Source organism: Pleurodeles waltl, chromosome 8, assembly GCF_031143425.1.
Source record: "Pleurodeles waltl isolate 20211129_DDA chromosome 8, aPleWal1.hap1.20221129, whole genome shotgun sequence".
Taxonomy (NCBI): Eukaryota; Metazoa; Chordata; class Amphibia; order Caudata; family Salamandridae; genus Pleurodeles; species Pleurodeles waltl.
Window position 1 is genome coordinate 1,177,474,327 of NC_090447.1, and position 72,089 is coordinate 1,177,546,415.

The following is a 72,089-nucleotide window of genomic DNA, read 5'->3' on the forward strand; positions in this document are numbered from 1 at the left end:
TAGTGGATTCCCGTTGAAACCAGAAAGACAGTCACCCACACCCTGGTCAGCAGCCGACTGGACTACGACAACGCACTCTATGCAGGAACCACGGCCAAACTACAAACGAAAATGTAACGTATCCAAAACGCCGCCGCCCGACTCATCCTCGATGTCCCACGCTGCGACCACATCTCTGCCCACCTCAGAGACCTACACTGGCTACCCGTATCGAAGAGGGTTACCTTCAAACTACTCACCCACGCACACAAAGCCCTCCACAACACAGGTCCGGCCTACCTGAACGACAGACTCACCTTCCACATTCCCGTCCGCCAGCTCCGCTCCGCCAGCCTCACCCTCGCCTCCGTTCCCCGCATTTGCCGCACCACCGCCGGAGGAAGATCCTTCTCTCACCCCACCGCCAAGACCTGGAACTCCCTACCGCTCCACCTACACCAGACCCAGGACCTCCTGACTTTCAGGAAACGCCTCAAGACATGGCTATTTGACCAGTAGCCCCCCCACACCTTGAGGCCCTGACGGGTGAGTAGCGCATTTTATAAATTACGTGATTGATTGATTGATTGGAAGGAGCAACTCAGACAGAGGGTAGTATTATCATTATTGACATTTTAGTACATCACATACAACATCATCTGTATAGTTCTGGTTAGGGAGGTGTTAGACTTGGCATCCTTGGCATGGCGTCCCCTAACATTTTACCTCTGTTTCCCAGGTTGTTGAAGTGTGCTGGACTCTGTTTTTGCTGTTTATGTTACTCTGGGCACTTTACCACTATTATCCAATGCTAAAGTGCAAGTGCTCCTATGTAAAAGTATGTGTAATTGGCTTTCGATTATTGGCATATTTGATTTACTTGTAAGTCCCTAGTAAAGTGCACTAGAGGTGCCCAGGGCCTGTAAATCCAATGCTATCAGTGGGCCTGCAGCACTGGTTGTGCCACCCACATTAGTAGCCCTGAAAATATGGCTCGGACCTTCCACTGCAGTGTTTGTGTGTGCAATTTAAACCTGCCAATTCAATTTGGCAAGTATACCCACTTGCCCGGCCTAAACCTTCCCTTTTCCTACATGTAAGGCACCCCTAAGTTAGGCCCTAGGTAGCCCCCTGGGCAGGGTGAATTGTTTGTTTAAGGTAGGACATATACCAATGTGTTTTATATGTCCTGACAGTGAAATACTGCCAAATTCAGTTTTTACTGTGAAAGGCCTATCTCTCTCATAGGTTAACACGGGAGTTATTCGTTTTTTCTCCAAATCTCCCGTTCTGCCCCTCCTTTTTGAAATTGATAACACGGGGGTTGCCTTTAAATATTATTAAAGCTCAGGTTCCCTTTTGGAGTAGATGGACATGTGGAGTTTGGGGTCTCTGAACTCACAATGTAAAAATACATCTTTGTGAAGTTGTTTTTTTGAGACTGTGTGTTTGAAAATGCCACTTTTAGAAAGTAGCCACTTTCTTGCTTAAAACATTGCGTGACTCTGCATGTTTGTCAATTCCCTGTATCGGTTAGTTTGACAGTTGGGCTGTTTGCACCTCTCTCTAGACAGTGACAGAAAAGGAGCTTGAGTGTAGCTTGCATATCCCGATGAGCCATCTGTGCTAGGAGGGAGGGGAGTCACTCACACCTGAAATGGCTGTGCCTGCCCTCACAATGCAGTCTCCAACCCTCTGGTGTGTGTCTGGGGCCTGGCCTGGGCAAGGCAGGATCTCACAAACAAGAGAGACTTTCCTTTGAAGTAGGCCTACTTCAAAGGCAGAAAGGGGTATAAGAAGGGCACCCAAACCCCTGAAAATTAGATCACTTCTGGAATCAAGAGGAACCTCTGCCAAGGAGAAGATCTGAAGAGCTGAGGAGAAGTGCTGCACTGCCTGTGACTGCGCTTTGTGGAGCTATCCTGCAGTTGCTGCTTCTGCCTGTGAAAGGGGATCAAAGACTGGACTTTGTTGTGCATTCTTGCTTGTGAAGAATCTCCAAGGGCTTGAAGTGAGCTTGCCTCCTGTTCTTGAAGTCTCAGGGTCATCAAAGACTTCCCCTGCCAGCACCTGGACTCTCTGCTGAGACTCCTGCCCTGCCAAGTGGTGCCCTCTCCAGTTCCTGGGCCCTTGTAAGGTGAAGCTGGCAGACAAAGACTGAAAATCTACGCACAGACCGCCGTGCAGGGAAAGTTTCGACGCACCTTCTGTAACGCTTCTGATAAACGACGCGCCGCTGGCTTCGCGGCTGAAATAAACCCTCCACCTGCATTGCAGCTGGAAGATCGATACAACACGGCTGGAGAAACAACACGCAAAACCAGCAAACAGAGGCTGATAATGATGCAAACCCATGCAGCGCGGTTTTGTGATGCCGTGAAGCCGGATTTTCAATGAAATATCGCTGGGCATGGAAAAACAACACAAAGCCTGCCCGGACCGAGGTGCCTGTCCAGATCGACGCATCACCCTCTTGCGGGAGAGGAGAAACGATGCACGCCGACCCGACCGGGGGAGGAACGACGCATGATCTCACTTGCGAGTGAGAAATGGACGCATCACTGGCCTTTACTGACACACACTTGTCTGTGCAACGTTATTTTGACGCTACCCAGGTGCTTTTGAATGCTAACAATGTTCTCACTGTTTTCTAAAGGATTTAAGACTTTTAGGGGGTCATTACAACCCTGGTGGTCTTTGACCGTCAGGACTGTTTTGATGGAAGCCCGCCAACAGGCTGGTGGTGCTTCCTGGGGAATTACGACCGTGGCGGAAGCGCCGCGCTCGCACCGCCGGGACCGGCGGTTTCCCGCCACTTTAGTGCCAGCGGTTTCCCGCCACTGTAGTCCCGGTAGTTTCAATCCCCCAGGGCAGCGCTGCCCAGGGGATTATGAGTCCCCCTCCCGCCAGCCTTTTCATGGCGGTTTGAACCGATTTCAGCTTGCCGTCATAAGTTGACTTGTGTATGTTGGATTTTTGTCATTTTGGTCTTGTTTTGTTTAGGTAAATACTCTCTAACTTTCTAAACCTGTGTTGTGTCATTTTGTAGTGTTTTCCCTGAATTACTGTGTGTTTTGGTACAAATACTTTACACATTGCTTCTGAAGCTAAGCCTGCCTTCTCGTGCCAAGCTACCAAGTGGGTGAGCGGGGGTTTACTGAGTGTGATTCTCCTTTACCCTGACTAGAGTGAGGGTCCTTGCTTGGACAGAGAGTAAACTGACTGCCAACCAAAGACCCCATTTCTAACAGGAGGCATTTTCCTTAGGACTACATCTGTCCAAGGCTTCCACCTAGCAGTCAAACATGGACATTCACCAAGCACCATTCTAGACACCAGTTCACACAGGAAAATTCACATATTCATATCTTGCAGGATGAAAACACAGAAACAATGAAAATGCCACAAGCAAGGATGAATTTCGCACATAGCTTCGTGAACATTCATTGAACAATCCCTCAAGCTCAAGCCATCTAGCTCCCACTTATCATAGTATGAACTGTTACCTGCATGGTAAAGTTACAACATGGTAATGGTTGCATGATAAAAGTAACCTACATTTCCAGGAAGTTCAGGCTGCAGAAAGATCACTGCTTATCCAACGGAGTTAATTTACTCACAAAGGACCTTACTGTCGTGCACAGTTATTTATTCATCGAAAGAATACATTTAAACACAAAAAAGAACGTTTGAATTGGCTACAAAATTAGCAGTATAGTTAGCAAAAAGACAGAATTGTAGATGTTTCAAACTCTATGAACCATTTATGGTATTACTAAGCACAATCACTCTAGGCCTACACTTCACAATGATCACAGAAGCGAGTTTTGTCCTCGGCACCTCGATGACAATGCATGCTTTGTAAGGGTTGTCATTAAAAGACATGTCCTTGTAGAAGCTGCCAACTTGATCATTTAAAATACAGCTGTGTGCATTGTGCACGTCTCTCGTGCGGTGTCCCTCTCAAATACCACCGTTGTTAAAATATTTAATTTGAACTAGGTATGCCGTTTAATAGTTAATGATAGCACCTATGCTGGCTCATGTTGTGTTCATACCAGCACTAGAGAGTAGTGAATACGATTGTTCTTGGAATCAGCCAGTATGGGAATACGAGCAGACTGCATTTTAATTAAATACGGTATATTGAACAGTATTGGGTGTCAACTAGTACGCCGCCATAAGGAATCAATTAACAGGCAGACTTAACATGATATTCTGCCATCTGCACAGATAGATACAGTTTGGCGTGGGTGGTTCCTCCACGGAATTGCATCTGTCCATTGCCCACAGGCGAGTCCATTTGTGGGAGCTGCTGAAAGAGACAGGGAGAACAGGAAGGCAGGAGCCCTGTGCTGCAACTTTCTCTTCTGGAAGGGACAGGCCTTGAAGAATTTAGAGAGAACCTTCCTAGAATACGAGTTCTCAGAATGACATGATTCAGTCTTAAATGTGTGTAAATACATGAAATCGGTAGTTGATTTGTAAATAAGAACGTGCTGGTCCTCAGAGTTTTCTTCTGAAACTCGCGGCTGCTGCAATTAAGGGGCATATTTATACTCCGTTTGCGCCGAATTTGCGTCGTTTTTTTCGACGCAAATTCGACGCAAAACTAACTCCATATTTATACTTTGGCGTTAGACGCGTCTAGCGCCAAAGTCCATGGAATTAGCGTCATTTTTTTGCGTGAACACCTTCCTTGCGTTAATGATATGCAAGGTAGGCATTCCCGTCTTAAAAAATGACTGCGATGCTATTGCGTCGTATTTATACTCCCGGGCAAAAATGACGCCCGGGAGTGGGCGGGTCTAAAAAACCCGCATTTGTGCCAGATTTTAGCACCTGGGTCAGGGCAGGCGTTAAGGGACCTGTGGGCTCAGAATGAGCCCAGAGGTGCCCTCCCCTGCCCCCAGGGACACCCCCTGCCACCCTTGCCCACCCCAGGAGGACACCCAAGGCTGGAGGGACCCACCCCAGGGACATTAAGGTAAGTCCAGGTAAGTATTTTTTTAAAAAAATTTTGTGGCATAGGGGGGCCTGATTTGTGCCCCCCTACATGCCACTATGCCCAATGACCATGCCCAGGGGACAGAAGTCCCCTGGGCATGGCCATTGGGCAAGGGGGCATGACTCCTGTCTTTGCTAAGACAGGAGTCATTTCAATGGGGGATGGGCGTCGTAAAAAAATGGCGCAAATCGGGTTAAGACGATTTTTTTTGCCTCAGCCTGACTTGCCCCATTTGTGGACGCCCAAACGCCATTTTTCCCTACGCCGGCGCTGCCTGGTGTACGTGGTTTTTTTTCACGCACACCAGGCAGCGCCGGTCGGCTAACGCCATTCAATAAATACGGCGCCCGCATGGCGCTTCAGAATGGCGATAGCCGGCGCTAATTTTTTTGGCGCAAAACTGCGTTAGCGCAGTTTTGCGTCAAAAAGTATAAATAACGGCCTAAATCGGCTACACTGAGGCAGCTAATCCTAAAGCCACAGCAGGCTTCTTTGATCCATTTACAGCCACTCCCTGCCCCTTCAGCTCACTCTAGAAGCTTTCAGACTTTCTCTTCCTCGGTATTAACCATTAGTGTATTTTGCTTGCAGTAAGTGCCTGATACAAAAATATCTGTGCCGTGATTGTGCCCCAGTCGGCAACCTCCGGCTCAAATTAGGCACTGCATGAAATAGAACCCAATAATGCCTGAGGGTACAAAACTGTGAACAAACAATGGAACCTGTGTCCCCTTAATCATTTCAGTGACGCTTTTCACAGTGCTCAATTGGTCACAAACGGCATTTTCGAGGTAGCAATATAATAACCCTTTTCAGCATATAACTCCTGTAGTTATCAAAATGCAAATTTGTATTAATTCCATGTTTTCCTAGACCATAGCCTTAATTTTCAGGTATGTAGCTATTTAAAATCAATCGTTTTTGTCTTTTTGTGCAGAAGAGGACAAACCAGAGTCAGCAAAAGGCAGCCACACATAGTGCATCATAATGTGTGGTCGTGAAACTCTCCCCCTGAAGGCCAAAGTCCGTAGCTCTGCGCATGCAAAAAAGGAATGCCCAGGCTATGCTTCATTTGTGAGGCTGCTCTCCTGCTTCCTAGCGCTCAGAAGAACAGAGGATAGTCAACTCATTTTTCTTGAGTGACTCCCTTCCCAAAGTCCATGGAGCTCCCAACTGTTCTGCCCCAAACAAGACAAGGAAAGAGGGTCCTTGACACAGTTTCACCAACATCTTCCTAACAAGTCTAATTCTTAGTCTGATGGAGTAGTATCCCCAGGTGGAAACCATTCTGCTTAATTATGAGTGCCCTGGTTTCCCAGCAGTTTATTGGCTCTGGGAACACTGGATCCAATTTTGGACAATGGCTGCTGGCACAGCACAGCCTCATCGTTGCCCAACCCCTTCCTATGGTCTGAGAGGAAATAGAAGGAAATAGAAGGATCCCTCATTCCTGCCTTCAGCCTCCTCTGTCCTGGACACCCTGACAGCCTACAACCCCTGACCTGCAGTGATTCCTACTCCCAGTGACCAACCACTCAAAGTAGCTGGGAAGTGGGGAGATACGTGTGGATTTTTACTTGGTAAAATGGGATCTACATGTGTTTCTTAGTTCTGGGCAGAATAACTCATAGGTGAACAGTGCATGGCAATTTTGACACGTGCAATTCCAGAACACCTGCTCTGTCCCACTTGTATTCAGGCCCATGGTGGAACCTGCACAGAAAACGGTTTGCTCCCTCCAGTCCTCTCTAGCAGCCCAACACCGAGCCCAAAAGTGAGAGTAAAGAGGGAGAACCAACTAACAAACCCAGTTTATATTCACCAAGCGAAGTAAAAGGTACTCTTGCATGGATCCCCAGATGCCTCCCCTGACTTCTTCCACTCACGTTCCTCACAGTTCCTATGCCCCTTTCTCAAACATCAGACACCAAAGATTGCTTGTACCATGTGGTCCTCCCTCAATACCTTTGAATCCATCTTTGTGGTTCACTCTGTTGGAAAAGCCCTGGTCATCCTGCAAATGTAGCCCGTAAGTTTCCCAGTGCACAGGCATAGAGCTGGAGCCGGGAGTGCACATCCATATCTCGGCACAGGTGTGCCCCCAGTCTTTGTTGGCCAGATGAAGTCTACAACTGCAACCTCATTGTGGGAGACCTTAAGCCCTCAGGCAATTCCCAGGGTTATATCACAGCATGCAACCGTGGAAACTAAGCAAACCATATACCGAGTAATAATATCTGGCAATTTGGTGTTCTGAGAGAATTTAGTTTGCATTGTCTACTATAAAAAGTATAATTATCACTAGTTGTAGCAATAGTAGTTGCTGTAGTAGTTGTTCTTGTAGCAGTTCTTGTTGTTGCTGCCTTTTTCTTGCAGTACTCAAATACTGAAAAAGAAACAGGGAATGCAAATTTGTAGAAACGTTCATTGATTATTCTGGACGATCTTCCTCACCACCGGCTCTGGGCCTCATTCTGCTAAAAGTGTACACATTCAAAGTTGTGATAGCTGTGGGGCTCCTGTAAGGAGAATATTAGAGAGAATTGGTGGACGTGTTCAGGGTTTGTGACATTATCTGTGGGAGGCTACCTCTCTTCAACTCTAAGTGATACTTCCCAGTTGCGACTCAGCAGCATTTCAGGGGTGTTATGTAGTCGTGCAACCACTAAGGACCCCGGCTGGGCCCCGAGGCAAGGACAACAGGACACAAAGGTGTGTACCACTGGCCTTTGGCGCCAAGCCTCCGGCCTCTTTATTTCCTCGCCCATTACGTCAGGGGCCACACCATCATTCTGTTGCACTGCAAGGGTCTCCCCTCACAGTTGGAACGAACCAGAACATAATATTCCTCATATACTCACAGCGGACTGAAAAAGTAAAAACAATACAAACACATCCAATTGCAGGACTAGCTGAGAAAATAAAAATAAAACAAAACAGAGATCACAAAGGATATCACACAAAAATGGAACAAGTTATGAGTTATACTCGTCATATCTTCACAATGGAGAGGTCGTCCGGGCAGACCCGAGTCACCAGCCACAGAGCTATAGCTGTACCTCTCCAGGCGCTTCCTCGAGACACTCTCTCACGTCAGGACAAAGTCTCTCAGCCTGCTAGAGGGTTGTGGTCTCAGATGATATCTCCCAGAACCATCTCAGAGGGACACTCTCCACTGACACTGCTGGACAACCTCCCACAGATGGTCTCTCACTTCCGTCTTTCCCAAGGGCCACAGATGAGCCCCGAGCAGGGAATGGCTCTTAATCTGACTTTAATATTTTTTAATATTCTTTTCCAATGTGTTCTGGGTGTACTTCATTATCCTCTGGGCTCTCTGCACACTTGGAGGTATCAGGCTGTCCATCGGCACAGGTCCCCGGCTCCTAGCCTTCAGACCGGTAGTGCATTTCTGGTCACAAACTCCTCCCCAAGGGTTGCAGTGATCATGTTGCTGTGTGCCTTCACCCCTTCCATGGTACCAGTTCAAACGGAACCTTGAACTTCCCTTCCCGGGTGTCGGGTCCTGACTAGCACCTGGTCTCCTACTCTTAGGTGCTTGGTTGGAGCACGTTGTTTCCTTGACAGGCGATCATTGTTGGGGCCATGTTGTCGCAGCCTTTCAGCTGCTTATTTCTGCAGGGCAGTAGGTGTTTCATGGTGTGGGATGGTGTCCCCAACCATCCAGTTTATGCACAGTGAGCTGGGTGGTATCTTAGTGGTGATATGGGGCGTGAGTTGATACTCTCACAAAAAGGAGTACAAAGCACAGCCTATGTTTTGACCCTTGGACACCGCAATCATACATGATCTTGCGGTGACGGTTGCCTTTGAAAGCCAGGTATTCTGCAAAGTCCTAACTTGAGAACAGCGGTCCGTTGCCTGTCCTGAGCTCCTAGATAAGGCCATATGTAGCCATGATCTTTTCGAAATGTGGGATGGTCTTCCCGCTGTGGTCACATTCAGAATTTCCACCTCTGGGTGTTTGGAGAATTCATCAATGACAATTAGCATGTGTCGTCCACCCAGCAGGGCTCTGAGGTCTGTGGTAGCTCTGTGCTAGGGAACAGATGGGATAGGCTCCCTGATTACAGGCACTGGGGTTTCATTGGGGTTCACAAAACAGGCTGTCAGTGGATTCAGATCAGCCAAGCATGAGCACTCTCTCTCTAGAGATGTGCAATGATCACCGGTGGGCGGGGCCATGCTCTGAGTCTAAGCCAGCAAGTGGGCAGGGCGTGGATGTTACTCATCACCCCAGTGCCGAATGATGGCAAAGACACCAATGACACCAGGTACCTGACGGTCAACAGGGAATGATGTTGGGGAGCAGCAGCCACCTCCCTTAGTCGAGTAAGGACCCCAGCTGGGCACCGTGGGCAAGGACAACAGGACACAAAGGTGCATAACACCAACCTTTGGTGCCAAGCCTTTGACCTCTTTATTTCCTCACGCCATACATCAGGGGCCACACCATCACCCTGCTGCCGGCAGGGGAAACACATGGTCTCATTGAAAGGGTCTCCCCTCTCAGTTGAAACAACACACAACATAATAAAGGGCACTTAAGGTGTGAGAGATTTCTGGAATTCTCTTCAGAAATATTCGCTTCTGAGTAATGTTAGGAAGGACACATCTGAACCCACAAAACTTTCAATTATGCGCTTTTGGTATAAATCATGAAGCCAAGGAGGTTTCAGCCATAAAGGATGTAAAATATAATTGGTCGATGCCTTTAATAAGTTTGAGCAGTCTACAAATACTGTTTGGATGAGATATCTTAGAAGAGGGAGTGCTTTGCCAATGTTTACTGTGAAAGAAAACCAAGGGTGCACGTTACATAAGCATTGTGATGCAACATAATGATGCACACTACTATAGAAAATCAATAGAAAGTGGCCTGAACATAATAAAACTCATACAACTGAAGCAAGCGAAAGAGACTCAAGATAGCTGAAAAGACAGACAGCAAAATGCACGGACCGGTCTACCAGTGGCATCTCACAGGGTGCTAATTGAATTATAGGATACTCTTTGCATTGCAGAAGTACACAACATGATGAAATGATTACAGAAGCCACAAAAAAAAAAGATTATATTATTTTCTCCTTTGGATCCTGAAATATCTTGTCATTATCAGAATACTTATTGGAACCAGTCTCCCAGCTACGGTTCATTATCAGAATGTTTGGCTATGAAAATGCTGACATTATTCCTTCTAATCTCACCCCTAATTCTTCATATGGCATCCAGATAGCACTGAGTTGCATGAACCCTTGTGGGTGCCCCACATCTTATTCCTTTGGAGGGTGCACTCATCCTCACCTCTGTCGCGTGGGCTCTCATTATCCTAAATGAGACTACTGGATTTCTAGGCAGCAGGATAGATAACGGTGTGGGGGACTGAGTCTGACCCACGTGTAAGGAACTCTGTCACCCTAAATCCAGTTGTTGCTCCGGCTAACTAGCAGTGCCTCATTTCTTCCGCGGGGAAGAAATGATTGGGCAGCCGAGCGCATGACATCTTTGGAACTTCTCAGGGAAGTCGTGGTCACTCAGATCCAAACCAACTCTCTCATTCACAATAGGGTCTCATATACAAATGACAAAGACAGTATAAGTTTTATATAATGTTTTAATAAAACGACTGTATTTTAGATATTAAGGCGTGAGCCGCAATAACCAGAACAATACAACATAGTAGGATTGATATAGTAACCAGGAGAGTAAAACAGAAATAAAGCTATCATAATTCCTAACCGTTTCTACTCTCCCTCTGCTTGTTCTCTTTAGAGCACAGCATGTTAAGCTTTCAGCTTGCCTTTCTGTATCACTAGGGAGACGGACACACTCATACCTGAGCAAAGGCCTGTGATCTTGGTTCAGCATCTGCAACGAGGCAGTCAGCGTCAAGTTGTGGTTCCCTGGTCGGAATCTCCCTCTTGCGTGTATTGGGACAAGGAAGTGATTTTATAACTAACATGTCATCGTGATCACAAAATGTCCCTACGCAGGAATGCCAAGTCTAAACTCTTACCACGTCTATCGGCAATGTACCAGACTGTATCCTTGACTGAAGCACAGAGTAAATATGTTATGGAGAACTCCAGTGCTGAAGTAGGCAAAACAGTGTGATATGAAGAAAAAACAACACTGTAGAACTGGCTATTTGAAAAATAACAGTACGAAGCCTAATAAAAAGCATGTAGAGCAGAGTGCACAGAGGCTCTAAGCTGTCAGCAAATGAATAAAATATATTCAGGGCAAAATGCACAAAGGCCTAAAGCCTGAAGCTAAAGCGCAAAGAATACGTAAAACTAACCACACTACACCCTCCCCTTGTCGGTAGCAAGTGGTTCCAATAATATAAAAGGATGCCCTAAATATAAACAATACCGAAAACAAGTATTTCGACAAGGTGAGAAGACAACAAAGTCATAAATTTAGATAACATATGGTCATAAAACCAAATTCAATATAGTGTCAATTTTGTAAAAATCCAATCGTCAGATAGAAGCAATAGAACGCAGGAGTTCCTCCACTTCGATATATGTCAATATCGGAAGATCCACGCCACAAAGTACCATGGAGCAGGTGTGATCCAAAGCCCCAAAACCATTCAGGGCGGCACCCCGTGCAGGGCCTATGAAAGAGACAATACCATCTTCCTCCAGGAAGGGAATCTCATAAACTGCCTCACGAAGCAAGCGCATCCGTAGTGCACAAGTCTGGGAATGAGCCCTAATCGGGAACATCAACAGATCAGTATCGACCATTGGAGGGCGCTGCAATGAGAGACAGAGAGCCAGTGCATGTTCAAACGAGCACCAAAGGCATCGAAACACGGGTTGCACACAATCCAAAACCGGTCTGAATGACAGAGACCAGTCGTACTCCAAATGTCCCAGGAGTGTTGCTCCAAAATGCTGCATCATGCGTTCACGACACAGCTGCGCTGATGGGAGCAGCAGTACAGGATCTCGTCGTGACGGGACAGCCATTGCGAAAAAACAGCAATAACAGCAAGACTCCAGCCAATAAAGCCAAAGTAATCGGGAAACCCCCAAAAATGCTTCCGAAAATAGAATGTATAGCCGAAGGTATCAAACCGAATATGGAAGAGAAGGTATGAGCAAAACCAATACCAACGACTTTGAAAAAATGTGCAATACCAGCAGTGCTGGATGCAATAAATATACGTCCCACAAGTTCACCGAAGTGAGTCGGAAAGTTAGTATTCAAAAGGGACTGTATCTCCGCCGATGACCTTGCCACCCGAAGTGCGTAGGTCTCGCTAGCAGATGTAAGGGCCACATGCTTTTGAAACAATAAAGCTTTTAGCCGACTCAACTTGTCGAAATCAACCTTGGAAGTAGCAATATGAGGCCAGATGTCCGCTACCTCCCTAATTTGAGTGGGGGGAAACAACACATTCCCGCAGCACGTAACGGCCTTGTTGACAACGACGATGTAAACTATTCCGGCACGCATGCCACAGCAGCGTTCGCTGTTAAGAACAATGTAACTGCCGTTAGAAAGCACCTGGAAAGTGTTTTTAATAACCGGGACTGGAACTCCCTTCAGATAACAAGCTAAGTTAGCAATCGAAGCGTTACACGCCCCGTGCAAGGAAAGCTGTTTACAAACCATTGAATGGCTGACAGAAGCTTCGCATTCGCTGCCGCTAAGAAAAACCTCCTTCAAACCATTAACACATCTGTACTGAAAGGGAAGGTCCCACACCTCGTGTATGTAACTGTCTCCCAATAGTTCATAAATCAGTATTATTAGACAGTAACATGAGATGTGACTTAACTGCATCCAGCGTGGAGGACTTCAACCATTGCTGACAAAGCTTCCCCACACTGTATGTAGTTATAATATCAGCATGTTCTGGTGAAACGTAACGAGGGTCTGCCCTACTAGTCCTGAACCCCCCTGAAGAGGTGACAAAACGTTGATGACACATATTAGTGTCTACAGGCCATAATAACCACCCGCCTGGATGTAACGATGAAGTGTTAAGTGTACCATTCTGGACCCAATGTGTAATAAAGTGGTGTCCATAATAGTTGTAACAAAACATGTCACCATGATTATCTCTAAACTGGTAAGCATCTTCATCGTCATAGACAGTATAATATTGCAAATCCGTTAGCATAGAATCTACTGTCTTCACATCCCAATCATCAGAAACAATGCCAGGTATAACAATATCATTCATTGATAATTTGAGGACATACGGTATTTGAATCAATTCAGTGGGACCATATATATCAAACATTACTTTATCCCACACAATTCCATCCGGAACTGGTATAGCAGAAATGTTCACTGTGGACAAGTCTCTTCGAACCATATGAGACGAAAAATGTGGTTTCAACACAGTCTCCACGTGCTCAATGTCAGATCGATCAGGAAGAAAATGACCATGTATTATCAGAAAAAAAGTAACCACAAATCCCAACCATAATAATATAGTCATCACGGCCAAAAATAGCCAAAAATAGTTCCAAGGAAAAACAAAATATGTTCGTTTAAGCCATCCCAGCAGCCGTTGTGGACCGTGGACAGAAGACATCGAAGACGAGGAGCCGGACCCATCATTATCAGCGTCGTTGAAGCAGCCAGAAGCAGTTCTAGCAAAAGGTGCAACTCTGAACGAAGAAGCAGACGGAGGCTCCCGCCGTGGCACGCTATAAACCACATGTTCAGAAACATCAGTAGAACGTACAGCAATTTGATCACAAGATTCCATATTAATCGCCGTCGGTGGAACGATCGCAAGATCATCATCCACCCTCCCCAAGCTCGGAGAGGAAACAGTGTCGGTGAAAATCACCTGCATCGGGACCTCATCCCCAGTAGTGAGAGGGATTCCGGAACTACTGGGTGTCCCTCTTGGTCTGTTGTGCAGAATCGGCCACATGTTGTAACTTGACATTATCAATGGAAACAAAGCGATTTCCTTTGGCCCCTCGCAGCGGCGGTAAAATCACAGTTCTCGTGCCGCTTACCCCTAACACAGGGACAGCTTCTCGATAAGAAGGACCAAATTCTTTTTTAACTGCGACCTTTTCACGCACCAGATCCCCAATCCTGGGTATCCAACCAGTAGGTGTCACTGGCCCATCCTTAATTCCAGAGGAGGCAGCACTCGCAGAAGAGTTATCTTCACGAAATTGTAGTAAATCCTGCAAAACAATGACACGATCATTTATGTCAAAGGGCGTATCTGCCGCCTCCACACCAGGACCATCTAGATCAGGAACATACATTTGTGTTCCGAACAGGCACTCATATGAAGTACGACCCCCCAGTGACCTTCTAGGCAAGTTATTAAGTGCTCTCTGTACTCCATACAGGTGGGCTAGCCAACTACGACCCGTACCTATAACCCTGGCTGTTAAGGATTGCTTTAAATCACGATTTAAACGATCCACAACAGAATTTCCCTCGGGATGAAATGGAGACGAGAATTGGAGTTGGACCCCCAACGAAGCCATGGTGTCCCTGAATGCCTTAGAGGCAAAAGCAGGGCCCTGGTCCGAATGAAAAGCCGCAACTGCAAATGTATCGACAAAGATACGCAAATCTTTAATAACAGTCCGAGCGTCAGCCGAGCGCTGTGGCCATACCCATACAAATCTGGAGCACGAATCTACAGCAACCAATATATATTTGTATGCACTATCTGGTGTCAGCGGACCACAATGATCCAAGTACACACACTGTAATGGTTTGTTTGAAATCAGAAGGGGCGTCTGCTGCGGGCGTCTAGCCGATGATGTCTTAATTTGTTGACAAATGTCACAACAAAGGACATACTGTTTCGTCTCTTTATAGAGACCAGGCCACCAGTAACGAGCCTGTAAAAGTGAAATTGTGGCAGCCACTCCAGCATGTGCAGAAGCCACCCCCTCATGTGCTGCAGAAATCAATCGAGGTCTCTCAATTTTATTGGGAATTTCACGTACACCAATGCCTGGAATTGTAACAGTAGCATGTAGCGCACCATTCAAGCAGTAACTATATTTCGAAGGAAATCCTTTAGGAAAAGGCGTGCCATCAGCCGTAGCCTTTATGGCAGCTGAAATTTCTGTGTCTGGTTTTGAACTCGAACGAGTCACTGCGGCTACTGTGGCGACAGCCACTGCCGATTTCGCGGCTTCATCAGCCAAAGTATTCCCAGCAACGTGTATTCCAACGCGCTGGTGTCCAAGTGTATGCACAACATGGACATTAGGAAGCGTTTCCTTTAGATCCGCAACCTTACCCCACAACATTTTATGCTTAATGGTGTTGCCTTTAGAATCTCTGAACCCATTCATCTTCCAATAGTGTAAATATTCGTTGAAAGACTGCACACAGTAGTAGGAGTCACAGACCAGCAAGGTTAAAAGTGCCGGGTCCGCGTGCTCCAACGCTAACAATAGACCTTTGAGCTCAGCCAGCTGTGCCGTGCAATCTCCCAAGGTTTTAGTATAAGTATGTCGGGGGCAGAACACTTCCCCCTCCATAGTGCCGCTCACCACCGCACATGCAGCAGAATATTGTTGTTTAGTCCCAACCGCCGGTTGCGCAGAGCCATCAGTATACATGACCACTTCATATTGGTCAATAGGCAATGTACCAGCAGGAACAGGGTATTCTATTTCGTATTGAAGAAATTCTTGAGTCTGCAGTTTAGGGTCAAATACATAATCTACATCAGTGGCTGTCAAAGACGTAGCCCATTGTATCCATTGCGGGTGTAGAGCCTTCGAATTAGGAACACTCGCTTTAGTAACAGCCTCTAAGGCCGGAACCGGGGAAACGACAACAATGCGTTGACCCTGGGCCAGCGGTCTTTCTTTAATAACAGCCATCTGTACTGCAGTGAGAATTTTCTCAGTTTGTGCAAAACGTTGCTCTGCAGCAGAATACAAGTGAGATTTGTATGCAATCGGGACAGTCTCCCCTTCATTAAAGGTGACATAAGTAAACCCAACAGCCCCAGGTATTACCCTGATCACTAAATGTGTCTTATTGTCCCGAGTGTGTAAGTGTTTAACTGCTAAAAGATCACTCTGTAATTCTCGCGGTATGTGTGTATGTTAAATCGTCCAAAGTTTACTCGAAAAACTCGGGCGAATCAACTCGTATAATGGTTTTATACGCGTTGCATACTCAGGAATGTAAGTTCTGCCAAAATTCAGAAACCCCAACAATGACTGGAGCTTCCGAACCGTATTAGGAGGCTGCAATAAAGCACATTTCTCCAAAAAATGTGGCGCTAAGCTCTTGCCCTCACTCGACAACTCATATCCCAGGAAAATGACGCTGAGGAAAGCAATCTTTGATTTCTTAAAATTGAACTTATAGCCAATATCAGCAAATCCCACAACAATGCGCAATACACGCCTTAGATGTTGCAGAATCTCATCATCTGTCAGATATATGTCATCAACATATGATAATGCTTCAGGGTCGAACTCATGCAGCATTTCAGTTACACGAGCCGAAAACAGTCCTGGGCTATTCTTATACCCCTGAGGCAAACGACAAAAAATTTTCTGAGAGCCAAACGCACTGAAACAGGTATAGTCCCGACTCTCGGGCGCTATATTCTGGCAGAAAAATCCATTCGAGATATCCAATGTTGTTTTGTGTTTTTTACGCACTATATTATTCATAAGCGCTGCGCTATGTGAATTCTGTATTGCATATGTGCGTGTATGACTATTCAAATGTCGGTAATCCACCACTATCCTATATGAATGGTCCGGTTTAGCAACCGGAAACAAGGGATTATTCATCGGCGAGACACAGGGCTCAATAACACCCTGATACTCCAATTCAGTAAGAATTTTCCTAACCGATGCCCTAGCTTCAAATTTGATAGGATATTGCGGTTGTGGCTGAGGTTCGCCCTTTATCGGTATTACATGATAAGGTGATTGTCTGTCCCACCCCACGTTATTTCTATACAAGGCGGGAGCCTGTGCTAGAGCCCATGATTTACTATAGGACTCCGCGAGTTCTCTCGGAACAAGTGGTGAGAAGGAAGGTGTAATAACCTCCTCCCCAACTGGACAGTCGCGAACAAAGTCAGGTGGCCAATCTTGTTCGGCCAACAGAACATCATATGATTTTACCACATGGTCCCAAAAAATAGCGTTTATAACACGGTCAATGTCCCCTTCCAATCGCAGAGTTACTTCATATACTCTATCAGGATCAGAGACTCGCATATCCGCCGTCTCGACTTGTATGAAGTCATCAGTTGCTTTCACCTCCAGATGCTCTAGAAGTCTCCGGCGAACTATTGTGACCTCTGCCGTGCTGTCTAACAGTGCTAACGCCCATGTCTTGTTCGTCAAGAGAACTCTCTTCTTGAGCGGCATGTCTAACTGAGACAGCTGCCACTTTCTTCTTTTTGAATTGCTGTTTCTGTTGCAGCGGTTTCTCTTCTTGTTTAATAGAAACCTCCGCTGAGCGTTGTGAATCCTGTCTCGGTTTCACGTACTCCGTCCTCCGCTCTGACCGCCCACCTCTCTCACTTCTCTTTTCCGAGGAGTCCTGAAAGGAACGAGATTGGCGTGTATCAGTATATTGATATCTATCAGGCGTCTTCAAAGTATCCCTATTCCGTAGATTATACTTATTCTGTGGGGTCTCCGGTTGCGGAGACTGCCCATCATCCTTCTTAGGTGTTTGCTGTTTCTTTTCCCAGCGCTTTTTCGAACCCTCAGGTTGTTGCTGTTTAGCATGATCTTTATTATTTTTACCCTGTAACTGGGGTTTTTGTGGTCTAGCCCCTAGGCTATCACGACCAATACTAGAATATGTTTCCGCTATTATTCTCGGAAGCTCCCGCTCCTGTTGAAGCAGCGGAACATCCCAAAGACGCATACGCACTGCTAGTGCTACTGCCTCTCCTTTGAGATTACTCAAAATAATAGAAGAAACTGTGGCAAAATTGCCCAGCAACTGCATGCCCAAATCCAAGGCAGGGGCAGCCCCATATTCTTCCTGTATCTGCTTAAGTACGTCCGGTAAATTAGCTAATGTCGGTGTACCGTGTGCCGTAGTGTAGAGCGCGGCAAACACCATGCCCCAGGTATTACAAAGGTCCTCCGGAGGAACCATCCCGTACGGCAAACACATTGTCAAAATTCTATGTTTATCCTGAGGTCCCGTATGGGGAAATACTGCTTCCAGCGTATAAATTTTTTGCGCCAGCCAAAACGGAGTCTCCTCTCGTTTAGCCGGTGCTTTACCCATAACTGAGTGTACAGTGGCCGGATTAAGACCCGGAACCACCGCCTGTGGGTGCGCTGGAGCAGCAGGCGCTGCATTCGTATTTAATGTCTGCATCACAAACTGAACTAATCGTCTATATGTAGCCGTTAATTCTGTATATAAACGACGAACTTCAACCACTGCCAATTGAGCAACCGCAGGATGTGGTGTATATGTAGCCAATAAAGGCCAGGTAGGACCATCATTACTCAGTGGACCTAACCTTACTTGTGCTGTTGTGTTTGGGAGGGCGCCATCAAGCCAATTATGGTGTTCTTGATAAGATAGAGGTATTTCTAAATAAGCGTAAGCCCTGTATTGTCCAGGGGCATTCGCAACTGTGTATTCGTGAAAAGTATTTGTTCCCCCATCCACTGCTGGAAAAGCGACCCAAGAATAAAAAAGTTCCGTTCTAAAGGCTGCATGGGCGTCCACCACAAAAGTGACTGGACCCCCCTGGACTGTCAGTCCATGTGTCAATAGATGTCCCGTGAGCGGATGTCGCATATTAATTGCTATGTTCACTACATTAGGATTCGCCATTTCATAAAAAACGGCTGCAGGTCAGAGAAGGCACACCAATATCGGGGTATTTCCTTTCAAAGTTCAAGCTTGAACAACCAACCACTAAGTAATAGGATGTACCCAACCTGTGGTGGCGGAAACCCTCAGCCCCACGGACGTCTCCGCATACGGAACCGAGGAGTCAAAATATATACGAGACCGAGAGAGTCAGTCGGACCCAAACATTAGAGCCAGACCAAACGTTGGCGGCGCCATGTCGCGTGGGCTCTCATTATCCTAAATGAGACTACTGGATTTCTAGGCAGCAGGATAGATAACGGTGTGGGGGACTGAGTCTGACCCACGTGTAAGGAACTCTGTCACCCTAAATCCGGTTGTTGCTCCGGCTAACTAGCAGTGCCTCATTTCTTCCGCGGGGAAGAAATGATTGGGCAGCCGAGCGCATGACATCTTTGGAACTTCTCAGGGAAGTCGTGGTCACTCAGATCCAAACCAACTCTCTCATTCACAATAGGGTCTCATATACAAATGACAAAGACAGTATAAGTTTTATATAATGTTTTAATAAAACGACTGTATTTTAGATATTAAGGCGTGAGCCGCAATAACCAGAACAATACAACATAGTAGGATTGATATAGTAACCAGGAGAGTAAAACAGAAATAAAGCTATCATAATTCCTAACCGTTTCTACTCTCCCTCTGCTTGTTCTCTTTAGAGCACAGCATGTTAAGCTTTCAGCTTGCCTTTCTGTATCACTAGGGAGACGGACACACTCATACCTGAGCAAAGGCCTGTGATCTTGGTTCAGCATCTGCAACGAGGCAGTCAGCGTCAAGTTGTGGTTCCCTGGTCGGAATCTCCCTCTTGCGTGTATTGGGACAAGGAAGTGATTTTATAACTAACATGTCATCGTGATCACAAAATGTCCCTACGCAGGAATGCCAAGTCTAAACTCTTACCACGTCTATCGGCAATGTACCAGACTGTATCCTTGACTGAAGCACAGAGTAAATATGTTATGGAGAACTCCAGTGCTGAAGTAGGCAAAACAGTGTGATATGAAGAAAAAACAACACCGTAGAACTGGCTATTTGAAAAATAACAGTACGAAGCCTAATAAAAAGCATGTAGAGCAGAGTGCACAGAGGCTCTAAGCTGTCAGCAAATGAATAAAATATATTCAGGGCAAAATGCACAAAGGCCTAAAGCCTGAAGCTAAAGCGCAAAGAATACGTAAAACTAACCACACTACACCTCCACATGGACCTAAGACACCAGTACTGGGTTTCATGTAGCCTCACTTAGGGAGTGGAAAAAAAGAGATCCAGCTTTCAATGGTCTCAGTGAAATCATTTCATTACTCTATAGAAGCTCAACCACCTCAATTTGTCAAAACTGCTGAGGAATATTTTCAATATTGCAGAGACTTCAGGAAAGGGTTATAAGTGGCCAATCCAATGCTTTCTCTATATGAAATATGTTTTGTCCATGTATTGTCTGACTGCTCACCATGGTCTTAGGATGAGGTGTGAGGCTGGAAGTTATTTATATGGGTTTAAAGTTAAGCAAGTAGGTCCACTAGCTGATATGAAGATAGATCTTATAAAGGGATGGTTCCTCTTTCCCCACAAGAGGTGGCTGAGATTTCTGATTTAAGGTCAGGTATTCAAACTGCCACGGAGGACTTCTTCTGGACTCCAAAGTTCCTCCATCCCACTCCCCCGCTGGGACCACCATGCACTGCCCACATTTAAAGCTCCTCTAACCCTCTGTCATCTCCATCAACACTGGAATAGATTACACTGACAGTTGCAGCTTAGCTGCATGCTAGCGGACAGCCTCTCGCATGCAAAGAAAGCTGGCAGGGTGTCAACATCAGGGCATGGCACGCTCTACGGGTGACGTAATGCAAAAAGCCAATCCTTATGTAATGCAATAATTCATGCATTGTGAGTTGATGCAGTATGTTAACCTTTTGCATTTCAGAGATTTATCCTGAAAAGTCTTTAATACTGTTTGCAATGTATTGCTCATTTTCAAGGCTTTGCTGCAGGATTACAGGATGTGTTCCTTATTCTGAGACCTTCTAGAATCCCTTCCTGCAGTCTGACTGGGTTTGGCACGTGGGTGGGGCTTGGGTCTATTTAAGGGACCCAGCCCAGCTCCACATGCTCACTATTCAGAGGTCCCGGTGCAGAGCAGCAGCATTTTCCTGAGCTCCTGTTCCAAAGGCCTACCTAGGATTTTCCAGGCCCTGTCCTCGTTATCTTGGTGATCCTCCAGCAGGGCGGTACGACGGAGGTCGGGTTAGGCCCCCGATTCTGTTATCAGAGACATTTGAGTTTTGGGCCATTTTGGTTGATCACGTGAGCGATCGTTATCTTAGCATTGAAAGCTTGATGTTCGAATCGGCAACAGTGTGCGCGATTCATTCCTGGCATTTCACTCTTGAAGCTCAGGTCGGCAGTGTGCGCGATCATTTCTTGGCATTAAAACCTTGATGTTCGAATCGGCAACAGTGTGTGTGATTCATTCATGGCATTTAACTAATGAAGTTCAGGTCGGCAGTGTGAGCGATCATTTCCTGACATTAAAGCCTTGATGTTCGAATTGGCAACAGTGTGCACGATTCATTCCTGGCATTTAACTCTTGAAATTCAGGTCGGCAGTGTGCACGATCATTTCCTGGCATTAAAACCTTAATGTTCGAATCGGCAACAGAGTGTGCAATTTATTCCTGACATTTAACTCTTGAAGTTCAGGTCGGCAGTGTGCGTGATCATTTCCTGGCATTAAAACCTTGATGTTCGAATCGGCAACAGTGTGCGCGATTCATTCCTGGCATTTAACTCTTGAAGTTCAGGTTGGCAGTGTGAGCGATCATTTCCTGGCATTAAAACCTTGATGTTCGAATTGGCAACAGTGTGCGCGATTCATTCCTGGCATTTAACTCTTGAAATTCAGGTCGGCAGTGTGTGCGATCATTTCCTGGCATTAATACCTTGATGTTCGAATCGGCAACAGTGTGCGCAATTCATTCCTGGCATTTAACTCTTGAAGTTCAGGTCAGCAGTGTGCACGATCATTTCCTGGCATTCAAACCTTGATGTTCAAAATAGCAACAGTGTGCACCATTCATTCCTGTCATTTATTTCTTGCAGCTCAGATCGGCAGAGCGCGCAATCGTATTTTGGCATTTAAATCTTGATGGTTGAATCGGCAACAGTGTGCGTGAATCATTCTTTGCCATTAACCCTTGTAGATCAGATCGGCAGAGTGCGCAATCATTTCTAGACATTGAAATCTTGATGTACGTTTTTGCATTAAAGTGTATAATAATTTCTATGCAATTGAATCCTGAAATTCATGTCATAGTGTGACCTTGCAATATCATTCATGAGTCTATTGCAGTTCATTCATGAAAACGAATGTGTTCATTGATTCTTGTTATAATGTACTTGCTATTCCAAGAACTAATTTGAGACAGTTTAATGTTAAACGTTTATGGTGTTATTCTAAGAACGCTCATAGGAAAGTCACATGAAATCCTTCTTTATTTTCCAGGTACCCAGAGCTAATAAGGTCATGTTATAGAAAAGCTCTTGATCATTCATGTTATCAGTATATAAATATTAGGAACAAAGTTTATGAAAGTCAATGTGCATAATCTTGCTATTGTGTTCTTAACTCTTGCTCCCGCTGTTCCCAACCTAAATCCCCATCCCCCAGTTGGCCATTCTTCAACTCTGTGCTATAATAGCTAGTAGAGTTTGGAGCTGCCAAGAGGTGGACATATTGGGAACAGGCGCAAACCCCGAGGATCCGGTCTCTCTGACAGAATAGTGAGCCCACAGATTTTTAATCCTCCTGGTTTGCGCTAGGTTGTCAATATGGCCACATTGGATGAGTTAGTTAAAGTAATTACGCAGCTCCAATCGAATGTAGTAGCATCTAAGGATATAGCAACCAGTCTAGCAGAGAGAGTGAGTCAGTTACATGACAGAGTAGAAAAGAAGGAGCAAGGTCCTTTGGGTGTGGGTTGGCTTGGTCATCCTTCTCAAAGTTCAGGAGGAAATCCTCCAACTAACATTTCCCTCACAGTTCCCTCAGCCATCCCTTTGGCTCCTCCAGAAAGGTTTTCAGGTGATCCTCTGAAAGCACAATCCTTTTTGACTCAAGTAGAGTTGCATTTCACCTGTCGACCAAACACCTTCCCTGATGCCCAATCCAGGGTGGCCTTCCTGCTATCCTATTTGACTTGGAGATGCGGCCACCTGGGCAATTCCTCTTGTGCGCAAAGACAGTCCCTTGCTTTATAATTGGAGAAAATTTGTCCGGGAACTTGAAAGAGTGTTAGATTGATCAACAGTTACTCTATCCGTAGACCGAGAACTGCTAGAATTGCGACAAGGCAATGAAGACCTAGTTTCTTACTTGGCTAGCTTTAATCGGCTGATAGCAGAAACATCCTGGCCTGAAGAAAAACAAGCAGCCCTGTACTATCAAGGATTCAAAGATGAGTTAAAAGACATTCTTGCCCAGATCGATCCTCAACCCACGGATTGTCAAGATTTGATAAATCTTGTTTTGAGACTAGACCATCGTCTTGCTGAACGACAAGGAACACGCAAAAAGACTGAGAAACATTCCTGGCATGTTCATGACCGCAGAGAATCATGAGTTCAGAAAGAGGATAATCATGAACCAATGGAAATTGGAACTATTAGACGGCCCTTGAAAAAGAACAGAAAACTCTACGTGGAAAGAACGGACAATGCCTGTACTGTGGTCGAAAGGGCCATTTCATTAAAAAGTGTGCAATAAAACCAAAAAGCAAACAAATACCCATGAAGAAAGTGGCAGCAAATGTACAAATCGAGCAGAAAAACTAGGACACCCAAGATGTAAAGAAGGGTTGCTCTTGGGTGTAACCATGGACTCTTCACAGTCAAGACATCTAAAGTTGGACTTAGAAGTGCTAGTGAAAAAGAAGAGTTATCTAAAGAAAGCATTAGTAGACTCTGGGGCTACTGGAAACTTTATCGATGCACAATTGGTTAAAAAATGGGAGATCCCATGCAAGAAGAAGAAAACACCAGAAATAATACAAGCCATAGATGGAAAACTTCTAACTGGAGGTCCAGTGACTCTACAGACCCTCCCCTTGTCTGTGATCTGTAAAGGGGGAAATCAAGATACCAAACACGTAGAAAAATGAATGTTTGATGTCATCCAAGCTCCTCAGTATGGGATCATCCTTGGAATGCCGTGGTTAAGTTACCATAACCCTGTAATAGACTGGCAAGAAAGAACAATCATGTTTTCTTCATTCATATGTAAAGAAAAATGTCTCCAGACAGAGAGTGTCACAGTTCCTCACAAATCTCACATAGCCACAGCCGCTGAAAAAGATGTAACGCTGCCCTGGCAGTACTCATCATTCTCAGGCATATTTGACGAAAAAGAAGCAGAAACCTTGCCTCCTCACAGACCATATCACTGTCAAATTGATCTGATTCCTGGTGCTATACTCCCTAGTTGTTGTGTGTACGCTCTGTCAGAACATGAAAACCAACACCTGCAAAAATACTTAGACCAATTTCTAGCTAATGATTTCATTCGCCCCTCCAAGTCTCCTGCAGCATTTCCTCTTTTTTTTTGTCCCCAAGGCTAATGGGGATCTTCAAACCTGTATAGACTACAGAGGTTTTAATAAGATCACAGTAAAAACAAATACTCATTGCCCTTGATTCCTGTCTTGTTGGATCAAGTTAAAAAAGCCAAAATCTACACCAAGTTAGACCTAAGAGGAGCTTACCACTTAGTCAGGATGAGAGAGGGCGACGAATGGAAAACTACCTTTAAAAGTCGATATGGTCTATTTGAATACACAGTTATGCCCTTTGGACTTTGTAATGCACCAGCAGCGTTCCAGTTCTTTTTGAATGATGTTCCCAGAGAATTTCTAGATATATTTGCAATAGTCTATATTGATGATATTCTAATCTATTCTGATAACGAAGTCGAACATGTGCAACATGTCAAGAAGATTCTCACAGCTCTTCGAAAACATCATCTCTATTGCAAATTAACCAAATGTGAATTTCATGTTACCACCGTTGAATTTGTAGGGGTCATCCTTACCCCTGAAGGCATGGCAGAAAGAAAAGTACAAGTAGTATCTATTTGGCCTATTCCAAAGCCTGTTCGAGATGTTCAATGCTTCCTAGGTTTTGCAAACTTCTATCGCAGGTTTATAGATAATTTCTCACAGACAGTGGCACCAATAACCAAGCTACTACGAAAGAAAGAACCAATTGTATGGTCTCCAGAAGCTGACAAGGCTTTTTCAACCTTAAAAGAAGCTTTTTCCACTGCCCCAGTCTTGACTCACCCAGATACTGATCGTCCGTTCGTAGTAGAAGCAGATGCTTCAGATGTGGCAATAGGTGCAGTGTTATCACAACGCAGTAAAGACACTGGTCAGCTTCACCCTGTAGCTTACATGTCTCGAAAACTGAACGAGGCTGAACGAAATTATGTAATTGCTGAAAAAGAACTTCTAGCAATCCATGATGCCTTCAAAGAGTGGAGACACTATTTGCTATGCGCCAAGTACACTATCACAGTATACACAAATCATCGCAATCTCCAGTTCATGAGTTTAGCTAGACTTTTGACTCCTTGACAATTGCTATGGATGCTGTTTTTTGCCGAGTTTGATTTTGTGGTAACCTTCTGTCCAGGTAAAGACAATCGCAAAGCGGATGCCTTGTCCAGACAAGATTCTACCATGTTACCCGCAATCCAGCCCCGTGTAATAAAGATGAATCTTGATGATACAAAATGTAGGTTCTTTAATAGGAGTATCTTAGCCACATACAGATCTGGTCAAGCCAACAGTCAGCTCCAACAGCTTCCTCTGAACCCCTTCTCTCTCACACTCTACTCTGATGTCAGATATGACATCAGTGCCACATCAGTGCCAGAGAGAGATGAGATCCCTCACATTCTAATGCTGCATTCTATCATTACACTCTATCACACCTTCCCCTTTTTTTTTAGAACAATTACAAAACCCATGAGAACAAAAGAAACTATATACAGGAAGAAAATATTATACCAAAACAACAAACTGTAAACTGGAATAAAATTGGGTTACATTTTCTTTGAAACAACCACACGGTTGAGATTCCAGACTCTACCATCTTTAATTCTCACCGCATTCCTGAAGAGTTTGACCACTTCAAAAGGACCCATAAACTTACTTCCAGACTCGCTAAATCTAGGGTTTCTAATCAAAATCTTATCACCCACTTTCACCTCAACATTGCATGTGCTTTTCCTCCTGTCATAGTTTTCCTTTCTTTTCACTAAGCACTTTTCCTCTTTCGCCCTTTCCTCCCTATTTCCGTCACACCATGTAACACACTCATTCTTACCCCAACGCACCGAACCTGGTGCCAAACGTGTGTTAGCTTTCCGTCCCCTGAAAATTTCAAACGGTACCTTCCCTGTAGTGACGTGAGGAGAAAATCAATATGCATGGAGAAAATTCTTAAGACCTTCTTTCCAATTCCTGCCAGCTGCAACTTCCAACTGTATACATTCCTTTATGCACTTATTGAATTTTTCTATTGTCCCATTACCCTCAGGATGATACAAGGAACATCTTTTATGCACAATACCCCTGGATTTAATGTACTCTTCCATCTCATTTGAAACAAATTGGGGCCCATTGTCCGTGAGAATGGTGTTCGGCAAACCTTCACGGCTGAAAATTTAATTAAAGAAATTAATCACTTTAGTAGTCTCCATGCTACTACCAATCGCTATTTCTGCCCACCTTGAAAATTGGTCCACTAAGACTAGAATATAGTTGCAACCACCTTTACCAAATATAGGTCCTACTACATCCACTGCCACAACATCCCACGGCTTAGAGGAACATTCACGAGTACACATCGGCGGAATTCTGGTTTCATAAACCTTATCACTGTTACAGCAATCATAACATTCCCTTACTCTCCTTTCGATCATAAGATCCATTCCTGGCCACCAATAATTAAGGCGAATTCTTGCTTTAGTTTTACTCATACCTTGATGACCCTCATGTGCTAGTTCGATAATTTTTTCTCTCAACAATACCGGGACAACCAATTTTGTTCCCCGCAGCAAAATTCCATTCTCCATAGATAATTCCTCTCTCACCTTCCAAAATCCGCCTAACTCTTTATCCCCCTTGACAGATGAACTCCATCCCTCACTATGTTCCTTACACACGCGTTGTAGCACAGCATCTTCCCTAACCGCTCTCAACCACTCATTTTGTTCAACAATACCTCTTGTCACATTACACACACTAATGACATCATCTTGACTTTCTTCTGAACTGCTCTCAACTTCAGTACTCAATCTTGATAGGCAATCAGCAATCCTATTGCTTGGACCTGGTGCATAAAACACCTTAAAAGCAAAGTCTTGTACGCCAAAAATCCACTTACTGATTCTTCCAGAGATCATATCCAGACCTCTCTTCATGAACACTTCTACCAGGGGTTTGTGATCAGTACAAATCTGAAACTCTTCTCCCAACAGGAAATTTTTAAATTTATTAATTGCCCAGAACACACTCAAAGCTTCCTTCTCTATTGTCGAATAATTCACTTCTGCTCCTCGCAGAGTTCTAGAGCAGTACACCACAGGTCTTAAATCTTGCTCTCCCAGGTCTTGTAAAAGTACCGCTCTAACCCTTTCATACTCGCATCGGTCACGATCACACACATTTTCTTAGAATCAAATGAGCTTAAACTTCCAACTGATGTCAATTCTTTCTTTATACTCTCAAACTCCACTCTGCACTCATCATCCCACACAAACTCCTTCCCTTTCTTCAACAATTTCCTCATGTTTGTGGTTTTGGATGCTAGATTTGGCAAAAACTTTGCCTGAAATTCAACCATTCCCAAAAATGTTAACAGTTCCTCCTTTTTCTCAGGTTCCCGTAGGCCCAAAATGTTCTTAATAAGTTCTTCCTTAGGATACACCCCATTGGGAGTTATTCTATGACCTAAATATTCTACCTCCGGTCTAATAAATGAACACTTCTTAATTTTAAGAGTCAAACCATGGGCCGTATTTATACTCCGTTTGCGCCGAATTTGCGTCGTTTTTTTCGACGCAAATTCGACCCTAAACTAACGCCAACTAACGCCATATTTATACTATGGCGTTAGAGGCGAATAGCGCCAAAGTTCCCGGAATGTGCGTCATTTTTTAGCGTGAACCCCTTCCTTGCGTTAATGATATGCAAGGGAGGCGTTCCCGTCTAAAAAATGACTCCCAGGCCTTTACGTGGTATTTATACTCCCGGGCAAAAGAGACGCCCGGGAGTGGGCGTGGCTAAAAACGGCGCATTTGCGCCGCTTTTTAACGCCTGGGTCAGGCATGGCGTTAAGGGACAAGTGGGCTCAAAATGAGCCCAGAGTGCCCTCCCCTGCCCCCAGGGACCCCCCCTGCCACCCTTGCCCACCCCAGGAGGACACCGAAGGCTGGAGGGACCCACCCCAGGGACATTCAGGTAAGTATTTTTTTATTTTTTTTTAATGATTTTTTTTGGCATAGGGGGGCCTGATTTGTGCCCCCCTACATGCCACTATGCCCAATGACCATGCCCAGGGGACAGAAGTCCCCTGGGCATGGCCATTGGGCAAGGGGGCATGACTCCTATCTTTACAATGATAGGAGTCATGTTGATGGGGGATGGGCGTCGAAAATAAATGGCGCAAGTCGGGTTACGACGATTTTTTCGACGTAACCTGACTTGCCCCATTTTAAGACGCCCATGCGCCATTTTCCCCCTACGCCGGTGCTGCCTGGTGTACGTGGTTTTTCTCGCGCACACCAGGCAGCGACGGTCTGCTTGCGCCGGCTAACGCCATTCAATAAATACGGCGCCCGCATGGCGCTTCAGAATGGCGTTAGCCGGCGCAAAACTTTTTGACGCTAAACTGCGTTAGCGCAGTTTAGCGTCAAAAAGTATAAATATGGGCCCATGTTCTCTTAAAATTCCCAAAACTTTCCTGATTATTCTTTCATGTTCCTCTTCAGTCTAAGCATGTATCAAGACATCATCCTGAAAACATTTAACGCCTGGTTCTGAGCCAAACATATTATACATCAAACGCTGGAAAACAGCAGCAGCTGAAACCAGACCAAAAGGCATCCTTTTGAACCTAAAGGTCCCAAAAGGTGTGACAAAAGTGGTATAGTTCCTTGAGTCTTCATGTAACATGACCTGATGGTAGGCCGACGTGAGATCCAGCTTACTGAAATACTTGGACCCATGTAGCAAAGTCACCATTTCTGTTATATTAGGCAAAGGAAATTGGTCACTCACTACACATGTATTAAGATTCCTCAAATCGACACACAGTCTAATATCACCTGATTGTTTCCGTGCGACTACAATTGGTGATACCCATTCTGATGACTCCACAGGCTCAATGATTCCATCTTTGCACAACCTTTGTATTTCTCTTTCTACATCATCTTTCATGGCAATTGGTACAGGACACACTTTGGAAACTACAGGAACTGATCCTTCCTTTATTCTAATGCCGTGGACATATTTCTTAAGACATCCCAATTTGTCACTGAATACATCCTCATAGTCCTTAACAAACTTTGGCCAGTCATTTCCTTTGATTTCCTGCACAGGAAATTCACCACCATCCTGCACTTTTTTGATGAATTCATCCCTCAACATTATCGGAGAAGTTGAGTTAGGATCTAAAATGACATTCAAGTCTTGTTGGTGCGGCCAACTTAACACACTGTCCCCTTTAATTGGAACATAAATCTTCCCAAAAATAGTATTTCCTCTGAATGAAATTTCTGATTCAAAATAGCCCCTCAGGTGAATGGTTTGGCCACCATATCCTCCTGGGATAACATCCGGATCTTTTAAATGGATCTTGTGAGTCAAATTTTAATCAAAAAACTTATTTGAAATTAGAGTCAACCACGCTCCAGAATCAAACAATATTTCCACATCTTCATTTAAGATCGAAATTGTGTCCCTCGGATGATTTTTCCTTTGAGCATTTGCTGAAATTGACAAAATGCAATCTTCCACCACTTTCACCGATGTTGCACTTTTGCTTGACTTACAGCAATTAGCAAAATGTCCCTTTTTATTACACAACTTACATATGTTGTTGATCGCTGGACATTTCTTATATGAAGCAAAGTGACCTGCATTCCCACAATGGAAACATTTCAAATCCTTAGATTTTAACCATTGAGCACAAGTCACTTTATCTTCCCCTTTGTCACCAGATGCTTCTTTACTATGATCTTCTTTTTTTTCATATATCTTATTTACTGAATTATTCTTTCCTTTCTCTAATTCTTCTACACATGCCAAAGTGTGCTCGACACCCTTTGCTAATACAATGACCTCTTGCAAAGAAGGATCGTCCTTGCTCCACAATTCCTGACGAACTTTATCACTCGAGCATCTCAGCATAAATTGATCCCTTATACGTTCCTCTATGGTTACTCCAAACTTACAAGTAGATGCAAGTTTCCGCAAAGCTGTAATATAATCCTCAACACTTTCTCCTGATTGTTGCTCTCTCATGCCAAATTGATATCTTTCCAAAATGGTACTGACTTTTGGTAAATAGTGCAAATCGATTTTTTTTAAACAAATTTCAAATTCGTTCAGATCTGTTCCCTCATCACCAGTGTCAGGTAAGTTCTCAAAAATGTCTTGTCCTTCGTATCCTAGACAATGCATCAGGAGAGCTGTTGTTCTTTCATTAGAAAGATTAGTTCCACACACCCTGAAATAGTGTAGGAAAGTTTTTTTCCATTTAGACCATTTTATAGGAGGTTCCCCTGGTGTAGTGAGGAAAAATGGTGGGGACGAGATGTTTTGCATACTTCCTTGTGATTTATTTCCAAAACTATTTTAAAGTTGAAAAATATGTGTTAAATATGCTTTTACTATAAAGCTTGAAAACGCCCCAAAATGGGATTATATTCCTATTCACTTCGTTGTATGAAATATAAACCAACAGATTGTTTTCTAGAGGAAGTTGGAGTTAAGCACCTTCCTATTCACTTCGTTGTATGAATTTATAAACCAACAGATTGTTTTCTAGAGGAGGTTGGAGTTAAGCACCTTCCACAACAAAACAAGTTAGAGACGAAGAAGATTTGGCTGAAAATCAGATTCTGAACGCTTCACTGTAAGGTAGGAAATCTTGTTTCTCACCATCTTGAATTAAACATCCAGCTCCCTCGATGTAGAAATCCTAACGGTGTAATTGTCTGGAAATGAAGGCTGGATTAGAAGTGCTGGATAAAGTAAAGTCCCAAAAATATAGTGTTAAGATACTCCTGCACCTCCTCGTCGCCAAGTGTAATAAAGATGAATCTTGATGGTACAAAATGTAGGTTCTTTAATAGGAGTATCTTAGCCACATACAGATCTGGTCAAGCCAACAGTCAGCTCCAACAGCTTCCTCGGAATCTCTTCTCTCTCACACTCTACTCTGATGTCAGATATGACATCAGTGCCACATCAATGCCAGAAAGAGATGAGATCCCTCACATTCTAATGCTGCATTCTATCATTACACTCTACCACACCCCGCGAGCTATCATTGCTCCAGACAAAATCCTTTGTATCATCAAGACGGAAGATTTTTTTGAAGAGATTCGTAATTCCTTCACCATTGAAAAATGGTAGAAATGGGCTCAAGCAGGTCCCAAAAGATCAATCAAACAAGGCCTGCCCTTTCATGATGCATGCTTATTTGTTCCAACTATCAATTTACTCAAACTAGTGTTTCATTGGTTACACGTTATACCTATGGCAGGTCTTCCAGGTATTCCTAAGACTCTTGAACTAATACAACAATACTTTTGGTGGCCTACTTTGACAAAAGACGTCAAACAAATGGTTGATAACTGCAAAGTTTGTGCTCGCATCAAGACAAGTCATTCAAAACCAAAAGGGCTGTTACAACCTCTCCCAACTCCACTCCGACCTTGGGAACATATATCATTAGACTCTATTATAGGACTGCCAATTGTTCAATCTCACTCAGTAATCCTTGTGGTGGTAGATAGTTTCACTAAATATGCGCATTCCATTGCTTGCAGGAAATTGCCTACCTCCAGTGATTTGGCAACAATACTTTTAAATCAAGTGGTCCGTTATCACGGATTACCAAAAGTGATTCTCTCTGATCGAGATTCACAATTTGCCTCTAACTTCTGGAAAACGTGGTGCAAAACGCTACAAGTTACATCTACACTATCTACCAGTCATCATCCTCAAACAGATGGCCAAACTGAGAGACTCAATCAAACATTGAAACAATATCTGCGTGCTTACGCTGAGAAAGCACTTAATTCTTGGAAATCAATGCTTTGGGTAGCTGAATTGGCCTACAATAACTTGTATCATACTTCCACTTGTGCAGCGCCCTTTTTTCGTCTATTTGGCTATCATCCTGATACTTTGCCAATCACAATTCCACAAGAAAATTCAATTACACCAGCGGTGTCAGAAAGAATACGACAACTCCATCAAACCCAGAAACAAATCCAACAACATCTAGATAAAGCAAAGCAAACGTATAAAAAACATTATGACAAAAAACTTTGTGAAGGACCACAATATAAGCCAGGAGACAAAGTGTGGCTTTCCACTCGTCATATTGATTTCAAGAAAAAACACGTTTAATCCCAAATACATAGGTCCTTACACAGTCCTTCAGCAGATCAATCCAGTAACCTATAAACTGCAGTTACCAAAATCACTACGTATTCATCCAGTGTTACATACTTCTCTCCTGAAAAGAGCAGTCCAAAAAGCCCGCTCTCAACCAGTTCCAGTTCTAGTACAGGGAGAATTGGAATACGAAGTAAAACAAGTTCTGGATTCAAAATTTAGAGGTCGTAACCTCTGGTATCTAATATCTTGGAAAGGTTACGGTCCTGAGAACAACTTATGGGTCTCCACATCTGACATTCATGCTCCACGACTAGTGCGGCTTTTTCATCGCCTAAACCCAGATAAGCCAAGCCCTAGAGCGCGTTTGGGAGGGGGGAGTACTGTCAACATCAGGGCAGTGCGCGCTCTACGGGCGGCGTAATGCAAGAAGCCAATCCTTATGTAATGCAATAATTCATGCATTGTGTGTTGATGCAGTATGTTAACCTTTTGCATTACAGAGATTTATCCTGAAAAGTCTTTAATACTGTTTGCAATGTATTGCTCATTTTCAAGGCTTTGCTGCAGAATTACAGGGTGTGGTCCTTATTCTGAGCCCTTCTAGAATCCCTTCCTGCAGTCTGACTGGGTGTGGCACGTGGGCGGGGCTTGGGTCTATTTAAGGGACCCAGCCCAGCTCCACGTGCTCACTATTCAGAGGTCCCGGTGCAGAGTAGAAGCATTTTCCTGAGCTCCTGTTCCGAAGGCCTACCTAGGATTTTCCAGGCCCTGTCCTCGTAATCTTGGTGATCCTACAGAAGGGCAGTAAGACGGAGGTCGGGTTAGGCCCCCGACTCCGTTATCGGAGACATTTGAGTTTTGGGCCTTTTTGGTTGATCGCATGTGTGATTGTTATCTTGGCATTTAAAGCTTGATGTTCGAATCGGCAACAGTGTGCGCGATTCATTCCTGCCATTTAACTCTTGAAGTTCAGGTCGGCAGTGTGCGCGATCATTTCATGGCATTAAAACCTTAATGTTCGAATCAGCAACAGTGTGCGTGATTCATTCCTGGCATTTAACTCTTGAAGTTCAGGTCGGCAGTGTGCGCAATCATTTCCTGGCATTAAAACCTTGATGTTCGAATTGGCAACAGTGTGCGCAATTCATTCCTGGCATTTAACTCTTGAAGTTCAGGTCGGCAGTGTGCGCGATCATTTCCTGGCATTAAAACCTTGATGTTCGAATCGGCAACAGTGTGCGCGATTCATTCCTGGCATTTACCTCTTGCAGCTCAGATCGGCAGAGCGCGCGATCGTATTTTGGCATTTAAATCTTGATGGTTGAATCGGCAACAGTGTGCGCGATTCATTCTTGGCCATTAACCCTTGTAGATCAGATCGGCAGAGTGCGCGATCATTTCTAGACATTGAAAGCTTGATGTACATTTTTGCATTAAAGTGTCTAATAATTTCTATGCAATTGAATCCTGAAATTCAAGTCAGAGTGTGACCTTGCAATATCATTCATGAGTCTATTGCAACTCATTCATGAAAACTAAAGTGTTTATTGATTCTTGTTATAATGTAGTTGCTATTCCAAGAACTAATTTGAGACAGTTTAATGTTGAAAGTATAAGGTGTTATTCTGAGAGCGCTCATATGAAAGTTTGCATAATCCTTCTTTATTTTCCAGGTACCCAGAGCTAAGAGGGTCATGTTATAAAAAAGCTCTTGATCATTCATGTTATCAGTATATAAATATTAGGAACAAAGTTTATGAAAGTCAATGTGCATAATCTTGCTATTGTGTTCTTAACTCTTGCTCCCACAGGTCTCCTTCCCCGCTGTTCCCAACCTAAAACCTCATCCCCCACTTGCCCATTCTTTAACTCTGTGCTTTAATAGCTAGTAGAGTTTGGAGTTGCCAAGAGGTGGACATATTGGGAACAGGCGCAAACCCCGAGGATCCGGTCTCTCTGACACAGGGGTTTATGAATGGCCTCCAACTGCTTCTGTGAAGTCCCTTCTAAAGGCCACATGTATACTTCATGCCAAATAGCCCAGGCTGCCACACCCAGTTCATGCTGCATAAGCCTTACCACCTTGCAAATTGTGCTGGATGTGGACACTGACAGTCTCCTCTTTGCTCTTTCAGATTCCTACTTTTTTGCCCATTTTCCCTTTGAAATAACTCAGTGTTAATTTAATGGGTGAGCACCTACAGCCTAAACATTATAATTACATCTTATTATCACGTTACATTTCAGACATTTGGGACGCTCAGACCCGATTTATAGTTATTTTCTCAACTGGGACCCACTGGCTGAACACCTTAAAACCCTTCCTTTTTGTGCTCTCAATCCATCCTTTTGTGCTGATGATACCCGTAATCCAAGGTAGTTTTCAACAACCACTGAAACTGCTAACATTTACAGATGAAAATGTGGGGCTTACTTATGAGAGGTTTGATCAGCCAGAGCATCACGTTTTGTGACGCTCGGTGGTGCAAACCTCTCAACCATAGCTATGAGGGCATGCAAAGCTGCTTTGAGTGGCTTTGAATGGCCTTATAGATATGGAGTAAGGCAAAGCAGTGCAAATCACTGCATTGCCTTACTCTAGACCAGGGAGGCATTCCATGGGTGTTTCGGTAGGCTTTCCCCTGCAACACCCATGGATTTTGATGCATCCCCAGATTTACCTAATCATGTAAACCGGGGGAAGTGCCAAAACCTTGCACCTTCCAAGCTGAGGTGTAATGTGAGAAATATTGTTGTTTCTCCTAGTTTTTTTCCTCTTTCCATGTGTGCTGCCGTCTGCAATTCACATAGAAAGAGGAAACCGACTCCCAGGATTGTTTTTGTGTGGGAAGGTGCCCCTTTCTGCACAAAAACAATCCTGCATGCAGCGCAGGTACCTTAGCACCATGGTGCAAGAGTGCCTGCGTTGGCGCTAGGCTGCCAAAACAGACTAGCACACGGGGAAAGGATAGGAAAGCACGGTATTGCATAAATACGGTGCATTTTTGCCCTTTCACTTTGGCGCAGGGCAGCGCAGCAAGATGACTTGAGGCGCTGTCCTACACCAAAAAACCCCAAATAAGGGCGTGGGTATTTAGACAAGAGGTGTTGGAATATCCCTAATTGAACTTCCACAACTGTTGATGGTCTTTTGTTATTATATTCTTGTACACAAATACTTTATTGTCTATTCCACCTGTGTCACCCTGTGATCACTAAGAGCGCATAATAGTTGTTTTTGTTGTCAAGCAACTCATTTAGTTGCATTTGTTTTTTCAAATGGAATGAAGCTGCATGATTCTATGTGTTTCAATAACAAAATGCACCAGATGCCATGGGGTATTTCACCAACCCATTAATTCATTTTCTGAGTGCATAGCATCTTTCAGAAGCGATGACCACGGCGAAACACTGCTGTTGTTCCACGTTTCTTGTATGTCTTTTTTCAAACCACAAAACTATTTAAACTTCTGCTGCAGAATTAGTTTATCTGTCACCATGTAGCACTATTTTCTATTGTTTCGAGGGTAAAAGTTATAGTTGAGGGCTCTAATGGAGAACTTATTCCTTCCTGCCTAACTCTCCCACTTGTGTCCGTTGTTCTTTCACATGGCGAATACATTTTCTTCTTGGTGTATTTTATCGCCATCTGGTAAAAAAAAACTTGAAAACAGAATCTACTGCTAAATGTATTCAGCATTCTACTGATCGTCACAAGTCCCTATCCAACTTATTCCATGAAAGAAACGATAAATTGACTTATTTTTTAAGTAGCGTGTCACCCTTTTTGCAATCTTGTGATCCTGAGCCATCCTCGCTGTTCTGATGAATTTCAGACTGTCTTCCCTGGACTCTATCATTCCTGTTGCCCTTTCTATTAAATCTGTTCCTTGTCCAGTTCGAGTCCTGACTAGATCTGTAGACACAATAGCTTTCTTTGTAACCTCTCACCTAGACCTTTTGGCCATACCCTTCTAAAACCACTAAAACAATGAGCCCGACCTCCAAAATTCCCCCAGATCAAAAGTAATTACATCCTTGCTAAATTTGGCTTCTATTTTCTCCAAGTGATGAATGTAGCTCATTTTGCTCTTTCAGATGATTTGGCTTAATTCATGATCAGGGAGGCAGAGAAGCCCGGGTATTACTAGATGTTTATATCACATTGCATATTCAATGTTTATTAGTTGACTGCAACAACTCAATGTACTGCTTGGACATGACATAATTATTTTCTATCTGAGAGGCCCTATACAATCCAACCTTCCTGATTTTAGTCATGTTCTAAATGTCTTACTTGCAGAGTCCATCAGCGTTCATTCTTAGACCTTCTCGATTTAATCTTTATTTTATCCAGTTAGCTTTACTCAGACCATCCTTTGGTTTCTGAGGCACTGCACATGATAAGTTTCAGTCTTGCCTGCTAGAGGTTGCTTCCCGGCTGACGGCTAATTAAAATTCAATGGCAATATTTGCTTTCCTTCAAATAATTCAAGATGTTGTTAAGTGCTTCATCAGAGGTCTCGCCCTTCCGTCTGCTACCTCCTCTCGCTTTTCTGTTCTCTGTTGTCTTCCAGTTACCCAACCATATACTTTCAAAGCATTGTGTATTTTTCATTGTAATCTCCATATACCAAGTCCTGTCTATCTTCAGCATTGTATCACTTCTTAAGTACCTTACAGAACCCTATGCTCTACAAAAGCAAACGCCCTAATACTTCCTGAAATTAGGAGGGGCATAACGAAGGCTGGTCCTTCTCCTTTCTGGATGCAAAGCACAGGATCTCTCTCACTAATAAGCTCCATTGTGATTCGAATCTTTTATCTTTCCAGCAAAAAAAACACTTTGATTTTTCCACATTAGTGCACTCCCCACCTCTTCTTTAGCAGCCCCTAGCATTCGCAGTAACACAATAACTAAGGATATGTGATCAAACAGCACAATTTGCCACACTTTTTCAAAATGTCACCTATTACGTTGAGACCAATTCAATAAACCAACTGTATTTTATATGGCACCAATAGCAAGTAACTGTCCAATGTACTAGAATCGTAACCAGAAATATCACACTCTACTAGGCAAACGTGTTTAATGTGTATTAAAATGCAACATGTATCATTTGTGTTGCTAAAATTCCTAGAAGTAGAACTGTAAACTTCCTTTAAGTTTGCTAAGTTCTGTTATGTTGAGATCAATGCTACCGGACAAGTATGCTCTAAAATTAGCAGCATGGGGTATGAACATTTTGCAGCCTGACACCTGCTCACATACTGAAGACAGGACAAACAGGACCTAGTAAACGAGAATGTACAATAGTTATTTGTTCAACAAAGGTCGGTAATTACATCACAACAATGGTTGAAAATGACGCAACAAGCAAGACCGGGCATGGTGGCCTTCCAGCTAACCACGATAAACATTGCAATGACCTCTTCAGAGACCAAGGATCTTGACATTGGCTCAACCCATGCTTACAGCACAATCGTATTTCTGGATGAACTCATTACTCTTCTCGATAAGTGTTTTGCGAATAAACAGAGAGCAGACCAAATTAATCAAACGCAAGAGCGGTTTTCATGTTGTGTAAACAGTTCACTGCTTCATAGTGATCCAAAGGATAGGGATGCACCACAATCAGTAATTATTCGCCAATCTCACGTTGTATAACATTGCAAATGGGATAAGATCCAAAGTTAATAATTCGTTAGAAACAGTGCTTTAAATGGGCCGGTACTCATCGTTACTGAGTACCGGCACTTTTTTTTTTTCCTCCCAAGAGTACCGGAACTTCTCCGTTACAAAGGAGAGTACCGGTACTCACTGTAACAGGCCCGCATTTAAAGGGACAAATAGTCATCATGTGAGACTGCACCACATTTCTACAATGCGGCGCATGCTCTCATGATGGCCATTTCACACTGGTGGTGACGAGTCACGGCAGAGCAGCGTGTGACGTCACCCGCCAGGTAGCTGTGTGGCGGGAAGAAAAGAAAGCCCTTTAAAAAGCACAATTTGCGCTGGCTTTCACTTTCTTCTTTGCCAGCACAGGCACAGCAGACGGAAAAAGCCATCATCAGACAAGGGGCAGAGGAGAGCAGCTGCAAGCAGGTTTGCTGCCAGATTGAGGACCCAGCCAGGAGTCATCAAGCAGGACAGGACTCTGTGCGATTATCGAGCGACATCGAGTTTCAGCAACTGGACCCTCGTGCCATCCAGAAACAGATTGCTGCAATGAAAATTCTTGAGGTCTTTTAATGTTTGTCATTAGCCCGCCCAAGCCCCGCCCCCAAGCCCCGCCTCTAGCCCCACCTCCTTGCCACGCCCCCGACCAAAGCTCTATATGATGAGTACCTTCACTTTTTTTTTTCCATTTAAAGCACTGGTTAGAAAAATACATCTTCCAAGTTGAAGCCTCTACTTCGTGAGTTAATCTAATGCTTCATCGAACAGCACATTCGGGCCAAGCAACTCCTACCCTTGCAACCAGCCAGAATGGATATCTTGAATCTGCAATACTCCATAAACAATTTCATCAGAAAGAAAACTGGGTTCTCTGGATCAAGCTAACTCTTGGCTTTACTCAGCCTCGCACATGAGATAGCATTGAAAACTACACCTTCATATTCTGGCTTGACCACCATTTGCCGCAAAGTAATTTAATTAACAATACAAACCAGAGCTCCTGAATTTCACATCAGCTGCATGCAAGTGGACAAGGCCTGCCTTATCATCTCACAACAGAAATAGCAGGAGTACTGCTGACATCTACATTTGTAAAGCTTCTGAGCAGTTTATTAAATCCAGAATCATCTTAAAATGCCGTCTTAAGGTTAGCCTTTGCTGACCAGATAATTACCACGTAAAACACTCCACGTAAAACAGTCATCTAGCTATTACACAGAACCTCGCTACTCCATTGTTGAACAAATGCAGAAAAATATTATGTTGTCTAGCAGCAAACAATGAATCATTTAACGAACAATTTTCTATTAGCATTAAGTAGTACTTCAAATAGGGGACTTAGTTCTAAGTTTATATCAGCAGATTGAAACCACCCCAGAAAGTCACACATTTTTAAATACTTATAAAATCAAATTGGAGGGATGCCAAGTTAGTACTGGAGATACTGACAGGAACACGGTATACAATTTCTAAAAGATGCCCCAGCCCTTGCATGTCAATTCATTATCACATTAATATTCCTGATTCCTAATGATGCATGAGAACAAAACGTCTGCCCAAAGTAAATTGCACTTTATAAACGTAGGAATATTAAAATGTTTCAGCCATAATTTCCAGGTGTAAACAAACACATATAGCATCTTAAACCAAACATTTTTGTGGTACAACAATTCACAATGGAGGTTAGAGCCACAACTATCCAAATTACCAGTAAACAAATCAGGCAATGACCACTGTTCATTACTGTATCGGATTACTTGAGAAAGTCTGTCACCCATAGTAACCCAGTAAAATTTCCAAAGATCAGGGAGAGATCAACCCTTGTGGTTGTGCCCTGGACTCTACTATATCAAATAGTGTTGTTGCTATATTGATATGAGCAATAATGTCTTGAACAGGCATGACTGGCATATCTCAAAGGTGACATCAACAAAAGAATAACTTTAGCAATGTGTTTGGTTAGAACATTAGAGTAGATTTTACCATCTGCATTAATTAAGACTATTAGGCAATATGAGTTGTACATTCCATGGTACCTGTGATAGAGGTTATGATGCATCACAACCAAAACTGTTCTTGATTGCTAGTAATATTGGGGCTGTTTGACCTGTCAGCCTTAGGGTTGTCTTTCCCAAAACATTTTGCCTACTTGCCTTCCAATTTTGCTGGATTTATGCTTCTGTCAGCCTTAGGACTATGTGCTCTTTACCACTACTAACCAGTGCTAAGGTGCTTGTGCTCACTCACCTAAACATGGTTTTATTGGCATATACCTATTTGGCATATTTATTTACTTGTAAGTCCCTTGTAAAGTGAAATATCAAATACCCAAGGCCTGTAAATTAAATGCCACCAGTGAGACTGCAGCACTTAGTTTGCCACCCACCTAAGTAGCCCCCTAAAACGTGTCCCAGGCCTGCTAGTGCAGACTGAACGCAGTGTCACACGGCCATGACAACTTGGCATCAAAAAGTCTTACTGTCTTATATACCACTTTTCAATATGGTCTAAAGTGGTAGAATGTGCCACAATCTTTCTACCACTATTTTTATTGACTTCAGTTCAATCTGAAACACCCCCTTTTTTGATTGGAAACATAGGTCACCTTTTTTAAAGCCACAAACATTTTAAGTTCACAACAAATGTTACAGAGTGAAACTCTACTTTACTGTATTTATAGATAACAAACATGATCTTGCACTTTTTTCAACTAATTTGTAGAATATCTAAAACGCTATCCACTACATTTTCCATTTTGCCACTTTGTGACCTATTATTGACCTCATGTATTAGAAAGGAAAGCTATTAAACAGAATGTCTCATTTCCAAAAACACGTTTCTCAGTGTTGGATCTATGATCAAATAATCGTTTAGAATGAATTAATCTGCCTATAATTACAAGCCACCCATAATGTAGTGCCAGTTATCATCAGATATAATGCTCATCACTCCTTTTAAGTACTTTAACCACAGACTATAAATATGTGGTTTAATGGACTTCGCTGTCAAGGTATCTCCATCTCTTTCCCTTCTTCTCGATGCATTGCACACCCACCACGCCTGGGCACTCATGCCTTTCTAGACTGTGTACACCTAAGAATGGCATCTTGTGATCCTCGATCATGTTGGATGTTTTTAGCAAATGTACAAAGATGATGGAATAAGGATTTTGTGGGGGAGAAGGGGTGGCTTGAAGAAGTGCATCCCCTAAAGCAGGTACAGAGTTCTGAGGTGCTGCGGTAAGCTGGGCAACAGGTCAGGCTGATATAGCAACATCACCAATTTGAAGTCGACTCCTGAGTGCTAGGCCTTCAAGAAGAAGTGGGGGAAAGCTGTTGACACAAGCCTTCATATTAAGAAGCACAAAAGACCGGACAGTTACTTGTTATGGTAAGGCCACTCACTGCCAGATCAAGAGTGGTTTGTGCTTCTTCTAGAAGGGGTAGACAGGGAGGGCTGATGTCACTGTGCAGCATCCTGTCGGTGGTCTCTCTTCAAAGCTACCATGTCATTTCCACTCTCCAGCCGTACTGCGGACTGTACCACCACTGTAGAGCCTGAGACAGTGATGTAAAACCAGAATTGATGTCTGCCCGGCATTAAAATGAGCTTTGCACTCACTAGGCATTTTCATGGAAGAAAGCCTATGATGGAGGGACTGGTGTGTTGACTGGCTGAGGCAGAAGTAATGCTCAGGTAGCTTCTGTATGGCACACAATATGCACTGCACTCAACTCTTGTGTCTCTGTCAAGTAATGGCAATGCTGGGAAAAGGGAAACTCCAGTGCCTTATGCACTGTAGCACTTGCCTGCTGCTGATAAAACCTGAGGCATGACGTGCTTCTGTTCTACCAGAGGGATACTTAATTCTTAAGCAAACAAACAAGCTGCAGGCTGCAAGCACTGCAGGGCTTCAATTCCAAGGGGAATGGGATGTGTGAGTCCGGGTCATGAGTGGTCGCAGCATCCCACTCAAACACACACAGAATCTCAGCCATCAAATACCAGGCATTTTAACCAATGAAAAGCCAGTTATATTCCTTTTTAGGGTCGAGCGCAAAGCGTTCCGTCCCTCGTGTAATCTCTTTGTGGGCTTTTAACCACGCTCATATCAAGCCCATCGGTACGGTTGGTTCGTGGGCTTGCCTTTTAAAATTAGCTTGATTTCGTTAGTGAAAGGCATGCATACGTCATGCCTCTTCTGGTGTTTAGCCCGCCTGGAGTGCACCGGCCAACTACTGAAAACATACGAGGCTCTATGTTTTCCATATGATTTCTGCACTATTTTTTCTCTTTATTTCGTAGGCAGCGCAAGCGCTTTGCATGACATCGACCCTGTTACATGGATATTTGCTGGTTACATGGGTAATCACACTTTTGCGTTTACATGGATAATTGCATTTTTGCTGTTAAGTTTCACAGCGAGCGAACTTCTGTTTCCTTTTGTGTGTTTGCTTTGCGCTCATGGTGGCAGTTGGCTTGCTTATGTGAAACTATTTTACTTTTCAGTTTATGTGGCAAGAAAAGTCTGGTTAGGAGTTTACAACGCTAATAGCTTTAACTCAAGCAAACGCGAGACCCATTGCACTGCAAATGCTTGTGAAATAGATTTTATCCCAGTCCCATTATTTTATAAGGCCCTAGTCTGCTGAGTAAAAACAAAAGGAATGACGATGTTCACCTTTAGATGAGGATGGTGCCCCACAGGAAGGTGCTGTGCTGCACTCAGTTCAGAGGTCCTTTTTCTCCCTGAGGAGGAAGTGGTTTAAAGCATGTTCTTCAGGGCAGCGCTTTCACATGCAAATGCAATGAGCATATCAGACCTAGCACGAAGGGTCGTATGTCATCACCTAAAATACAACAGAGTCCATAAACCGCTATATAGAATCTACTAAATTGAAATGAACCCTCTGAGATTACCACTGCAGGGATTACCACTGCTGAGATTACCACTGCTGTGATTACTACCTCTGAGATTACCCCTGCAGGAATTACCACTGCAGAGATTACCTCTACTATGATTACTACCTCTGAGATTACCACTGCAGGGATTAAGACTGTAGGGATTACCACTGCTGAACTACCACTACTTGGATTACGTCCTCTGAGAGTTCCACTGCAGGGATTACCACTGCTGAAATTACCACTACTGTGATTACTAGCTCTGAGATTACCACTGCTATTACCACTACTGTGATTACTACCTCTGAGATTACCACTGCATGGATTACCACTGCTGAGATTACCACTACTGTGATCAGCACTACTGTGATTAAAACAGCTGAGATTACCAATGCAGGGATTATCACTGTTGAGATTACCACTTCTGAGACTACCACTACATTGAGCAAAATAGATTCAAGAGTAAGTGTACTGACCCTATGCTAACCTACATTTTAAAATGAAACCTTACTTCATAACTACCCACAATCCTATCTTTATGGCCATACGGTGCCCTCTCCTTAACTCAGTGGTAACATTGCGCTAGGGGGGTGCAAGTGGGCCCACCAGTACATATTTTGGAGAACGAGGACTCTTCCACACCGCCCATGTTGGTCCTATTGGTCTTTACAATGCATGGGCCTGCCCTGTCCATTAGTCCCACCCAGGCTCAGGCATAGACATGACTGTGCCATTCTCAAGTGGTAGGGACACCAAGTGCTTTATTTTCCTGTATCCATTCTTATGTTAAACCTTTCTGTGCCCAGGCAAAGACACGCTCTCATTTTCATAAAATAATATTTTGTACTCTGTAACAAGTCCAGCATTTCAGGATTTCTATTGAGTATTCCCTGTTCTTTGTCCATGTACACAGGCATGCTATCAGTTTTAGGTGGACCAGCCCCTTTGATATTTTAGTAGATGCTGCTTTGTTTCAATTTTTGCCTTTTTTTCAGTAGAAAACTAAAAATGGGTCCCCATGACATCGACCCAGTTACATGGATATTTGCAGTTTTGCCAGTTACATGGATAATTGCACTTTTGCGGTTACATGGATAATTGCACTTTTGCTGATAAATATCACTGCAAGCGACTTCTGTTTCCTTTTGTGTGTTTGCTTTGCGCTCATGGTGGCCGTCGGATCGCTTATGTCAAACTGTTTTACTTTTCAGTTTATGTGGCAAGAAAAGTCTGGTTAGGAGTTTACAAGCTAATTGCTTTAACTGGAGTAAACTCGAGACCTATTGTATTGAAAATGCTTTTTCTTTTTTTGCTTTGTTATGCTATTAGTACAAGAGAACAGCTGAAGCTGTCCCTAGTCAGAGTTAAAAATAGAAAGGGAAAGTGTTAACACACCGCACAGTATCTTTGGTAATTTTGAAATGAAAGTAAACCTCCTAGATTTGCACGAATAAACTTTACAGTAACTAAGTGTTGTGTGCATATTTTTTTCGAATACTCCTGCTCTGGGTAAACCTGAGTTAATCATATTCTAATGAAAAAAAAGATATGGCGAATGCAGCTTGAACGGAAAATAAACGTAAACTTTTTCTGCAATGTGGTATTTGCTGCGTTATTAATTCCACTGAAAGTATCAAATGCGTGCATTAAATGATAGACAACTCTTGGTTTGTGAATTAAGTGTTCCGTGTGAAAAGATTTGTAATTTCGTGAAATTTAACTCATTTTATACTATATTTTGTACACTTCGTGGAAACACACCATGTTAGGTTCATAAACCATGTATTTATGTACGTAGATATTTATTTTATTTTAGTACAATTGGCTTATATTCTTTACAAATGTAATGCTTTTATGTAGCCGTGTTAGACACTAAAGAAGCATTTTACAATACACTTCACTTGGTTTTTGTCTATTTTCACATTTTGCTTTTCTCCGTTTTGCTCAAGGCCAATGTACAGAAGAAACCCCTGTGCCAGCAGCTTTTGGCCTGGAGTATGAAGAGGTACTTTGATCTTCCTAAAAACCTTGCTTTTCATCATGTTGCATTCAGCACCTTGTCACATCCTTCTTAAATCTTCCTTTCCCAGATCACTTTCAAGAATGCTTCTTACTCTTCACCTTTTGGCTCTTCCTCTGCAGTAGCCTAAAGTCATAAACTGCCAAAGAGATGCAACGGGATGTGCTCTATTAATTAGAGCCTCCGGTGTACTGTGTCTTTTACAATGCTGTTTTTTGGCGAAAATATTCTCACGATGTCAAACATTCAGTTTTCGGATAGCTTTGCTTACTTCAATTTCTTAAGTGTGTACACACCAACTTGATGCTTGATTGTTGACGTCAGAGACAATAAACAAGTTACAGACTAAAACTCTAAAAACAGGAAATTGAACAAAATGCATTATATATAAGTGCATGTAAATGCACTGAAAAAGCAAAGGTAAAGGGGTAGTGCAGTTAGGTGAATATGTCAGTAAAATATACCATTCAGTGTTGTCATCCATGGTGTCATTTCAGATCTGGCAGTGATGGTATCAATGATGTCATAGAGCATGTCACAAGTGATGTAATATGTGAGGAAATGAAGCTTTGAGTGAGTCATGATGCCCTTCACTTCCCTAAATGGTAGTAATGGTAGTAAATAACATATAATGTGCACATCTTCGTATATGCATTATGCCATGGTATTTTTTCATGTGTATTTGATTTAACTAGAGGTATTTAAAGAAATACAGAAGGCAAGGGGTTACGTTTGTGCAGCAAGGAAACATAACATTGCAAATACCTCATGACCATTAGGAGAGTTGTTTGTCTGTCTTCAGTAATTGTGCCATACTATCTGCATTTTTTCATGTCAGGTTTGCTATTCACTGAAAAAACTGAAGTTAAGGTAACCGTATAGTTAGGTGAGTTTGTCAGTGTTAACATTAACGTTTTTAAATAAAACAACAAGTTAGCAGCGTTAAGTATAACTTGCGTCCCCACCATGCACTGCTTATGACATCACATATGACATAACTCATGGCATGTTCCATTACGTCATTTATGATGTTACTAATGACATCTCACATTACATTATTGATGACATGTAAATGTAAATTAGCACTTGTATAGTGCACTACTCACCCGTTAGGGTCTCAAGGCGCTGTACTCATACCGCTATGGAACCCCTCCTGGCTTTTCCCTGTGAGGCGCCCACTCCTGAGCACCCCCAGGGTGAAGCCAGGCATCCAAGCGCTGTTGGGGCCGTTGTGGAGATTAAGCAAGCTATTGCCCAGAGTTGCAGAGTGGGACCCATGAATTAGATTAGGCACCGAGGCGAAAATTATCTGGTCAAGGGGAATTGAGCCCAAGACCTGCCGAAGCGGGACTTGAAACCTGGTCTTGAGCCAGATCTCTGCTTCAGGGTCTGCCGCTCTAACCATTGAGCCACACTTCTCCACTGAGTCATCATCCAATGAGTGTACAAGTTTGTGTTATAGCTTACATAGTGGAGAGTAAGTTTGATATTACTTTTCTACATAATTTTGTACAGCTTGGGTGCAGCTACTGGGTGTAAGTTTACAAAACATGTGTGCTCCTCATGCACCATAGCTGTGTAGATGTATTGGAAACATTATAAATCTTTGCATTCAAGAGTAACTGTGTGAAAACGACAGTTGACTTGTATTCGTTATGCTCCACACAACATTTTGATTCTGCAGAAAAAGTTTCCAACAGGAGATCTGCAGAAAAAGTTTCCAACAGGAGATAGATTATACATAGTAGATTCTAACTTTTGTAAGCAGCCTTGAATTATTAGAAAGAATTGTGTCAGCATGATAATTTATATTTAGCATGGAAGAGAGTGTGCACCAGGTAGTTACCTATATACCGTGACTGTTTTGCTGAAGGACTATCTGTACGTTTTCATTCCTGTGTGGAGGACGCAGGCAGTATGGTATTTAGTACTTTCAGATCTTGGTTATTTTTAGCAAATAGTGTCTTTTTTGACAACTGTTCATTGAATGTACACTGTTCTTAGTAAGTTCTTTTGAATATTCTGTGGTGTATTTCTCATGAGACTTTCACTGTTTGCAAACAGTGTGGTGTAGAACAGTGTTTCACAACCTTTTGATGTCTGTGGACCCCCACTTTATCATTATTGGAATCTGGGGACACCCCACCTAGTCATTACTGGAAGCCAGGAACCCCAGCCTAAACATTGTTGATGATTTGAAATGCAAAATAATACAGAAAAATTACAGAAAGAAGCATTTATCAAATGCATACATATATAATGCATTTTATTTAATGTGCAAAGAAAAATAAATAAAAAAAACAATTTTAATAGGAAGGTTGGAATTTTTCTAAATTCAATTGAAGGCACACATCTTCCATGCTATATTCTGTTTGATGCACCTGCACTGCCCCCACAAAGCAATCTGAGGATGCTAATTTAATTTTTATCCTCGAATGTAAAATTCCTTTTCTTTTACAGTGTGTTTTAAAATTCTCAATTATACATTAAGCCACTTTATTTACATATACCTTATTAATCATTTCATATTATTTAATTTTCTAAGCAGTTCCGGACCTCCTGAGGATGCTTTGAGGACCCTTAGGGGTGCCCTGAACACAGGTTGGGAACTACTGGTGTGCAATGAACCCTCTCCACTGTCTATGGTACTCAGGTCTCTACTAATATCAACTTCATTTCTTAATGTAGGTTATGTTTCTGTCAAGGGTTTGAAGCAGATAAAAGCTGTCAATAGTAGGGCATTTGTTTTGGAATTGGCACTCACTATTTTGGCTTTCTCTGAACAGTTGTATACAGATTGAACACCATACTCAATTAAGGTTTCCCTTATATCTGTGGTTGAATGTTAATGTGAACTATGCTTTGTGTAAAGTCAGAGCAATTTATACAGCAATATGTGGAAAAATAAAGCTTGGATGATGTCATCAGTGATGTCATCACTGATCCAATTTGCGATGTCATCAGTGATGTAATAAATGATATCATAGAATATGTCATGAGTGATGTCATATGTGAGGTCATAAGAAATGCATGGTGGGGGCGCAGGTTATTGCTAGCGCTACTATAACTGGTGAATTTCTGTGGGTTTTTTAAAAGTTCAAAATGTTAATGTTGGCACTGACAAATTCACCAAACTATATTGTCGCTTTAACCTTTGGATTTTTTAGTGATTTTCCTGGTTTAAAAAAAAGATTCTTTCATCACACTCACCTATAAAGTTACTTTAACCTTTGTTTTTTTCAGTGAATTTCGAGTTTTTTTTTAAACATAAAGTAATAATTAATTAACATACATAAATACAACCCCCTATCAGGATAATTGGCTGCAAGGCCTTTCCGGCAGCCAGGCCCTGCGGCGAACACTTCCCCATATAGCCAACCCCACGCTGAGGAAGGCCTTCGGCCATGTTCAGTGGGAGGTTGACTATAGGGCCTGGCTTTGGGGACCTCATCTCCTACGGCTTTTTTAATTAAAGGGGAGGGAGGGCCTCTCTCCCCTAGCTGATTTAAGTCTCAGTGACCCATCTCCCGGGGCCTGGTGCAAACTTTATGGGGAGGGGGCATGCAGCCCTCCCTCCCTAGGTCAATTTCGACCCTGGGAACCTCATCTGCCAGTGCACTGTTTTATAAGAAGGGGGTCTTTCTACCTGGACCAATTTCAGCCCAAAGGGGGCCCCATCCCCCAGTAATATTTGCAGGGGATTTGAGGGGCATGCAGCCCCACCCCAGGCCGATTTTGGCTCCGGGGACCTCATTACTGGGGCCTGGTGCAATATTTATAGGGAGGGAGTCACATGGCCCATCTCCCTGGGCTGATTTTGGGCCTTGGGGCCCCATCCTCTGGGACACAGTGATATTTATAGGGGGGGGGCACGCTGCCCCCATCCCTGAGCCAATTTCAGCTCCAGGGACCCAGAGCTATTTTTATGGGGAGGGGGACACACAGCCCCAATTCCTGGGTCAATTTGGACCCGGGGATCCCACTCCTGGGAACCCAGCTGCATTTTGAAGGGGGCACGTGGCCTCATCGCTGAGCCGATTTCGGCTCCAGGGACCCAGAGCAAGTTTATGGGGAGGGGGACACACAGCCCTAATTCCTCGGTCAATTTGGGCCCGGGGATCCCACTCCCTGGAGCACTGCTGCATTTTGAACGGGGCACGTGGCCTCATCCCTGGCGCTGATTTAGGCCCAGGGAGCCCGTCACCTGTGGAAGGGTTGCATTTTAAAGGGGGGGTGGGGCATGCAGCATCCCGCTCTAGGCTCATTTCGGCCCTGGGGTCCCATCCTACAGGGCCAGGCCTAATTTTAAAGGGGAAAGGGGACACACAGCCCCCTCCTTGGGCTCCATACCCCAAGGCCCAGCACAATATTTAAAGGGAAGTGAGCACACAGACCCCTGGGAGGATTTCTGCCTCAGGGACCCCATACCCCAGGGCGAGGCACTATATTCAAAGGGGAGGGGGCAAACAGCCCCCCATTCTGGGCCAATTTCGGCCCCGGGAACGCCAACCCCTTGGGCCTGGCTGCATTTTAAAGTGGAGGGGGACACACTGACTCCCTCCCTTGGCTGATTTTGGCCCTGGGGATCCCAAACCCCAGGGGCACAACTCAACACAAGGTACGTGTCCTGGTGCTGACACAGGGAACCCAACATATTCTTGATGGCGGCCACAGGGAGAACCCAAAGGCCCCTGCGGCCCTCGCTGGCTCTCTGCATCCAGCGGTAGCTGGCATTGCTCCCACCTACTGGGAGCAGCTATTAAAGCTGCTCAATCCGGGTGGGAGCAATAATTACATCTGTTTCCCTGCCTGCATTGCTGTGGGCAGGGAAAGAGATCCAAAGTCTGCTCCCAGCGGGCAGGAGCATTCTTGGGCCTCATTACAACCTTGGCGGGCGGTGCAGTTGCACCCGTCACGCTTTTCACTGTCTGCTGTGCAGACAGTGAAAAGCAGTGTGGGGCTGTGCCAGGGGGCCCCGCAACTCCCCTTCCCACCAACCTTTCCATGGCGGTTCCTACCACCATGGACAGGCTGGCGGGATGGGGACTCGTAATCCCCTGGGCAGCGCTGCTGCCGGATTACAATCACCGGGACCACTGTGGCAGAAAACCGCCGGTCCCAGTGGTGCGACCGCGGCGGAATCCGTGAGTTTGTACCACCTGCCTGTTGGCGGTACAACCTCCAAAACAGCCCTGGCGGTCTTTGACCGCCAGAGTTGTAATGAGGCCCTTGGTGTTTGCTCTGGATTGGCAGGAGATTTAAAAATGCTCCAGAAATGCAAGAGCAAACACAAGTTTTCTTGCTGTGCTGCTGCAGACAGGGAAACTGCCATTTCTCATTAGTGGCTCAGGGAGGTGGGGAAGCGTGGCCCACCGCTTACTGGCTCTGAGGGTGGGCTCCCCTGGGCCTTTTCAGGCCCCTTCTCCATTTTATGCATTTTCAGGCCTGGAGGTGGGCTTCCCAGTGCCTTTTTTGGCTTTGGAAGGGTGATCACATAGCCACCTCTCCATTTGCTGCATTTCTGGCTCTGGGAGTGGGCTTTCTGAGGCCTTAAGAGGCTCTGGGAGGGGTAGTCACAGCCACCCTTCCCCTAAAAATTAATGTTGCCCCTGGGGGTGGTTCTCGGGGCCTCTTGAGACACAGGGATGGGGCCGCGTGACCCCCCTCACACTAAATAATAAGATCAGTCCCAGGGGGTGGGCTCCCCAGAGTCTCTAATGGCCTGGGGTGAAGGGCGTACTCCCCCCCCCAATAAAAAACATTTTTGGCCTCAGGGGTGAGCTCCCCAAAGCTTAAAATAAAAAAATGGAGCCTTAGGACCATTTTATTTTCAATCCCACCAGAGTCTTGTGGGATCACAGCAATTTTTTGCTTTCTTGTTCTTTTTTGCCCCCCAGAGGTCTTTCTAAGGGTCGCCACATGGGGCCGAGGGGGTGGGGGGTTAGGGTATTTCTACCCTGCCCCCATATATCTCTTTTTTATAACAGAACTCCAGGACAAGGGACTAACATTTGAGTCCTGTAATGGCTGACAGCAACATTTTTTCATACCGCTGGCAGCCAATCAGAGAGATCGCTCTCACAGGAGTCTGACTCCCTCAGGAGCGAGATTGCCCACGGGAAATAGAGCTCCCTGGGCCAATCAAAATGCTCTATTTTTAAACCGGCATTCCTGCGAGAGTCTCTACATTGTGTTTTACGATCCCACAAGAGTCTCAGGAGACCGTATGAGGGAAGTAAAAAAAGGGCCAAGGGTCAACTGATAGTTATAATTTTTATTACATAGTTGAAGAAATGTTGTGATGTGATTGGGTACAGAACCAGAGATAGTTAAGTTTGTCCTTGCTGCCTTGGAATAGAAGGAAGTCAATTTGAGCTGTGTTTAGCAGAAATTCATTTATGTGGAGTTGAAAGAGACTGGTGTGGTCATTTGCATTTAAGAAAGAACTTGAGGTATTTAGCCATATATTTGAAAAACGTTGTTGTGAAGTGTACTAATGTTGGCACATGTTGGGACATGTACATGTGTTAATATAGGTTTTGAGGTGTGCAGATTAGAATTTACAGAGATGTTGGCAAGGTTTGCAGATTTGCAGATTGTGTTAAAAATGAAATGTACAACCTGTGTGTACTTGCAAAGTAAGAAGTGTTTCTCAAATTATAAAACAAAGAATGTAATAATACAAGCTGTGCTGTTGTTATGAACCACACTGAACGTATGCATTAGTCGTATGAAAGGCTTCAGTGGTGATATCACTATTTCTAAAGTGAAAAGCTGCAGGAGTGTTAGCAAAGGTGTATCAAGAGGAATGCATTGCTTTATAAACTTTTCATGAAATGAGGTTTGATGGCTTGTTATAATTAATTTGTGAAAAAAGTGCACTGAGTGAGGGTGTAGAATTTTTTCAGGAGAAAGGAATAACAAGTTACTTGTGCAGTAGATGTAAACATGTGATTGTGGGGTGAAAAACGTAGAAATGTTTAAAAAGTGATGTATCACTGTTATCAATTATTGACCTGTATTTAACTTTTATCTTGTAGTGAATCCTAGTTTGTTTTAATGGGATAACAGGAATTAGCTTAGCCTCTGGCTTGCAGACTCATGCCCCCGTCACCTAGTGACCTTTAACCTACTTAGCTTGCTCTGTCTTAGCCATTTAACTATTTAATTCATCTAAGATGGCTGCCTTGTTTATAGTTAGGCCACTTGTTATATTTTGCATTATCAGTGCCACCGCGCTAAGGTGTCAAGATCAAGCAATAAAGACAAAAAAACAGTAGGTGTTCACACTTAGGGATTTTCCCTCTCTATACTTTTGAGGGATTGTTTACAATAATTGCCGTCCCAAGCATGTCTGTTATCTATTGTTTGGGAACACACCTACGTCAGGAGTCCTGGTAAATCAGTATAAATACATTGCACTTTAGACAGATAATCAGAGGGATTCCAACCAGAGGGCATCGCCACCATCGCTGATACTGATGCTGCACGTTGTCTTGATGCTGACCCAGTATTCATGTCCCTGCGGAGTCTGAGGTACAGACCTCATTCCAAGGTAACGAGGGTTGGGGGCTCCTCTCTTGGACATGGCATTGGCAGATTAGATTTAGCAAACCCAGCTCTCCTTTAGGTAGGAGGTTAGGCCTATCACATTAGGGTATTAGGGCATATTACATCTCGTATGTCTTTTACATGCATTGAAAGATAGTGGGGGTCTTTGTAATAATGACTCTCGTCTTCACAATTCTGTTCCTTGCATTGTTCATTATCCTAATCATTGCAGCCCAAGCAACTTATCGCAAATTGCAGTTGTATTAAATAAAAACTATTGAAACTTTACTGCATCTTTGTCATTGCCTGTGTTTGTATGAGACATGATATATCTGTGAGAAAGGGGTAATCTCCGTTTAACCATGACACTCCCTGAGAAGTCTTATTTTCGAGTCCATGCGAAAAGGCTGCCACAAATCACCTTTTTACGATTGTGTTTTCTGGTGAGGTGCTGCTAGTGAGCCGGTAAGGTTGGGACAACAGTTGAGATTTGTTGTGGGATAGGCATAGACACCTACAAGCAAAAGTACTTTCATCCTTTAACCAGCAGTCTTGCCTAGAGCAAGAGTCCAAACTACGACATGGCGCCACCAACGATGGTGTTTAGGCACTAATTTATGGATACCCCGACTATCACTGTCTCACAGACAACAGGTACCCTAAGTACCTTTATACGGAGACGTCCGTGGTCTTTGGGAAATTCCTCCTCAGCTGAAAAGGTGTCACTTGATTAAGCTGTAGATTGTTCGAGCTCGAACTCATAAAAAGACTTATACTCCCCATTTTGGTGTTCCGTTTTCTAAACAAAATGGCTGCTGCCATTGATATTCCTAAAAATGCTAGACAGGCACTAACGCAACATTTATTAACACATGGCCTTACAGATGAGGGCGGGGTTGTTACTCTTATAATAGAGGCTAATGAAGCATATCAAACAGAAACATTTTACTGTTGGGTCACCTTCCCTGAAGTAGACCAAAGAACACATACATTTCACACATATGAAATTGCGAACGTACCTCAACGGTACCGAGCATACCAGTATCATGAAATATCGCTCACATACCATGAGCACCAGAACTGGTTTGAAGGCGCCCTACCACATGTACTACAAAGAGTGAGGCTAGTCCCTTAAGTAATGACGGACCAACGTGGCCTATGTTTGCTACATACACACCTCACCCAGGCATACAGAATATGTCGATAGCAGATCTGAGAGATTTATATAATGAATTTGTGACATTATTATATAGATAATTAGTTCAGTTCGTAATGCGAACATTGAACACCACACCAGCGCGTCCAGCACCGCCAGTACCTGGTGGTTACCAATTGGGTACTGGGATTAATCCACAAACAGTGCATACTATCATGTGTAAGGTACCCGCAGAACAGGTAAAAATACCGTTCTGGATTGCCCATACGGGACCACAGGAAAAACATAGACTGCTCACTATGGATGACTGAGCCACATGGGGTACAGTCTTCGCTGCCATATATACTACCACATATTGTACCCCGACACTTGCCAATTTACCGGAAGTGTTAAAACAAATACAGAATGAACACGGGGCTGCACCAGCCTTGGCTTTGGGGATGAAATTAATGCGTAACTTTGACGCGGTTTCCTCAATAATACTCAGTAATATTAAAGGGGAAGCTGTAGCACTGGCAATACGCCAGCGTCTCCGGGAAACTCCACACCTGGAACAAGAGAGACAGCTGCCGAAAATTATTTCCGACACCTATACTAGTATAGGCCGGGATAGTTTGGCAGCCAAGCCAAAGAAATTGGAGTTACAAGGTACTGCCCATAATGAGGGTACAAAGCAGGCACAAGAGGGCTCTAAGAAGCACTGGGAAAAACAAAAAGATTTCAAAGATAGGAGAAATAAGAGAGCTGATTTTCCACACCCGGAGAACTCCGACAGGAGATACAATCTCAGAAATAGGGAGAACATTAAAACTCCAGACAGATATACTGATTCACGTCCCTCTCGTTCCTTTCAGGACGCACCGGATAGATGTAGCGAGAGAGGGGGCCGTCCAGACCGATGTCCTGAACACGTGAAACAAAAGAAAGACTCGCCACAGTCTACCATTAAAAAAGAAGAGAAGACTCCTCAGCAAAAGCCACAGTTTAAAAAGAAAAAGGTGGCAGCACTGAGAGCTAAAAATGCCAGTATACTTGAGAACACTGTTGAGGAACAAGACGTGGGCAGTGACTCTGTTAGACAGCACAGCAGAGGTCAGGATATGTCGCCAGAGTCTGAAAGATCATCTGGATGAGACAGCAACTAGCGATTTTATCGCAGTTGAAACTGCAGACGGCCGCATTCTCCCATCGACAGGGTTTTTGACTTAAAAATTCAGATAGAAGGAGACATGGAGCGCACCATTAGTGTGATATTTTGGGATGAACTTACTAGTGATATCCTGTTGGCCGAAAGAGACTGGCCACCTGAGCACGTCCACAAGCCCCCGCATGGGGAAGATGTCATTTTGCGTTCTTTCTCTGATCTTGTTCCGGAAGCATAAAAAGAAGCCTATGCTGCTTTATATCGCAATCATGGAGGTTGGGACAAGGGGTCCCCTTGTCATGTTATTCTCGTTAGGTCTACACCCCAACCGCAGCCACAATATCCTGTTAAACATGAAGCGAAAGCTCCGGTGAGGGAGACCCTCACCCAGCTTGAGTACCAGGGAGTAATTGAGCCCTGTACATCTGCAATGAATAACCCGTTATCCCCCGTTGCAAAGGCGGACCATTCATACACAATAGTCATTGATTATAGACATTTAAATAGTCATACACGTACATATGCTATACAAAATTCACATAGCACAGCACTAATAAATAATATAGTGCGTAAAAAACATAAAACAACATTAGACATATCTAATGGCTTTTTCTGCCAGAACTTAGCACACGAACGCCAGGACCTGAGTGCATTCTCATTTGGCTCTCAGAAACGCTTTTGTCATTTACCTCAAGGCTATAAAAACAGTCCGGGACTATTTTCAGCCGTGTAACATCAATATTGCATGATATTGATTCCGAGGCGTTATCCTACGTGGATGACATATATCTCACAGACGACGACCTCGACATTCATCTTGCAAGGGTCGATTGGATCATTTTGGGATTTGCCGACCTTGGTTACAAATTCAACTTTAAGAAAAGCAAGATCGCCTTTCTCAGTGTATTGTTCCTGGGATATGAGCTATCAAACGCGGGAAAGAGCCTGGCCCCGCACTCTCTAGAGAAATGTGCTCAACTGCACCCTTCTAACACGCTTAAGAAATTACAGTCACTACTAGGTTTCTTTTACTTTGGCAGAACGTACATTCCAGATTATGCACAATGTATCAAGCCACTTTATGACTTGGTTCAGCCCAATTTTTCTAGCAGGCACTGGACGGTTGAACACACACGCATCCTTAGGGAAATGCAACAGGACATGCTAGAAGCTAAACACTTACACACACACGTGACAATAAAACAAATTTGGTCATCAGAATTATTGCTGGTGCCATTGGATTTACTTATGTCACCTTCAAGAAGGTGACACGGTACTCATAGCATATAAATCACATTTATATTTTAATGCAGAACAGCGTTTTGCACCTACAGAAAAGATTCTGACGGCAGTTCAGATGGGCATCATAAAAAAGAGCCCACTTGCCCAGGGGAAACATATTATTGTTGTCTCCCCGGTGCCAGCCTTAGAGGCTGTCACCAAAGCAAGCGTTCCAAACGCTAAAGCATTGCATCCACGCTGGATTAAATGGGCAACGTCTCTGACCGCCACTGATGTTGATTACATTTTTGATCCAAAACTTCAGACACAAGAGTTTTACCAGTACGAACAAGAGTACCCTGCTCCTCTAAATATTTTGCCAGTAGACAGATACCATACTGTCATATACACTGATGGTTCAGCACAACCAGCAGTAGGTACTAAACATCAATACTCCGCAGCTTGCGCAGCAGTGAGCGGAGTGATGGAAGATGAAGTCTTCCACCCTCACAATACCTACACGCAGACCTTAGGGCACTGCAAAGCCTGTTGGCTGAATTTAAAGATCTTATACTAGCGCTCAAACATACTGAGCCAGGAAGACTGACTTTAATAGTCTGTGACTCATACTTCTGCGTTTACTCATACAATGATTATCTCAATCATTGGAAGCTGAACGGGTTTAGAGATTCTAAAGGGAACACCATTAAACACAAGGGCCCTGATTCTAAGCTTGGCGGGCGGCGGGAGCCGCCCGCCAAGCGGGAACCGCCAGAAGACCGTACCGCCCGCGGCGGTCATTCTGGGTTTCCCACTGGGCTGGCGGGCGACCACCAAAAGGCCGCCCGCCAGCCCAGCGGGAAACACCCTTCCCACGAGGAAGCCGGCTCAGAATGGAGCCGGCGGAGTGGGAAGGTGCGACGGGTGCAGTAGCACCCGTCGCGAATTTCAGTGTCTGCAAAGCAGACACTGAAATTCTTTGTGGGGCCCTCCTACGGGGCCCCTGCAGTGCCCATGCCATTGGCACCCGACACGACACCCCATACCGCCATCCTGTTCCTGGCGGGTGAACCGGCAGGAACAGGATGGCGGTATGGGCTGTCAGAATCCCCATGGCGGCGCAGCAAGCTGCGCCGCCATGGCGGATTCCCATGGGCAGCGGAAAGTCGGCGGTACACCGCCGGCTTTCCGCTTCTGGCCGCGGCTGTACCGCCGCGGTCAGAATGCCCGGTGGAGCACCGCCAGCCTGTTGGCGGTGCTACCGCCGACCCCGGCCCTGGCGGTATTTACCGCCAGGGTCAGAATGACCCCCAAAATATTGTGGGGGAGGATGGCTGATTTTAAGGATGAGCTACTGTGGGTCCATGTAGTATATACATTGGGCCACCAATGTGTAGGAGTACACGTTACCGGCAATACATTGGCTGTTGAAGCGGCCAAAGCAGCAGTAGCTACAGCTTCTGTGGCTGCAGTGACGCGTTCACGAGTGAGATTGGATAATGAAATACTGACTGCTGTGAAAGCTTCGGCTGCAGGCAAGCCCCTTCCAAAGGGATACCCTACAAACTATACTTACCGTATCAGTGCACAGATGGTTGCCTAGGCAACAATTCCTGGGGTTGGAGATCAAGTGATCCCCAACGAAGACCAGAGATTAGTTATAGTAAAAGCAGCGCATGAGGGTGTCACTTCTGCACATGCTGGTATATCGGCCACGATAACACTCGTACAGAAACACTTCTGGTGGCCTGGTCTATGGAGACGAACAAAGCAGTATGTCCTTTGCTGTGACATTTGCCAGCAGATAAAGGGCTCCAATATCAAACGCCCACCGCAGACATCCCTCTTAGTGTCCAACAGGCCAGTACAGTGTGTGTACCTGGACCATTGTGGTCCCTTACAGCCTGATGGTGCATACAAATATATTCTAGTCGCTGTAGATTCTTGTACCTAGATTCCTGTGGGTATGGCCACATTGGTCGGCTGATGCCTGGACTGTTATAAAAGACTTGCTGATCTTTATCGGTACATATGCAGTTGCAGCGTTCCATTCGGACCAGGGCCCTGCATTTGCCTCTAAGGCATTCAGGGACACCATGGGGACAATGGGTGTTGAACTCCATTACTCCTCACCATACCATCCCGAGGGAAATTCGGTCGTGGAGAGGTGGAATCGTGATCTAAAGCAGTCCTTAACAGCTCGAGTATTAGGTTCAGGCCGCAGTTGGTTACATCACCTATATGGGGTCCAAAGAGCACTGAATAATCTGCCAAGACGGTCCTTGGGGGGGGCACACTCGTTATGTGGTTCTCTTTGGGATACCTATGTATGTCCCAGATCTTGATGCCTCCGGTATGGTGGCAGCAGAAACACCGTTTGACATAAATGAATGTTTCACTGTCTTACAGGAGCTTCAGCAATTTTGTGATGATCAATCATCTACCAGTGCTGCCACCTTAGGAATTAGGGATTTTGCGAAAACTTCGACTGGCTGGATTCCTAAAGTTGGGGATCTGGTTCGTGAGAAGATCGCAGTGAAGAAGGAATTCGGTCCATCATACAGAGCACCTGTACCGGTCTTGGGAATTCAAGGTACCAGGACTGTCATCTTACCACCACTGTCTGGTTCTCGAACAAACAGATTAATTTCCATTGATGGCATCAAACTACACCATGTTGCCGACCCTTCAGAGTAGACCAAGAAGTCCCTTGGGTGGTTCCCAATCCCCTCTCACTACCCAACAGGACATACATCTACATAGTAGGATGAACAACACTACTACGGACTATGCAACAATGTCCAATGCTGTTCCAGACACCTCCTTGACCATGGGGAGGGCGGAAAATTAACTTTAGCTAGTTCCAGTCACCACTTCGATGACCACTCCTATCCAAGATTTGGCTGTTTTTTACACAAACACCTCACCGACTTATGACACCGTCTACCAAGAGCTTCCACGCAAAGTGGACCAAAGTACGAGTAATGCACCAGCTCCCGTGTTTGCAGAGACTGCCTCTGGCTATTTCATTGGCATTGATGACTTTTCTCCAGACTCATCCACTACTGTCACTACTGTGATCGACAATGTTTCAACAAGAAGTAAGCTGTTTCAATAGCTTAAAAAGAACTATTTGAGATATCCGTGGAACTATTTATGGTTCTGTCTGACATTTTCAGCATTATTTTTATGGATTGGTTTTGTGAGTGTTTTCTTTTTGCTCATAAATGGTCACTATATTCCTGATCGCTCCTCTGTTGAGCCTGTTGATGACGTTTTAACTCCATATCATTCCTCACATAAGGTCCAAAGAGACTTGTCCCCTGTAAATGTTACAGCAATACCGATTTCTGATGGGATTGCGTGAGACAAAGTTCCCTTTGATATATACGGGCCTACAGAGATTATTCAAATAAAATACATGTTCAAAATTTCTATGACAGATGTAATTACACCTGATGTTGTCTCCGATGATTGGGATGTCCAAACAGTTGATTCCATGCTAACTGAGATGAAGGACTATTCCTCATTTGAAAGTGATGATGTATATGAACATACAATAAATTATGGGGAAATGTTCTGCCATAACAATTGGGGACATTACTACCTACACCGTGCCACTATATACAGGCCAGTATTAAACTACACACAGTGGGAACACTGTTCTACACCACCGGTGGCGAGCCCAAAATACTTTACTGATAAATTTACACATTTTTCTGGGCATGACACAAAAAAGCAGAGTCGTATTATTTTAAAATACCTCCAGCACAAATTAGGAAAATTTTGCTAACTGACACAAAACTGATTTATTCAGATCCCTTTGTTTTCTGGCTCGCAGTTGAAGGTTCCGAATACTAGAAGAGCACCATTGACTTGAAAGGTGTGTGGGGAACACAAGATTGGCAGATACAGGGTAGGGAGGCTTTATTTCAAGCATGCCTGATTCCTGTGCAAATGATTTTTTGAAATGACACTATTCAGCAGACATCCTGTCTAGGGTTAGCAAAAATTAAAGACATGAACATGCCCAGTATCCCCACTCCGGCAAGGTTTAAAGATTGGCAATACTTCCTTAATTTCACGGAGAAAAGGCTAGATGCAATGGTTAAGGCTGGTACCTATAATTCTTCACTTTCCAGTCCAGGCGGGTGGTTAATATGGCCCACTGACACTAATGAGTGTCAATCGCGTTTCTTGAACTCTTCAGGGGTTTTTTCAATTAACAGGCCAGACCCTCGCTTTATATCAGGTCAACATACAGGTATAATTACGACATAGAATGTGGGTAAACTGTGCCAACAATGGGTGCAGACCAACACGTTAGCTGCAGTTAAGAAACACCTGAACACTCGTTCTGAAGATGTAGACTTGCAGGATTTTCTGCTGGGTCCTAGAAAAGTGCGCTCGAAAAGGTTTCTATATGCTATGTCCAATGAAATTTGGAAACTTTCACAGATTGAGGCTGCTGCACGTTTAAAGCAATTGGATAAGGAAAATTTAGAGAAGGCTTTAGCGGTTGTCGACAACGGCATGAATACTTTGTCCAACAGGATTTATTCGCTATCAAACATAGTGTTGTCTGCTATTTATATCACTCAGACAGACTTGTCCTGGTTGTATCATGGACAAACACAGCTGCGTTCCATCATGCAGCTGGGTTGGACTCTACAGACTTTGAAAAAAGGCCGTATTCCATGGAAGTACATTAACGGGAGTGAATTCTTCACTGCTTTTAATTTTTCCAGAGAACAACAGACAATGGATAAAAGGGAGGCTAGTTTCACCATGCTTCACGTAGAAAAACTAGATAAGTTGCCCTTCACAGTAGCAGAGAGTCCTTCAACTATCTGGCTCATACATGGCATAATTAATTTACTCATTTCGACCTTTCGTCAAGCTGCCTGAAACATCTTGCAGTGGGAAGGTACGAGCAACTAGGCGATAGCTATATTAAGGAAGAGTTGGAGTTGCCCTTTGATTATAAATGTCTGAATGGCAAAACAGAGGTCTTTCTTAGCAGAAGCGAATGTGAGACTGCTGTTAGTCATTCAATGATATGCAAGCAGGTGTCACTTCATGGTCTTTGCAATGCGGGGGTCGCAAACTTAGCCTGTTTTCTGAAGGGTACTCCCGTCCTTTTGATTCGCCCGGTATTTCATGTACTTTCCAATGGAAGTTATGTGGTACTGAAAGATCAAAGTTGTTGAGGCATGCGGCCAGGAATTGCCTACTCAATCACGGTCTCGAAGGTCGTTACGTGTTGTGGACATGTTTTATTCCCCCCTACACAAGAGATAAAAGTATCTGACATTGTGGCCCTACATAGATACTATTAATGTGATCTATGACAAGCTGAGCAGGCTAAAGGCGCTATTGTTTCAAAAACAGTTGTCCTTGACATCCGCAAAGGAGACCTATGCACTCCAGATTGCAAGATCATCAGCCAATCCCTATTAAATACCAACTTCTCCAAGCACTTTGGAGAACTGGTATCCAGAATATTCAATGCTTCGAGCACTACTGGGATTGTCCATTTCTTTAAGGCTGTCGGTCTGGTTTTGTGGTCATCTTCCAGACTGTCTTCGGAGTCATCCCGTCGGCCATCCATTCACTCTTTTCAAGTGTGTTTGGTGGCTTTCCAATTATTTTGGCTTTAATTGGCGGACTACTGCTGCTATTTCTTCTGATTCGCAGTGGTTGTTTCTTTACAGCTACGCAGAGCAATGGAGCCGCTCCCACCAACACCACTGTGCCATGAACGCATGGTTCGGATCTCCGGTGCACCCTTGCTGGTGGAACTGGAGCATGACTGGTCCTTGTCATTTCAGCCCCTTCTCTGGTGCATACAACCAGTTTTCCGCTGCATATGGTGCCTCTTTGAACATCTGCCTATGGTCTGTCTTGCTGTTGCACCAACATCTCCTGTTGACCACGAACTGCTGATGTCCCCGATGAGGGTTCATACACGGTCATGCCCCTTGAGACTGAGGTTGCTCCGCGAGGCCACCTATGAGCCTTCCGTTTTGAGATCTACCATGGACGACGGCACTGCAACGGGTGACTTTACACCAGAAAGTACTGCTCACTACTGCTCTGTGGATCCGTTTGTCCGCCCAGCGCTCGACTTAACATCAGATGATGTTGACTCATTTTTTAGGTCCTTGGTTGGTGACTTCGATGACACTCTTCGAGATCATGCGTACAGCAAATAATTTGATGAATTGGCTTGCGATTCCCGATTAAAATTATGCATTTAAATTAACTTGCTTTGGCACGCTGTGCTTGTCATGGTTGACATTAACTTCTCTTTATGTATTTTAGCTGAACTGCTTTTATTGCCTTTTTAACACATTATAAAGATTTTTTAGCTAGTTTTTATGCTTTTAGCTTCTTAGTTCAGAGCAATTTTAGCGTTTGGGTTCTGTACCTTCGTCATACCTGTTACGGCACTGGGGAGGGTGTAGTGAATCCTAGTTTGTTATAATGGGATAACAGGAGTTAGCTTAGCCTCTGGCTTGCAGACTCGTGCCCCCGTCACCTAGTGAATTTTAACCTACTTAGCTTGCTCGGTCTTAGCCATTTAATTATTTAATTCATCTAAGATGGCTGCCTTGTTTATAGTTAGGCCACTTGGTATATTTTGCATTATCAGTACCACCGTGCTAAGGTGTCAAGATCAAGCAATAAAGACAAACAAACAATAGGTGTTCAAACAAAGGGATTTTCCCTCTCTATACTTTTGAGGGATTGTTTATAATAGTTGCCGTCTCAAGCATGTCTGTTATCTATTGTTTGGGAACACACTTACGTCAGGGGTCCTGGTAGATCTGTATAAATACATCGCGCTTTAGATAGATAATCAGAGGGATTCCGACCAGAGGGCATCGCCACCATCGCTGATACCGATGCTGCACGTCGTCTTGACGCTGACCCAGTCTTTGTGTCCCTGCGGATTCTGAGATAGAGACCTCATTGGCGGCTCCTCTCATGGACATGGCATTGGCAGATTAGGTTTAGCAAATCCAGCTCTCCTTTAGATAGGAGGCTAGGCCTATCACATTAGGGTATTAGGCCATATTACATGTTGTATGTCTTTTACATGCATTGAAAGATGGTCGGGGTCTTTGTAATAATGACTCTCGTCTTCACAATTCTGTTCCTTGCATTATTCATTATCCTAATCATTGCAGCCCAAGCAACTTATCGCAAATTGCAGTTGTGTTAAATATAAACTATTGAAACTTTACTGCATCTTTGTCATTGCCTGTGTTTGTATGAGACATGATATATCTGTGAGAAAGGGGTAATCTTCGTTTAACCATGACACTCCCTGAGAAGTCTTATTTTCGAGTCCATGCGTAAAGGCTGCCACAAATCACCTTTTTACGATTGTGTCTTCTGGTGAGGTGCTGCTAGTGAGCCGGTAAGGTTGGGACACATCCCAGTAGAGACACCTGTTACCCTGGTAACATAGGTTAGCAGAGAGATCACTTCCTTCCCAGACAGCACTACATATTAGTATTGTTCTAAGGAGAGGTGGGAGGACAGCGGCCACTGGTTCACTACCTCATACTGTACATCCACATTGTCCTGTATATAGGTGTTGGTGCAGAAGACGTTTCCCTACATACTACTGTACATATCTCTGATGCTTTGAGTGGACAGGGAAATGCATCCCCACGTGCTAATAAATATGGTTAATTTCCTGGGGAGTGTCCCATGAGAGTCATCATGAAGAGAAAAAAAGAGGGAACATAGTACAAACAACATACATAATTAAAGTATGGGGTAGCTCTGAAATAGTTTTTTAGTTAACATTTTTTAACACTTTTTTTGCAGTTTTTAACATTTTTAACTTTTTTGTATTTTTTTCTGACAAAAAGGTTATAACAAAAACAAGACTTTGGGGGTAAATAAAAAAACAACATCTACTTCACAGCAAAGAGGAGAAAAACCTAGGGAAAAAAAGGTAAAAAAATGCCTAGGTGGCCATTTATGATCCTGGACAGGCCTGCCCTGTGCAGCTCTGCTTGTCTCAGAAAAAAAATAATATGTTTGCATAAGCAGCAAAATAGGGCTCTGTTCAGATATGCAGGGTTGTTTTCTGCTTGAGCGGTGAGTACCTCGGTAGGCACAGTGTTTCCAGGTTGAAAAGATGTGAACACCCCAGAGAAGTTATCGAGCTCTGCAGCACGAGGTAACTCAGCCTGAGAAAGGAGTTGAGGGTGCATAGCCTTCAAATATTGCCAAATCACAGTGGTACTAATGCTGTATTGCCTGTTGTTGCTGCTCCTGCTAAACTACTTTTTGCATATTTTACAAATCGCATATTTCCCCAATACGTTCTTCTCACCAGGCCTTGTTTCAAACAATTTTCATACCAAGGACTCCTTAGGTGGCTTAGTTGCAGGAACAGGAGCAGGGTTCTCTTCTGAATCAAATGATGACATTCTTGTCACAGAAAATCAGCAAAATCAGCAAAGTCAGAGAGCTAGCCAAAAAGCTGTAACCACAGGAAAACCCAATTGCCAGATGAAGCAACAAAGAAGAAATCCTTCTTTGCTGAATAAGACATCCATGTGAACCAATCACAATCCTTCCTTGGGATGCCTTTCCTCTCCCGGGCATCTAATGGGTGTCTTGTGAACCTCTTGAAAGAGCATTAAAATAGAGATCCTTATATCTTAAATGCCACAATACAAAACTGTTTTTGTACTTTAAACAATTTTCATGTCTTACTTTCTTCAGAACAAGAAAAAACACTGTTCTAAACTTGATTCCAAATGTACAATCTCGCAAGTGGATCGCCAGAGCCAGACAGGAAGTACAGCTCCCTCATAGACTATGCAGCTCCCACAATTATCTTGCCAGAACTGTAAGTATGCAAACAAAAGCATTAATACAATATATATACTATACTGACTTTATTATTAAAGATTACCATTCAATATTGACTGATCAGATGAAAAGGAACTCTGTACAACAGGTTAAAATGAAATTTATAACTCTATGATCTTGTGAGCATCCTGCAAGAGCGATCATACTCCTTAAAAATAGATGTACATACTAAAAACACATAGGCCCTCATTCCAACCGCGGCGGTCAATGACCGCCGGGTTGGTGGACCGCGGGCGCACCGCCGACAAGCCGGCGGTGCTCCAATGGGCATTCCGATCACGGCGGTAAAGCCGCGGTCGGACCGGCAACACTGGCGGTCTCCCGCCAGTGTACCGCCGCCCATTGGAATCCTCCAAGGCGGCGCAGATAGCTGCGCCGCCGAGGGGATTCCGACCCCCCCTACCGCCATCCAGTTCCCGGCGGTTCTCCCGCCGGGAACCGGATGGCGGTAGGGGGGGTCGCGGGGCCCCTGGGGGCCCCTGCAGTGCCTATGCCAATGGCATGGGCACTGCAGGGGCCCCCGTATGAGGGCCCCGCTAGTATTTCACTGTCTGCATAGCAGACAGTGAAATACGCGACGGGTGCCGTAGCACCCGTCGCACCTTCCCACTCCGCCGGCTCGATTACAAGCCGGCTTCATGGTGGGAAGGTCGTTTTCCCCTGGGCTGGCAGGCGGCCTTTCGGCGGCCGCCCGTCAGCCCAGGGGAAAAGTCAAAATACCCGCCGCGGTCTTGCGACCGCGGTACGGTATTTTGACGGCGGGACTTTGGAGGGCAGCCTCCGCCGCCCGCCAAGGTCCGAATGAGGGCCATAGTTTACGATACAGGAAAAATTGAGCAGTGTCTAATTCAAACATATATATGATGTTTATGTAAAGATAAATACAAAGACTATGAAAACAATGCTGGGAATATTTCTGAATATGTAAGTTACAAAAACTAAGAAGCTGAACGTTCTCCGAAGTATTTAGGGGGTCATTCCGACCCTGGCGGTCATGGACCGCCAGGGCCGGGGACCGCGGATGCACCGCCAACAGGCTGGCGGTGCATCCAGGCTAATTCTGACCGCGGCGATAAAGCCGCGGTCAGAAAAGGGAAACCGGCGGTTTCCCGCTGGTTTTCCCCTGGCCTGAGGAATCCTCCATGGCGGCGCTGCAGGCAGCGCCGCCATGGGGATTCCGACCCCCTTACCGCCAGTCTGGTTATGGCGGTTTTGACCACCTGACCCTGGCTGGCAGTAACGGGTGTCGTGGGGCCCCTGGGGGCCCCTGCAGTGCCCATGCCAATGACATGGGCACTGCAGGGGCCCCCTAACAGGGCCCCACCAAGATTTTCAGTGTCTGCATAGCAGACACTGAAAATCGCGACAGGTGCAACTGCACCCGTCGCACCCTTTCCACTCCGCCGGCTCCATTCGGAGCCGGCATCCTCGTGGAAGGGGGTTTCCCGCTGGGCGGGCGGGCGGCCTTCTGGCGGTCGCCCGCCCGCCCAGCGGGAAACTCAGAATTACCGCAGCGGTCTTTTGACCGCGCAGCGGTATTCTGACAGCGGGACTTTGGCGGACGGCCTCCGCCGCCCGCCAAAGTCAGAATGACCCCCTTAGTGTCTCTACATTTATAAATATGCTTTTATTTTCATTTTTTTTTAAAGTAGAAATTTACTGAAAAAAACAAATGTTAAAGTAATTCTATAGTCAGAGGAATTTCTCAGTGACAACATTAACATTATTGAACTAAAAAACACACAGAAATTCACCAATTATAGTTAGGACCGCTAAATATAACTTGTGCCCCCATCATGCACAGCTTATGATCTCACATATGCTCTCACTCATGACATGTTCTATGACATCATTTATGACGTCACTGATGACATTTCAAATTACATCACTGATAACATCACTGTGTGTGTGTGTGTGTGCTGGCAAGAATGTCATCAGGGGTGGTGCTGTGTGCTGAGAGGAGCCACACTGAAGTATACAAAATTGATGCTTGGAATGCTTGACTCAATCTCATTCACTGGTAATTACTCAGGGTTGCATCCCAGTCCATCACTATTTTGCTCACCATGTCATATACAAATCAGCCCTCACCCTGCTCCAGAGGGAACAACCCAGCACAATTTGCCAGTCCAAGTCCATCCTGAACCAGAGCACAAGCATCCCAGGACTGTTTTTGCCTTGATTAGTGCTCATCAGCCAGGCATAGTGCACAGGGCTCAATTCTGGGTGGGCCCCCATCCCCTTTAGGGTGTTACATTAAAGAATACAAAACTCTGATAGATGGAATGCTTGAATTAATCCCAGCCACAGGTAATTACTCAGGTTGCATCCCAGTCCATAACATTTTATACACCATACCATTTCATTTTGCTGATGGGAGCCAGCTGTTCATTTCAATGTCCCTACATCATTAGTTGCAACAAATTATAGCATGCACTTTCAGAATGATTACAAAGTGCTTTCATTGTGTAGGACCATTTATTGCCATGTGCTGTTATTGTGTATTACCACCCATTCAAGATGTGTGGTAGTACATAATAAAACTAGTTGGAAAGTGCAAATGCACACAGCTTTTTGTTGCAAAAGAAACTGAAGGGATAGATGTGAATGTGTGAATGCAGTCACCATGGTCACCATGGTGTACTTATAGTTAGGTCAGACGTTCCATAGAAAGAGTGTTTTTTGTCTTGCTAACAACTTTGCGCCATTTGACAAAACTTCACTAAACTTTCCAAATAAATAAATTCACCCACCTCAGCTCCTTCCTGGAAAGCTTGAGGGAGGTCCATTGAGCAGAGGATGAGAACAAGGAGGGATCCCAAAACTGAATTTACCTATGCAACTTCCATAAGACATTTCAAACAGCGCTACAGCCAAAATGGTGATACAGAATTGTATCACGTTTGACAGAAAGCCAGATTTTTACACAACACCTACTACCTCTGATGAGGCGCTGAAGTGCTTTTTGGCAAGTAGTATGCTACTCTGGAACCCAAATGTGGATTAGTGGTTGATTAGTAGAGGGAAATATAAACTGTTACTGGGAGTGGTAGGAGTAGTAGACATGTCAGTCTGTTAGTTGAATGAATAAGATAAAGAATGGATATAGGAGGAAAGAGTTTAGAAAGGAATACTTGGGAGTTCATAGTAGTAAATGAGGTCTAGAATGAGTCAGAGAGCCTGCTAGTGGGATGAATAGGATAAAGGATGGATAGAGGAGGGAAGAGTTTGGAAAGAGTTGTTTGGGAGTTCCTAGTAGCAAAAGAGGTTTGGGATGAGTCTGAGAGAGGAGGTAGGAGATATTTTGGAAGAGGAATAGCAGGAGTCATGGAGTGATGATTTCATGAGGTTTGGGGAGATTAGTTAACTTTTTCTTTTTTTTGTGCAGTGGAAGGAGAATATATAAATATGTACATACATGACCATACATATGAGGTATTCATGCATTGAGATTTTAACATGATAAGCACATGGAAAAAAAACAGGAGTGATAAAATTGTACTAGATAATGTCCCATATGCACATGCATGGATGAATATTTAAAAACTGAGGCTTTCCGTTATTGCTGTAAATTAAGATTTTTTATTGTATTTATTAATTTGTTTTTAATTTATATTTGCCCACAATATATCATAATAAATCACATATAGATAACATTTACACATTGTGACAGATATATGTTATTATAGGAAAATAAGCCCATAAGCTTACACTCATCATATAACATGTTATTGATGTGTTGATCTACTTATATGTATGTAATGATAATGTTATACATATATAAATGTATGTATATAATATTTTTCATTTATTTATTTCAAATATATTTATATAAAACTATATATTTAGAGAGATACATACCCATATTAATTTTGTTTGGTGTTTCTTCCATTAATTAATTAGTATCATTTGTTTTATTTTTTAAATAATTTGATGTATGTATTACTTTTTTAAAGTATTTAACATGCACACATACTTTCAATAAAATCATGTTTATATGTTAGGATATTGTGAGCATAATAAATAGAGATCCATAAGCATGTAGTCAAATAATTATGTAATGACCTATATATATTTTAATAATGCATATAAGAAGTGGATATATTTAACCATAAGTAATATATACATTTGCACATTCCTTACGCATAAATATAAGACAGTATATATCATTTTTTTATATATACTATGTGCATTTATTCAACAAGATGCACAGACCTGAATACATACATATAATCAAAGTATATGTTTACAAACACATATATTCAGCATTTGTGTCTTGTGCATACTATTGCTGTACATTTGTATTTTGTTTATGGTGGTCATGTCGGGAACAGCCAGTCCTTTAGTAATCTTCTGAAGATAAGATGATTGTAAGTGGATCTTATATTTGGAGGTAAGGATTTCCATAGTTTGGCTGCTTGAACAGTAAAATATGTTCCACCCATCTTTTTTTTGTATGCTGGGATTTTGAGACAGGGCGCAAATCTGGAGAAGAAGTTTCTTTGTTGTATGTAATTTGTGATTTTACTTCTAATGAAAAATGGTCCTGTTCCACGTATTGCTTTGTGGATGATACAGAGCAGCTTTAAAGTGGAACTTTTGGCAAACGGTAACCAATTTAGGGCCCTTACGGCAGAGGAGATATGGGCTTGTTTCTTTAAATGTAGTAGTAACCGGGTAGAAGAGTTTTGAATTTGTTGTAGTCTTTTCATAGTTGCTAGAGGTGATCAGTAGTAGAGGTGTACTCAAATTTAAACAGTACAAGAGAGCTAGTAGCTTGAACCTTGTGTGGAAATCCTAGGTGGGGGAATATGCGTTGCAGGGTTTTCATAGTAGTTTAGCTCCATCTTGCTAACTTTTCAAAAGGACAGTCGTTGACAGCTTAGTGACTATGGTAATTCCAAGCTTTCAGATGTCCTTCGATACTTTAGGAGTTGGTCCCAGATCAGCAGACAAGGCAGAGAGTGGGTCATAATTTTTCCAGTTGTCACAGGTGAATATTTCAGTTTTGGGCACATCCAATTCGAGATGGCTCCATGTCATTAACTGATCAACAGCTCTGAAGCAACTGAAGATTTCTGAGTTTCCAAAGTCTTTGGGACTTTCCAGTTTAAGACATTTTGGGGGTCATTACAACCTTGGGGGCGGCATCAGCCGCCCGCCAAGATCTGACCGCCATGCGGCCGCCAATGCGGCCGCACCCCATCCGCGGCCATTTGGAGATCCCCGCTAGGCCGGCGGGCAGGAACCTGGTTTTCCGCCCGCCGGCCCAGCGGGGATCATGGCCGCAACATAGGAGCCGGCTCCAAATGGAGCCGGCGGTGTTGCGGCCGTGCGACGGGTGCAGTTGCACCCGTCGCGCATTTCACTGTCTGCATTGCAGACAGTGAAAAGCTGCATGGGGCCCCACGACTCCCCGTTCCGCCAGCCTTTTCCTGCAAACCGCCAGAAAAAGGCTGGCGGTCGGGGACTCGTAATCCCCTAGGCAGCGCTGCAAGCAGCGCTGCCCAGGCGGATTATCACCACCGGGGCAAAAGTGGCGGAATACTGCCAGCCCCGGCGGTGCGACCGCGGCGCTTCCGCCGCGGTCGTAATACGCCTGTAAGCACCGCCAGCCTGTTGGCGGTGCTTCCGTCGTTTTAGCCCTGGCGGCCCCGTACCGCCAGGTTCAAAATGACCCCCTTTGTGTCACCTGTGTAGTGATAGCAGGTGAGCTGAAATTCATTGATCATGCTGGTAATGACTTCAGATAGATATTAAAAAGCATGGCTGAGACGTTTGAGCCTTGAGGAACCTCTATTTTTATGATGTAGGATGTGGATGAGAAAGACTGAGTTTGGATGAAATTTGTTTTGTTTTGAAAGTAGGATGTGTTCTAGTCAAGAGCGGTGCTCTTGATGGCAGCTTCGTAAGTCTTTGGACTAGAGTATCATGATCAACTGTGTCAAAGGTAGCTGAAAGGTCCAGGAGAAGCAGCTACAACAACCCTGTTGTGGTCTGCTGTGTTTCTAAGTTTATCCCAGATGGTGATTAGGGCAGATTCTGTCCCTCTTCCTTGACGGGAATCCTGTTTGTTTAATTCAATAATGGGTATATGTATGTTTTGTTTAAATCCTCTGGAAAAACTCCTATTGTCAAGGAATGATTGATGATAGTTCCAACTGGGTGGCAGCATAGGTTGTTAAAAGGATGTTCTTGAAGATTTATGGTGTGGTAAGAAAGGGCCAGAGGGGCATCTTGCTGGCCTGCATGATTAGGCAAGATCCATAAAAGCAGTTTATGACAGTAGTTTGAAGGGATTCAGAGGCTGGGTTAACCTACCCTAGGTGGGGATTATTGGAAAAGGCTGGTGCTGGTGGTTTTCTTTTTGGTTTAAGTAGGAATACATGCCTGCTTTGGTTGTTTAATTATTTGCCAGTTTGACAACAAATTCTTGGGAAATAAGATGGTTTCCTTCTGTGGCCTTAGGTTTATAAAATTCAGTGAGAATTTTACAAAATTATTTATGTGCACTGTTTGCACTATGACATCCGTTTAAATAATAGCTTTTTTGAGCTTCTTTGATGGATGACTTGTATATTCTGTTATGTTTGTGTAGGCAAAGCTTGTCTTGAGTGCTGTTAGTTTTCAAGCCAGATGATTTGCAGGTTTGCAATTTGTTGTGTTATCTTTTTTAGTGCTACATTCATCCAAGATGCTTGTTTTCCTTTAGCATGTTAGGTTATTTTTAGTGGAATTAGGATATCAAAAGCCTCTAGCAGCCAGTGATAGAGTTTATGAACTGAATTTATTTTGTTCAGGTCTATGTTGGATGTTATTGAATTTCTAGGCCCTCAAAATTCAGTTTGTTCCAAGAGCAATATGTGCTTGTTGGTAAAGTGGCCTTACGGGTGGAGAGTTGTGATGACCTGTATTGGAAAGCTAGCAGATAGAGGTCTGACCATGTGACTGGAGTGAT